Source organism: Arachis hypogaea, chromosome 3 (assembly GCF_003086295.3).
Source record: "Arachis hypogaea cultivar Tifrunner chromosome 3, arahy.Tifrunner.gnm2.J5K5, whole genome shotgun sequence".
Taxonomy (NCBI): Eukaryota; Viridiplantae; Streptophyta; class Magnoliopsida; order Fabales; family Fabaceae; genus Arachis; species Arachis hypogaea.
Window position 1 is genome coordinate 38,055,666 of NC_092038.1, and position 72,089 is coordinate 38,127,754.

Genomic DNA, 72,089 nt, shown 5'->3' on the forward strand with positions numbered 1-72,089 from the left:
TTTGTTATTACTTTTTCTCTATTTGATTGCTTGATTCTAATGAATCTGATAGATGAAGCTGAAATCGAAGTGTTTTCTTAGTAATAAATTTTATTTGGATTTTGGTTTGAGTGTTTAAAATGCTTTCTACAAATTTTCTTTCTAGCTTTGACTAAGATTGTTGGAAAACTCGGTGCAAATCTCGTTTAGTCGACACAATTTTGCATTGCCTTGATGCAGGAATGTTTGGTATTCTCCATTGCAACCCTTGATTGTTTCTGATATTGTTTGGAAAATTTATTGTAGATATATTTAGTTATTTGTCAAATTATCCTAATTGATTCTTAAATATTGAATGTGTGTATTGGCAAAGGATGAAATCCATTATTAGAATGTCATGCCTTAAAATGAAAGAGAAGTTTTCCTTCGAGACTTGTTCAGCAATAGACAATTTCAACCTCTACAATAAAATATGGCTTTAATTGATAGATACAATTTCTTCTGTACAGGTAGCATTGCATCAAGTAGAAATCACAATGGTGGTTTTGGGAGTTAACTAATCTGCACAATATTTTCTGTGGTCTGTATGTGATAAAGTGATGCTATTAATTGTTGCATCGTAAAATGTTCATTAGTGACACTGTGATGGTTTGGTGTATTTAACATCGTTGCATATTACTTGGTGCCAAGCCAATTACATAGTTGACAGGGAGGTCCCTTAAAGAATTTATGATTTGAATGAACACCATAGTTCATAGGGAAACCATCAGAACAATCCTTTAGTTAAATAAAGAGCTATGAAAATAACACGCAATGATAAAAGAACTATGTAATTTCTGTTTTCTTCAGGTTAGAGAGAAGCAGAGAATGTCCAATATATTTGCAGCTGCTTTCTTTCATTGATCCTTCTAGATAATGGTTTTCCTCTTCCAACACTATCACTATCTCCTTCTTCCTCAATCATATCTTCAAGATTTATTGCTTAAGCATGGTCTGACATCAATTAAAAGTTATTTCTGTGTCTTTCTAGGAACCATAAACATAGGATTGCTCCATTTATATCACTTTCCAGTCTGTAGTTACTGCATTTGATTATGTCAGTATGGAAGACCCTGATTTTAGATCCATTCAAGGAAAAAACTGTCAGAACTTTACTTCCTATGAAAGTTATTTTTCTTCCCTGCAGAAGTTTGAATATTTCCTTCTTAATTTGAGGTTAAAGTCTAAGCAGAAGCTGGTGTAGTCCCCAGCAAATTGTATTCAGAGGATAATTCTGGTTCTGGTGGATCGAACATCAAAGATAATATAAATTTTTGTCGTGATAGGTAAGTTTCAATTTGTATAAAATCCATATTATACATTTTATAATAGACAAGTTCAATTTTCAATTTTACGGATTCAAATATATGTAGTTATACTCTTTTAAAAATGTAAATTCTTATATGTTCTCTTGATGTCAACTGTAGAATAATGTAGAACTGTAGAAAACTAGAAATATAGTAAAATGAGAGAAAAGAAGAATATTCTTTTTGGCAACTGATTCTGCATTTTCTGTTCTGTTGATGACATGGAGTTCATGATAATCCTTTTTCCAGGGATCAAACAATCTTATTGCAAGCTTTCCAGAAGATTTTGTAATCTTGTGTCTATGTGTGATACATTTTTAGTGTTTAGCTTGTGTTGAATTTAGAGAGTTTTGTCAACTTTTCTCCCATTTATTTACTAAAATAGCATGCTTTTGTAAATTCTCCTTTAATTGTGCTTAAGAGTGAAAACATGCTTTTTAGGACTTAAAATAGCTAAATTTAATTCACCTTGATTCTATTAGATGCCTTGATATGTTTGTTAAGTGATTTCAGGTTTAGGAGGCAAAGATTGGATTAAAGGAACGAAGGAAAAGCATGTAAAAATGGAGAACTCATGAAGAAATGAAGGAATCGCAAAGCTGTCAATCCTAAACTCTTCGCACTTAATGGATCATAACTTGAGCTACAGAGGTCCAAATGAGACGGTTTCAGTTGCGTTGGAAAGATAACATCCAGGGCTTCAAAATAATATAAAATTTTCCATAGTTTCCTGGCGTTTAGGGATGCGTATGCGTGACCCACGCGTACACGTTGATGCTCGCACGTGACTCACTAAAGGCAACTCGCGGCCAACGATTTCTGAAGCATTTTGGGTCCAATCCAACTCATTTATGATGCTATTTAACCCAAGGATTGAAGAGGGGTGAACCAATTAGTTAGTTAGTGAGTTTTAGTTTAGTTTTCATGATGCTTTAGTTAGTTTCTAGAGAGAGAAGCTCTCTTCTCTCTAGATTATGGTTCTTAGTTTTAGATCTAGATCTACTACTTCTTTTGCTTTAATTTTCCTTTTTCATCTTTAATTGTTCTCTTGTAGTTGTAGCATTCTACTTCTCTTGTAATTTCCTTGTTTTGTTAGTTGTAGTTTATGAATTTTTATGTAGATCTCCATTTCCCTTCCAATGCAATTTATGATTTCCATGTCTTTTCATGTTTGCTTTGGTTTTCTATTATTGATCTCTTGTCTTTGTAGTTAGATCTCTCTTTAATTCTTGCAATTCATGTTGTTTATCTTTATTGCCTTTTATGTGTTTGATGAAATACTTCTTTTAGTTATGAGCTAGATCTTTCTCCTCTTGGCTTTGGTTGAGTAATTTACAAAACTATACTATTTTAGTGAATAAATGGGAGAAAAGTTGTCAAAATCCTCTAAATTCAACACAAGATAAACCCTAAAAATGGGGTTTATCAACCTCTCCACACTTAAACCATAGCATGTCCTCATGCTAAATTAAGAAGGAAACAAAGGGTATGACATTTATTCAATGCAACCTATCTATATGCATCCTATCTAAATGAATGCAACTAAATGCAAAATGATTCTACCTACTTGGTTAAAAATAAATCAATCCTCCAAGAGCATGTATAAACAGGTAGGGCTGAGGTCATATGACGATTCATGAATCCTACCAATTCAAGTATAAAAATGAAGTTCAAATAGACTTGCAAGAAGAACGCTCATGAAAGCCAGGAATCAAGGAATTGAGCATCGAACCCTCACCGAAAGTGGTTGCACTCTAATCGCTCAAGTGTATAGGGTCGATTCTCTCAATTCTCTCCTAATCATGCTTTCCAAGATTTGTTTTTCATCTAACAATCAATAATTATTCAATGCATGCATACATTCATCATGAGGTCTTTTCATAAGTTGTAATGGGACTAGGGTCAAGGTAGGATTGTATATGGTTAAGTGGACTAGAATTTGAATCTTTGATCAACTTAAAATTTCTACCTAACATATGGCAACCTATACATTTTAAGTGCTAGCCTAACTACCCATTCTTCACTTTTTCACATACTCATGCATCTTCTTTTAATTACCACACATATGCATTGATCTTTATTAATCTTTATTTTGGGACATTTTGTCCCCTTTTATTACTTTTTTGTTTCTTTTTTTTTCTATATTTTTTTCTTTTTATTCATATATATTTTTTTCTTTTTATTTATCATTTTTTCTTTTATTTTTCACAATAAAGTATATACGAAGGCATCAATGCATATGGTTTTACATATAATTAATACATGAGCATGTACCCAATTTCCTAAATCCCTAATAGAAATACAAAACACCCTTTTATCCCAACCAATGTCCGAAGTTTTCCCATACTTGAATGATACTCACACTCACTAGCCTAAGCTAATCAAAGATCCAAATAAAGGACATTTATTATTTTTCGCTTTAAAGCTTGTAATGTGCAAAATTAAAGAACAAAGTGGGTTAATCGTAGGCTCAAAGTTGGCTAACAACGGTAGGTAAAAGGTAGGCTATTTGGGTAAGTGAGCTAAATGAAATGATGGCCTCGATCATATAAACGCATGTATACATAGAATAATGGACATAAGGAGTCAAACAAATCAAGGATTACAATCATAGAAGGAGAACAATGCACACAAGAATGGAAATAAATAGTTATAAGATGTAACCACACAATTAGGCTCAAAACTCACATACTTGTGTTCTTAGCTCAAAAACCATGTTCCAAAATAAATTCTTCAAGCAAGTTTAACAAAAGTACTTTTCAAATTGGTAGGGCGCTGACGTCGGAATTTTTGCTAGTAAAGAATTTTATAAAGTCGCGTTGTAAGTATAGATTCTAAACCAACATAAAATCCCTTCGTACAAACGTTTTGGTTGTCACAAGTAACAAACCCCTAAATAAATTGATAACCGAAGTATTTAAACCTCGGGTCGTCTTCTCAAGGAATTGCAGGGAGGTATGTTCTTATTATTGGTTATGCAAAGGTATATTTTGGGGTTTTCAAAAGGGTTGAACAAGTAATATAAAATAACAAGTCGTCAAAATAATAACTAGTAAAGCTCTTGGCAAGGTATGAGAACTGGAGGTCCTATCCTAGTTATCCTTATCAATTGTGATGAGAATTGGATTTTTCTCCCACTAAGTAAACTTCTAACTATGAAGGTAAGTTAAGTGGATGAACTAATTTTGATTCCTCAGGTCCTAGTCTTTCCTTGGGAAAAACTAGAGTTATTGGAATTCGAATTAATTCTTGAAGAATTTCAATTTTCAGTCAACAATGAGTTTGATAACTCAAGAGTTACCAATTAATCAACCAAAGCCAAAAGGTAGAAAAATCTACATTATTTATATCATAAATAAAAGAAACAAATCATAGATCTGAAATACCTTGAATTATATTAAATAGAAAGTTAGATTGAACATAGAAATCCATAAGCCAAATTGGCAACATCAAGTAATCAACTAAAGTAATAAATAAAAGTGGAAAATAAATTAAAGGAACATTGAACCTGTCATTGAAGAAGATGAAATCCTAATTCTAAAAATCCTAATCCTAATCCTAATCCTAAGAGAGATGAGAGAACCTCTCTCTCTAAAAACTACATCTAAAACCTAAAATTATGAGTTATGAAAAGCATGTTGAGTCTCTACATGTTCCCTGACTTTAATCTGTATTTCTGGGCCGAAAACTGGGTTAAAATATGGCCCAGAATCTCTGCCAGTGACTTTTGTAATTCTGCAGATCGCGCACGTCACGCGTTCGCGTCGTCCACGCGATTGCGTCACTCAGCGTTTTGTGTACCACGCGTGCGCGTCGTCCATGCATTCGCATCGTTCGTGCAGCTTCTAATCTGCGCGGTCGCGTCAAGCATGCGAACGTGTCACTCTGATTTCTTCCATTTCACGTGGTCGCGTGAGCCATGTGACCGCGTGACTTCTCGCTGGTCATCTCCTCAATTCCTTGTGTTCCTTCCATTTTTGCACGCTTCCTCTTCATTCTCTAAGCCATTCCTGCCATATGAAGCCTGAAACACTTAACACACAGATCAAGGCATCGAATGGTAATAAGAGAGGATTAAGATTAGCTAAATTAAGACCAAAGAAGCATGTTTTCAATCATAGAACTAAACTAGGAAGGAATTTTAAAATCATGCAAATCCTATGAATAAGTGGGTGAAAAGCTTGATAAAACCACTCAATTAAATACAATATAAACCATGAAATAGTGGTTTATCAACCTCCCCACACTTAATCATTAGCATGTCCTCATGCTAAGCTCAAGGAGACTAAATAAATGAGTAGGGAAAGGCAAGACTCATGCAATGCAACCTATGAATGTGAATGCATCTTCATGCTAAAATGATTCTACCTACTTGGTGAAAAAGTAAATAAATCTTTCAAGAATAAATATTAGCTGGATTTCACTAATTCAAATCACAAAATACAATACAAATAACTTGCAAGAAAAAGATAGCTAATGAAAGCAGGGAACATAGAATTGAGCGCTGAACCCTTACTGGTAGTGTATATCACTCTAACTCTCAAGTGTCTAGGGTCAATTCTCTCAACTCTCTACTAATCTTGCTTTCTATATCTTGCTCTTCATCTAACAATCAACAAAAATTTAATGCACTAATACATAAATCAAGAGGTCTTTTAAGGGTTGTAATGGGGCTAGGGTCAAGGTAGGATTGTATTTGGCCAAGTGGACTAAAATCTGAATCCTTAAAACATAAACTTTCCACCTAACTTAAGACAATTCATTTAATTAAAATACAAAATCTAACTTCCCATTAACTTTGTTTTCCATATATTCATGCATCCTAAATTTGAGTTCAGTACATATGCATTGATACCAACACTTACTTTGGGGCATTTTGTCCCCTTTTATTATTTGCTTTTTTTCTTTTTTACTTTTTTTTTTCAATGCATATGATTAAGGTTTTGAATGCATAAACATGTTCTTAACATTTTTCATATTTTCACACAAAGTCTAGCATACTCAATTCCCAAACCAAACGTTTCCATACCCACTTTTTCCCACACTTAAATCATGAGGATTCTCACTATTCTAAGCTAATCAAGGATTCAAATTAAGGACATTATTGTTTTCCGCTTAGAGTTAGTGATGAGCTAAAGTAAAGAACAAGGGGTAAAATAGGCTCAACATAGGTTTGCAAAGGATAATAAAAGGTAAGGCCATATGGGTATGTTAGCTCAGTGAAACAAGGCCTTAATCATATAAGTGCATGCATATATCAAACAGTGGAAATATAGAATTAAGTAAGACAGATTACAATTTTAGAGAGAATAACACACAAAAATAAAATATATTGGTTGATAAAATGTAACCAATCAAATAGGTTCAAAATCTCACTGGTTTTGTGTGTTCGAACTTTAAACTATGTTCCAAAATAATATTTCTTCATACAAGTTTTTTTTTAAGTTTTTAATTTAAATTAGTGAAATACTATAAAAAGTTTCTTGAAAAAGAAAATATTACTTCAACCATGGTAATATATGCACAAAATCAAACAAACATGCAATCAAACATGCAAATGCAACAATGAAAAACAAAAATTGGTGTTGAGAAGAGACTAACTAACCCGTGGAGATTGGTATCCACCTCCCCACACTTAAGGATTGCACCGTCCTCGGTGCATGCTAAGATGTGCAGATGGACGGGTGGCTTCAACTGATGCTTTTCTCCAAAGATTGTGCAGATTGACTTGTTTGTCTCCCCATTTAGAAGCTTTCCTTTTCCCTTCTTCGGTGGCCATCCTGGAAGAAGGGGAAAAGAAGAAAAGTAACCCAAAAATAAAGATAAGAACGTAAATAACATATGGGTGTTAATGTCAAATAATAAAGGTCTCAATTACATGGTAGCTACAACATGCAAGTGAGAAAAAAGTGGAAGCAAATGGCATATCAATAGTGCAAAAGTTACAACAATGGAGAAGAGAGTGTGGGTAATGCAAGATAGTATAAGTGCATATCAATGCAAAAGGAATATCAGTATTATAAAAAGTAGCATTGATTTAAATAATATTAACCAATCAGAATAAAACAAGTCATGAAGCACTAGAATAATCCAAGAAAAGATGCAATAGTTGAAGAAGAGAATTGTAACACCAATAGAAAAGAAAAAGAAAGTAAGAAAGGAGGAACAAAGAAATAAGAAGAAAGAAATAAGAAGGGAGAAGTAAAAATTAGGATTGGGAAAGAAAAGATAAGATATATTGGCAATTTAGGGTAAGCTGTGCGGCGCAAGCGATACGAACGCGTGGAGAACGCGGTCGCGCGACTTGCACTTAAATTAATTGACGCGGTCACGTCGGTCACGCGGACGCGTGACACATTTTGTGCTACTGGCGCGAGGGCAGCCTCGCATTCGCACAACTCTCTGTTCAAAATTCATTATTGCCAAATTCTAGGGATGTGGCACGGACGCGTCAGTCATGCGTCCGCGTGGTAAGGCTTGTGCGTTCAGCACCAATCCAGCACCACTCTAGTACAACTTTCAGTCATGCACCCTTTCTTATGTCGAATTTCAGGTCACGCGTCCGCGTGGGTGATGCGGACGCGTGGGAGGCATTTTTCCCATGAGACGCGGACGCGTTAGCGACGCGGTCGCGTGGGATTAGTTATGCCAAAGGCACGCCTCTAGCCACGCTCTCGCGTGACTCTCTGTTCACTTTTCTTTTCTTTCCAATGCACCTATGATGCGGACGCGTCAACGACGCTGCCGCGTCGCGTGCGTGTTTTTTTTTTAATGCAGTATGTAGAATGCAATGTTTAATATGAATGCTATGCATGATTCTAGGTTCAATGAAAATTCAAAAACAGACTAAAATTAAAACTGAAAATGGAATGATCATACCATGGTGGGTTGTCTCCCACCTAGCACTTTTAGTTAAAGTCCTTAAGTTGACATTTGAGGAGCTTCCTGTTATGGCGGCTTGTGCTTGAACTCATCTAGAAATCTCCACCAATGTTTGGAGTTCCAGTAGCCTCCGGGGTCCCAAACTAGGCACAGAAAGCCTTCAAGTAAGTTAAAGCAAGTGACAAGGCCCCAAGAGTGTTGATTGCCACAATAAATTCTGGGGTCCCAAACCTTGCTTTTACACCCGTCTTCTTGTTGATCCTTAGTGTTCCAACCGGGTGGCAGGCAATCGGAATTCTCACTGAAGCGGCCAAACAACTTCCTAGACCCATTCAGTTGAGCTTTACACCAATCTTTGCGTTTAAATTTTGAGCATATAACCATGTTGAACCTTGCAGGACAACTCTTACCACTAACCATCTTCCTCTTACTCTTGATGCCACAGAGAACTCTAAGTTGACCATCTGTCTCCAGTAGCCCATATTCAAGTGGAATTAGAAAGCTAAGGGATATGAATTTTACCCACTTGAATGTTGTGAAGGATGATGGCAACTTAGGGGGAGGGGTTTCAAATGAACTTGCAAGCACTACTCCTTTGTGTTCTTCTTTGACAACTACCACCTCTTTGCAAGCTTCTTCAATTTCAACCTCTTCCTCTTGGTAGCTTTCTTCCACTTTAATCTTTTCTTCATTGCTTACCAAGAGCATGGGAGGTTGTGCTTTTTCTTCTTGAATTTCCATCTCTTGATAAACTTCTTCCAAGTCTTTAACCATGATATGCCTTGGAGGTTGTACACCCTCCTCAACATTAATTTCAAGCATCTTGGAAGGAGGCTTTATGAATGGACTTTCCAATGGAGGTTCAGCATCTCCTAAGTCTTCAACCACTTCTTCTTCTTCAATAATTTTGGCTTCCTCCACTTGTTCCAGTACAAATTCATGCTCCTTACTGTCCACCGGAATTTCTAATGTCTCCTTCATGCTACGTTCTTCATTAGATTGTCCACATGAAGCCATGGGGGTTCCTTGAGTGTCCGAACATTTTGACGCCATTTTGACGTCGGGATTTTTGCTAGTAAAGAATTCTATAAAGTCGCATTGTAAGTATAGATTCTAAACCAACAGAAAATCCCTTCGTACAAACGTTTTGGTTGTCACAAGTAACAAACCCCTAAATAAATTGATAACCGAAGTATTTAAACCTCGGGTCGTCTTCTCAAGGAATTGCAGGGAGGTATGTTCTTATTATTGGTTATGCAAAGGTATATTCTGGGGTTTTCAAAAGGGTTGAACAAGTAATATAAAATAACAAGTCGTCAAAATAATAACTAGTAAAGCTCTTGGCAAGGTATGAGAACTGGAGGTCCTATCCCAGTTATCCTTATCAATTGTGATGAGAATTGGATTTTTCTCCCACTAAGTCAACTTCTAACTATGAAGGTAAGTTAAGTGGATGAATTAATTTTGATTCCTCAAGTCCTAGTCTTTCCTTGGGAAAAACTAGAGTTATTGGAATTCAAATTAATTCTTGAAGAATTTTAATTTTCAGTCAACAATGAGTTTGATAACTCAAGAGTTACCAATTAATCAACCAAAGCCAAAAGGTAGAAAAATCTAAATTATTTATATCATAAATAAAAGAAACAAATCATAGATCTGAAATACCTCGAATTATATTAAATAGAAAGTTAGATTGAACATAGGAATCCATAAGCCAAATTGGCAACATCAAGTAATCAACTAAAGTAATAAATAAAAGTGGAAAATAAATAAAGGAACATTGAACCTGTGATTGATGAAGATGAAATCCTAATTCTAAAAATCCTAATCCTAATCCTAATCCTAAGAGAGAGGAGAGAACCTCTCTCTCTAAAAACTACATCTAAAACCTAAAATTGTGAGTTATGAAAAGCATGTTGAGTCTTTGCATGTTCCCTGACTTTAATCTGTGTTTCTGGGCCAAAAATTGGGTTGAAATGTGGCCCAGAATCTCTGCCAGTGACTTTTGTAATTCTGCAGATCGCGCACGTCACGCGTTCGCGTCGTCCACGCGATCGCGTCACTCAGCGTTTTTCGTACCACACGTGCGCGTCGCCCACGCATTCGCGTCGTTCGTGCAGCTTCCAATCCGCGCGGTCGCGTCAGGCATGCGAACGCGTCACTCTGATTTCTTCCATTTTGCGCGGTCGCGTGAGCCATGCGACCGCGTGACTACTCGCTAGTCATCTCCTCAATTCCTTGTGTTCCTTCTATTTTTGCACGCTTCGTCTTCATTCTCTAAGCCATTCCTGCCCTATGAAGCCTGAAACACTTAACACACAGATCAAGGCATCGAATGGTAATAAGAGAGGATTAAGATTAGCTAAATTAAGACCAAAGAAGCACATTTTCAATCATAGAACTAAACTAGGAAGGAATTATAAAATCATGCAAATCCTATGAATAAGTGGGTGAAAAGCTTGATAAAACCACTCAATTAAATACAATATAAACTATGAAATAGTGGTTTATCAGGCACCCTAAAACAATTTTCTTGGAAAAGAAATCATCACCCTAACCAAGTAGTCCTAACCTAAAAAGGAAGTCGTAAAAATATGTATAAACTCTAACTATCATACAACCTATCATGCAATGCAACAACTAATCTAACAAAGAAAATCAAGAACTGGTGTTGAAAAAGGAAATTGTTACCCATGGAGATCGGTCAGATAACCTCCCCACACTTGAAGATTGCACCGTCCTCGGTGCATGCAAAGAAGAGAAAGGTGGACAAGTTGCTACAATTGATGAGCTTCCTCAAAAGATTGTGCGGATGACTTGTTTGTCGCCCCCTTTAGAAGCTTTTCCGTTTCCTCTTTTGGTGGCCAACCTAAAAGGAAAGAAAAAGAAAGAAAATTAAGCCTACAACAAAGATATCAAAGCAGATAGAACATAGGCGGGGGCTAATGCCAAATAAGAGTAAGGTTCTCAACTATATGGTAGCTACGACATATGAGTGAGAAAACAATATAAGCTAAGGCATATTAACTAATATTTGATGCAAGAGTAAAGCCAAAGCATGAAGAGCATGTTGAGCATCAAGTTCAAACAAGAAAGAGTTGACACGGACAAGATTAGTGATAAGCATGAGAGCGACTGATCCTATCCTAACTCAATGATAATGAGGTACAAAAACAAAGAATAATGAGTTAGGAAGGACTAAAGCACTAATCTTATGTATGTAACAATTATCACCATTAATGCTAAACAAGTCACGAAGCACCAAAATAATGCAAGAAATTCTCAACAATTGAGTAAGAGAATTCAACACCATTATTAAAATGAGAAACTTAGAAAATAAAATAAGAACAAGCTATAAACACAAAATTAAAATGCAATAAATGAAAATAAGAAAATGCAATAAAAGAAAATGGAAGAAAAGAAATTTTTTTTGAAGATAGGAAGAAGAAGAAAGTAAGAAAGGAAGAAGAGAGAAAAGGAAAGGTGGAAAGAAAGAAGAAGAAAGGAGAAAGGAATAAAAACAGGGTGCAATCCATGCATAAGCGTCACCCACGCTTAAGCATGGATTGCAGCAGGGACAATCCACGCGTAAGCGTTGCCCATGCTTACGCGTGGATTACAGCAGGGGCAATCAACACGTAAGCGTTGCCCATGCTTATGCGTGGGTGTACTGGCACAAAGTAGGCATAAAGTGGGCACAACTCTCTGGTTTTTGTACCAGAGATCCCCATATGGCAATCCACGCATAAGCATGGCCCACGATTAAGCGTGGATTGACCCTTCTTTTTTTAGTTTTTTTTTTTGAAAAATTTTTGAAGACACAACAAACAAAACTTGCACTTCAAGCAAAATGCAATTCAAGACAAAAGTGCAATTTAAACAAACTAACAACCCAAGTATTAAAACAAGAATATTCAAAGAAGAAAACTACCTACAATGGCAACTCAAATCACTCATTGATTATATTTACAAGAGAATGGAAAGAGTTTACCATGGTGAGGTGTCTCCCACCTAACACTTTTATTTAAAGTCCTTAAGTTGGACATTTGGTGGGGTCCTTGCTAGGGTGGCTTATGCTTGAACTCTTCCTTGAATCCCCACCAATGCTTGCATTTCCAATAGCCTCCGGGATCCCAAACTAGGCGCATCAAGCTACCAAGAGATCTCAAGCGAGTACCAATTGTCACCTTGATTCTTGTTGTCAACTAACACCCAACTCTTTTCTACTTTCTAACCCACACATAGCTCTAAGTTGACGATCCATTTCTAACAATGCATATTGATACGGGCCAAGGAAATTAGAAGATGAGATTATTACCCATTCAATTGTAGTTTGGATGGTAACTTAGCAAGAAAGATATCCAATGGTCTTGACATTGTAGGCTCCACTTCCTTTGGCTCCTCCTTGATGACTTCTATCTTTTGACAACCTTTTTCAATATCCTCTTGTTTGCTAACTTCTTCCAACTCTTTCTCATTAATAAGAATATGTATTAGATGTTGTGCACATTCCTCCTCAACATTGGTTTCACATCTCATGGAAGAAGCTTCAACAAGATCACCATTGTCACTTGGTGTCGAGTTGTCAACTAGGAAGCAGGGTGCGTCATCGGTATATCGGGATCAGGGTGCGTCATCTCAACTAGGAAGTCGACCATAGCTTGAGCCTTAATGGCTGAGCGTGGGCACATTAAATTAGGACACCTCAATAGAGCAATTCATCATCTGACCTGCAAGGTCGGGCTTTTGCAACACTTTTTTGATCGGTTGGTCGGTTTGCTCAATTATTAGATAACTTTGAAAATATTAGCACAACCGACATGCCAATATAAATAATGCGAAAGCGAGCTTTTTAATTTTTGAGTACCACAGCTCAGGTCTTTGAAGGACCTTGCTAACAAAATATATTGGTCATTGATGTTTGTTTTGATCTTCTAAGACCAAGGACGAAGCCAAGGTCTCTTCAGTCATAGACAAATATAGATACAGAGGCTGGCCATGCTTGGGTTTTGCTAAAATAGGAGTTGAAAGTATGTTTTTGAAATGCTGAAAAGCAGCTTCACATTCCTCCATCCCAGAGAAGTCAACATGTTTCCTCATTAAATTAAAAAATAGTTTGGCTTTAGTGGCAGAAGCTCCCAAAAACCTTGATAGGGCAGCCAACCGACCTATCAGCCTTCGAACCTCTTTGTGATTCCGAGGACTCGACATGTCTAAGATTGCCTGGAATTTTTTGGGATTGGTCTCTATGCCCTTTTAGGTAACCATGAACCCTAAGAATTTATCTCTCCAAAATCCAAAAGTGCACTTTGCTGGATTCAACCTCATCCTGTGAAGTTGGAGGCAATCAAACACTTCCTTGAGATCTTTGATCAGGTCAGAATCTTCATTGGTTTTGATAAGCATATCATCAATGTATACTTCCATGTTCCTCCCGATCTGTTGCTTAAAAACCTTCGCCATTAGCCTTTAGTATGTTGCTCCTGCATTTTTTAAACCAAAAGGCATTGCAGTATAACAGTAAATTCCTTCTAGTGTAATGAAAGCTATTCTTTCCTTGTCAGCTTTGTGCATCAGGATTTGGCTATAACCACTATAAGCATCCAAGAAGCTTAGAATCCAATATCCTATGGAAGAGTCAATCATATTATCTATATTGGGTAAAGAAAAATAGTTTTTAGGCAGGCTTTGTTTAAATCGGTGCAATCCACACACATTCACCACTTTTCATTAGACTTTTTTACCATCACCACATTCGACAACCAAGTGGAATAAGTAAATTCTCAAATGAACCCGGCATCCAGTAATCCCTGGACTTGGCTTTTGACCTCGGCTGCTCGGTCGGGTGACATCTTTCGATGTCGCTGCGCAACCGGCTTGAAAGCGGGGTCAATAGCCAATTGATGGGACATGAATGCAGAGTTTATTTCAGACATATCAGTAGGTTCCCAAGCAAATAAGTCTACATTACCTCTCAAGAAACTTTAGAGTTCCGATTTCAGGGGGTAAGGTAGCTCTTTAGTAATCATAGTATATTTTTCTGGCTTGTCCTTAATTTAAAATTTCTAAGCTCTCTGTTGGGCTCTGGCCTCAGGTTCTCTTGAATACAGATTTTGAGGTCAACAAGGAAGACTCCAGTAGACTCTTTAGCCTTATCTCGGAGTGTGAGACTGGCTTTGTTACACTTGACTGCGAACACCCGATCTCCTCGAATCGTTGCAACACGATTTTTTTCCGTCAGGAACTTCATGATCAAGAACTTGGTTGAGATGAACGCATACAAATCGTTGCGGGTATTCCTCCCCAAAATGACATTGTATGCTGTAGAATCTTGGAGGACAACGAACTTGGCTTGTACTGCCCTTATGTTCGTCCCTTCCTCTAAAGTAAAAAGGAGATCCATGGCTCTATCTGGTGTGATGTAATGATCTCCCAGGCCAATAATCCCTAGGAGATGGGGTTTTAGGTGCTGATCCTTTAACCCTAGGACATCAAATACATTCCTAAAAAGAAGGTTTGAGTCTATACCGGTATCAACAAGGATCATATTTACAATGCCAACCTGGCTGTGATAACGAGGGGTTCGTCCTCATCCGATGTGGCAACCTGGAAGTTTTTCGATGTGAACTAGACTGGTGGAACACTTGTTACTTTGATAACTTCCGACGTTGCGTCTTTAACGTCTCTTCTTACAGCGTTGTTGGACCTTGGCAACATATTCCTTCCAACCACCACGTTGACTATGACCTGAGCTGTGTCCTCCATGCTCTCTGGAGGTCTAGAGCTCCTTGAATATTTGATTTCTCGATCTTCATCCTCATTACGCCGTCTTGGCGGTCGTATGTGTTGGACGAATTCAGGAAGCTTTCTATCTTGGATTGTCTGCTCCAAGGCATCTGTCAGATTAATACAATCTTCAGTCTTGTGACTATGGGACTTATGGTAGTCGCAGTATTGGGATTATTTAACGAGGCTCTCGGTCAGATATGCCTTGCTTTCGGTAAAATACCTCGATGAGAAACTTGCTGATAAACCTCAGAAAGTGAGGCCACTAATGGAGTGTAGGAAGTGAACTTCCCGACTCGAAGAACTGAAGGTTTTGAAGTTTGCCCCGAGCTACCTCCCATCTGAGGAGACGGTGTTAGGTTCTTTCTTTTGGTAGAAACTACCTTTGACTCATCCTCTTCTCGCATGTACTCCAACGCGATTTGATGGATTTCCTCCATGAATTTCACATTCTTGGAGGTTAGGTGTCTACGAAAATCTACTTCCAATAATCCAGCAATTAGGCACAAGCATACAACCTCAGGGGTTCACGTGTTTTCCTCTAAAAGTCCTTTGTTGAACTGATCCAAGTAGTCTCGAATGCTTTCACCCATCCTTTGTTCTACTCCCAACGAAGAAATGGGGTGTTTTGCTTGAGTTCTCCTGGTAGTAAAGTGAGCTAAAACTTGAACTTGATATCAACAAAAGAGGATAGTGACCCCGTGGAAAGGGTGCTAAACTATACCATGGCAGGTCCTGACAATGTTATCGAGAGAGCTTTACACCGAATTGCGTCTTCAACCCCTTCCAAATTCATCCTAGTCTTGAAGACATCAATATGCTCTTGAGAATCCATCTTTCTGTCATACTTCAAGTCTGTTGGCTTGTCAAAATGATTTGGCAATCAAACTTGGAGTACGTGGGAGGCAAACGGGGTCTAACCCATGATAACATGTTCTCGGAATTTCCTATGCCTTTTAGGAGTTGGACTCCTTTGCAGAGTTCTCCTCCTTTTAGATTGGGTGGATCGGGACTCCTCCCTTGCCCGAGAATCACCGTGTCGTCAGGGTGACTCTCTCTCGTCTTTATAACATGGAGCAGAAGGTGAAACTTGTTGATGCTCCCTCCTGTGTTCATGGTTTCCAGCACGAGGTTCCTCCCATTCCTTAGCTGGGTGACTTTGAGAACAGGACTGCCTTAATAACGACCGTTCAGCCAATTGCTGTTAAAGTTCCAGCTGGTATCGTTCCAACTATTGTACCCTATGCTACATTTTTTGTAGGGCATGGTGATAGTCATCTCCAATGCCAGCGAAATGACGGGTTTCTCGCTTAATGGGTTTACGATTTTCGTAGCCAGGAGGGACTTTCTCTCGACTCGGTGTGACGTCTGTCTTGTGTCCATCTTCTAGTTGTTGGCTCTTCTACAGAGTTTTCAAATTAACAGTAGATTGAATTCGTCGTTCGGCCATGATTCTTATAGAGCGGGATCCCTACAAACGGCGCCAAATGTTCGTGCTCGGAGCCAGGTCATGACCTAAAGGGGGTGGAGACAGGAGATCCCAACTTCGTTAAGTGCAGAACCAGGCCGGGTAGGCAACCTACAAGACACTCTGATGCTAAAGTCAGTAGAACGTGAACTTGTAAAGTGAGTTTTTCGTGTCTTTACCTAGTGGTTGGCTCTCCCTTTTAGTCTGGGGCTGCCGTTTTTCTGCCATTAAGTGCTCATCATGACGCATTATTTGTCGGGATTCGGCGGATACGGAATATGGTGGCCTATCCATTGTGGTATTTGGCCGTTATCCCGTAAGGTCCGTGACGGCCTTAATTACTTGGTTGGTTATGTTCTCTTTTGTCCGGAACAGCCAAATTAGGTAACATGTGTTCTGTGTAGATGTAGATGAACTGATATTTCAAGTTCACACTGCCAAACGGTGTTTATGAATCAGATCTAATCTGTATATCGGTAGTGTTTATCTGAATTCAATTTGAAAATTACGGATACAGATCCGATTTGCAATGATATCGGATGAGATCCGATCCACACACTAATAGAATTGAATTGCAGATTTTATATATGTATTCGCATATATGCGGATCCACAAAAATTAATAAATAAATAACTATTTTTTATGCTTCATTTCAACTAATAATTATCATATATGTTATATTGTTTTATTTTTATTATTTAAGAAAAGTATGTTTGATATTATTTTTAGAGTAAACATATTTAAAAGAGTATAAAAAATAGATTTTATTGATACTTTTTAATAAAACTAAGTTTTTAAAAATATTTTTGTGTTTTTGCGATGTCCAATATATCGGATCGGAGCTTAAAAATGGTGGATATTGGATCTGATCCGATCCGATTATTTTAGTGCGAATTGGATTAAGACTTTGGACATATCCGATCTGATCTGCAGTTGTCCCTAACTACTTTTGTCCCCAAAATCTAATTTGTGTTTGCACCCTTATTATTACCGATTAACTACTTTTGCCCTCAAAATCTATTTTGTGTTTGCACCCTTATTATTACCGATTACGGGCAACGGGTTAATATTAGAAGCAACTAGTGCTTTTGTCATAGAAATATAAATCTTTTGAAATTGCATTGGCTTTGTCTTGATATTATAAATTATAGTAGAAAAAATTTATAAAATTAAATTATTTTTATAAAAATATTACAGGAGACAAAAGTCTTCATCAACTAAAAAGTTCAGTGTCTCTGTAAATAAAAAAATCAAATAATAATATTTTTAGTTATTATTTTCATGTAAAAGAATTTAATTTTTTATTAATAACTAATTTTAATATTCATTATCTAAAAGTAGAAAGAATTTAATGTGTATATTTTTATATTTGATTAGGTGTATGTTAAATCTGTTGCACAAATAAAAATAATCAATTTTTATACTTATTATTTAAAAATAATAATTTTTTTGTCTCTATATATATAAAAATATAATTAGATATTAGTATAAAAAATTTATATTGATAGTTATAAAATTAACTCAAAATCACTTCTTTTTGAAATAATTAGATCTTGATCAAATCATTAATTACAACATTAATGTTCTCTTCAAATTATATATAATAAATATCTGAAAAAAGAGAAGTAAAAATATACATTAGAAAAATAAGCTGCAAATATTTAAAACTAAATAAAAAAAATATGCATATAATAATAATATATTTTATATGAATAATATTATAAGATTATTTTTTAATTATATTTAGTGATAAATTTAATATATTTTTTGTAATTTTATTAATTATTTAAATTATATTATTTTATTAATTATTTTTTTAGAACATAAAGATAAAGCGATAAAGAATAAGAGAGAAAAGAGAGAGAAAGATAAAAGAGAAGAATTTTGTTAATTTTAGAAAAAAATATTATATTTTAATTATAGTAAAAAAATATCTCATGACATATTTTGATTCATCAAATTAGTAATATAAAATATAAATTATAAATTATATAGAATGAAAAAGATAAAGAAAAATAGAAAAAAAAAAGAGATATTAGACTAAACCACCAAAAATACCCATAAAAGATTGATTTGCTCATAAAAATAATCATAGAAAATCGTAATAAGTCATATGCCCACAATTAATGAGTTTCGTTTGTTAAATGTGACCAAAAGTTGGAAGAGTTCTGTTAGGCTATATAATGTGTCTATAGCCATTCCAACGTGGCAAAAATATTTTCTTAGGTGGTTTAATTTTTTGTAAAAATTGTATTTATTTAGTTAATTAAAAGAACATGACTTACTCCTTCAAAGTGAAAATAAAGAAAAAATAGGAAGTGTTACTCCTTTTTGATTGTGAAACTTAATCATTTTTTAATAAAGTAATTTTTTATCTTCTTCTCTAGCATAATTTATTGTCTCTTATTCTATTCTTGCGACAACATTGAAGAGGGAGGTTACTGCTTTCTTAAAAGAATGTGTTTAAATACGATTACTTTCCTAAAAGAATGTGTTTAAATGTGATTTCTGTCACATTTAAAAGCTTTGAAGAGATAATACTTTTATAAATAAAGTGATTCAATGACTGAAACCTCTAAATTATAAGAATTTTTTGTTTAATGTGCAAAAATTAGGTCAATTGTATTTATTTAAGATAAGGTTTAGTTTTGCAATAGTACATTATATTTTTGTCCCTTTATTTAAGTTGTATAATTTTTATAGTGTAATTGTTGTTCTTGAAATCAAAGTAATGGTGAAGTTAGGCGATAGATGGTTAGAGTTTGGGGTAATTTGGAGTTGGTGAGATTGTCACTAATGGTAAAATTTTTTATTATTTTACAGAGATGGCTACAATAAATATCACTCTAGAGATATATCACAGAGAAAAATTTGAGAATATTAAGGATGAAAGAACAGTGGAGTAGCTCCTGAAAAGTTGTTACCTTCGCTTGTATTAGATCCTTTTAATTTTTTTCTCATTTAAGAAAAATGTGATCTCTCACCATTAATTTTATAAGTGAGATTAAGAGAAAACATGAAAGAGAAATCATTGAAATATTAGAAATCATACTTTATTCTCTCAATTTAAAAAAAATGAGAGAATTCATTTTTGTTACTTCTCTCCTTGACATTTCTCAAATTCTTTCAACTATATTACTGTGAAGTAGCTTGGAACGACGGATGGTTGTGCTCAGATATAGTTTCACTCTACGAAGATTGGATTCCAACGAAGAACAAAAAATTAAAGTTCGTATTATCCCTAAATGGTATTAAATATACGTGGACTTAGTAATACGCTGCCCACATAAAAGGCTATCTCATGTTTGGTTATTTTTATACACAGGATTAAATTTTTGTGGGTATTTTATGAATTACGATCTTCTATAGTTACGGTTAGCGAATTAATCTTTTATGGTTACTCTTGGTGGTTTAGTCTAGATAAGAGGATGGAAGAATAAAATTTATTAATTTTGGAGGAAAATATTTCATCTCAATTTTAATGAGAGAGTGTCATATAATATATTTTGATTGTTAAATTAATAATATAATAATATAGCTATATTTTAATTTTAATTTTAATTATAATTAGAGAATATTATGTTACACATTTTGATTGTAAAATTTATAATTAATCATTAATAATAATATATAAGAGAGATAAAATGAGTGAAAGGATAAAAGATAAAAACTCTTTAATTTTAGAAAAATTAATTGATTTGAATTATAACAAGAGAGTAATATATAGTATATTTTGATTGTAAAATGAGTATTATATAATAGATTAAATTAGACTCTCTCTTTATAGATTGATTAGACTGCTACACTTTCTCATAAAATAAAAAAATTGTTTAAAGAGGTAGCCTGTCTCATTCATATCAACATGCATTGCATTTTTAATTTTAGTTAGGAAAGTAAAAGAGGGATGAAAAGAACCAAGAAGCATAGATTGTATGTGTGTAAACACCATAATTGAAGGAGAAAAGTGAAATGCTCGTGCATGGGAACATAATCAAGAAGATTAATCATTTCATGGCCTGCAGTAGTTCTATAAATAAAAAGTTAGTGGAATCTGGTTGATGAAGATTGTTGTGGACCCTCCAGATCAGGGTCATTTTGCGCATTCTATCATGTCTCATTCCATTGCAAGATTGAAGGAAATCTCCCTGAAATTAAATTCTATGATAATTACCATAAAGGCATTGTGTGGTTGCAAGCTAAGGCCTCATCTGAATGCGTTAATATATAACTTGCAAGCAAAATTCATTCAACATACAATTTGCGTGTTAAAGTTCATTTTTATTTATGATGGCGAATTGGAATAAAAATGTAATCAATCATAGGCCTGAATATCATCGGATGGCCACACCCACATCACTTCCTTTTCACATGCGATGAAAACATTTTGAACCTGTAAAGCTAGACCATTCACAATTTCACACTCAATAGTCATCTCAACTCATCATCATCATTATTCGTACCCTGGTTGGTGTTATTATCTCACCCTAATTTTTTTTTCATTTCTTATAATTATAAGTTATAATACTTCTCAATTTTAAGATTCCTTAACTAATATAAATTAAAAACAAATTAGTAAACGCAGTGCAACAGAAAAAGTAGTAATAAAAAGTAAAAACGTCACTTTAATTACTCTTAAACCTTTAGTTACCACAAAATACTAAAAAGTAAAAGCCACCCAAACTAAAAGATCAAAATTACAGGAAGACCGGAATTTACATAGAGAAGGATTCACATATTTTCCTTTTGCTTTTTTTTTTTTTCACACACTACACATTTTGACTCACACAGTAAAACCTATCCTTTTTTTTCAAAGTAATCAAAACGGTTGAAATCGTAGTCCGGAAATCACGGTCCTCCCTTGTTTGCGTAGGTATTGACGAGAGCCAAAGCGTTGCTCGTGAACTTCTTCACCTTCGTGACGCGGTCGCACACGTCCGCCTTAACCGGACACTCCGCCACATCCTGGAATCCGTCCGTACAAGTCTCTTCGTCGGTGAGTGCGGCGCTCATCCACGTCTGTACGTTGCTCATCTGGAACAGGAACGAGCCGGCGCCGGTTCCAGCGGCTCCAATTTGCCGCATCTGCTTCAGCGAACCGCGAATTTCGTCGACGGCGTCACCGAGATTAGTGAAACAGTCGTGAAGCGCGGAGGTTGCGTGCGAATCGGCTGTGTAGTCGGCGTCGCGAGTGAGGTTGGAGACGTAGGAGGCAGTGCGGTGGACCTTGGAGAGTGTGACGGCGATAGCGACGCGAGCGAGCTGGCCGGGATCCTGCTGGACCGCATTGGCGTAGCGAGAGAGGGAGGAGTAGCAGACGTCCGGGTAGAGCGTGTTGTTGCAGCTGGTTCGGATGAAGGTTGTATCGCCGTCGTCAGCTGCGGGTGCAGCGGGAGATTCGGCATCGTAAACGGCGGTGACTGTCCGGTGGAGGTTCGAGAATGTGGCTAGCAAGCAGAGAAGGGAGAGGAAGAGGAGACAGTGAGGCCGTTGAGTTCTCATGGTTGGTTTGTGTTTTCTCTTTTTCCTTTTTCTGTTTCGTTCTGTTAAGAGTTTGTTTTTGTGTGGGGAGAGCGAGTGAGAGGCGGGGTTTTGTAGGCATTAGTTATGGCTGGAATTACCTCATGCCCAATGTATTTGGTTTTAATAACGAGAATGCCATCACCCTCTCTCTTTTTTATTTATTTAAATAAAAAATACTTTTATAACCTGTAAGAGACTTTTTAATTTTATATTTAGCAAATTGCTTAACTAAAATTGACCTCTATATTTTGTTTTATTTTTCAAAATATTTTGATTGTTTAAAGAATAAATTCACAAAAATATTTATTAGTTTTAAATTATTAACTTTAAAAATAAAATATCTTAATTTTTAATTATAATTATAAAAATTATATCAAAATGTCTAAATTATTTTTTGAAAAAACATATTTATAATTAAATATTTTTGTTGCATTAAAAATACTTTGGAATTTGTTATCATTAATAAATTTAAAAGTAATTTTATCAATAATTTAATAATTTGAAGTATTTTTTATGGTTTACTTTATTTAGTTTTATTTATTTATTTACGTATTTATTTTTTTGAGGGAGGGAGGGGGATGGGATCAGAACTCATCAGCCTCATCAGCCTTTCGGCCTTTCCTTGTCTATGGTTCGGCAATAGACAGTTTGGACTTTCCGAATTTGGCAGTTATGGGCTTATGGCTCCTATTTTTATTTTCTTTTAAGTAATAATATTCAATTAACAAAATATAAGAGATTGTATTAAGTATTAACATGCAATAATATAGCATGAATACATTGAGCTTGATTCTTTGTTCTTTAAGAAAAAAACATATTTTTTTTTTAAATAGTACTTGTTTTATTTTATTTTTTAGTTATTTTTTATTTCTAAAAAAATGAAATAACAAATAATTTTCTGTGATTTTTGAGAAATAGGCATGAAGCAGAAGCAATTGAAGAGAGAAAAATTTTACAAAATATAAAATTACATAAATTTATATATTCTTAATAAAAACAAATTATTTATTAAAAAAATTAAAATCTTAACTACTGTATAAATTCATATGAGATTTTTTATTGAACTATCCTAAAAATGGAATTGATTTATATATTGTGGTTATTAAAATAAAGTTTTTAATTAAAATTCCATTAAAAAGATAAGATAGTTATTATATTCTATTAAAACTTTATGTAATTATTTTATAGCAATAAGTAATTAAATCTTTAAATTTTTAAAAAATACCGTGTTATATTGTTATGTAAAATAGTTTTATTCTCAAGACTATAATTATAATTTTATATAAAAATATTATTTATGTATTTATTATATCCAAATAGCTAACTGTTTTTTATTCTAATAAAAATATTTTCTACTTCTAAAAAAATGCATGTTTCAACCGCATAAATAAATTTTCATTAGCTTAAAAGAGACTAGCAAACATGACACATGATTTGACAAAGTTTAGTAATATTCGCTTAGGTACAATATCCATAAGTAGCAATTAAACTTAAATTTTATTAAAAACAATTTTTCTGATAAAATTAAAAACAAATTTTAATTTATAGCATTTTCAATAAATGAAAAATTGCACGGTTACATTAAGATAATACTGAAAGTCACCATTCACTAATTACTTTAAATAAAAGATAGATATTATATATATTTAATTATATTTACGTTTAAATGATTAGAATTCCGTCTTTTCAGTATTATTTTATAATTACTACTTATGTAAAGAACCTTGCCAACAAGGCATTAAAAAGATGAGAGTAGGAAAATATATAGAAATTGTTTAGACATATTTTAGTTGATTATTATCTTCCCCAAATATATGAAGTTAGAATTGTAATTTGTAATGGACGGTTTGTATGGAGTATTAAATGTAAAAATAATGTGTTGTGGATATATCATATATTACGATCAGGACAAGAAAAGAGTAGTACTATGCGTTCATAAAACTCGAAAATGGTCCAGACTATGAGAGTAATGCATAACTGATGAGTTTTCTTGTCTATGAAAGATTGCAAAAGTAACAAGTCTGTGTTAATTGATATAGTACATATTATATTTTATATACGTGGCATAATCCATAAGTCTATCTTATTGTATTATTTTTGTTTCATCCCCTAAGGTTCCGGGGTTATGTCATCATCAAAGGCATGGTTGTAGATTTTTTCTCTCCTCTTATCAAAATGCTAATTATTGGTGAGTCGTATGGCATGTCTCACACAGATTTTTTCGATGGATTTCTAACACAAATAATTTGTAAAAAATTATATAATATTTATTTGTTTTACAAATTCGTAACAAGTGTGCTAAGTAAATTAAAGTTCTTACAAAGTTTAATACACTGATGAATGTATTAAAACTCAAAACACTTTTCCTTCTTTAGAAAAAAAAAGATAATTATATTTAATACTAATATATTTTATTCATAAACATCAATAGATCCTCTTAGTATATAGTTTTGGTATATCCATATACATGAAGGTCAAAAAGTACATTATATTATTATTGAATGTAAAACTAAGTTTGTTTGCTAAATAAGTTATGTATCAAAAGACAAATTAGTTATTGCTCAAATAAAATAATTTTTTTATATTTATCTAGAAATTATGAATTTGAGTCAATATAATTTTAAATATTGATGACTAATTAATAACTAAAAACAATAAATTTTAATGACTTTTTAACATTACTTTATATATAAAATACAAAAAAATTTATTAATAAATTATAATAATATTTTAATAATTTATTAATATTTTAAATTTATTTCTTAATTATATAAAGTATTTTAGATAGTTGTCTATATTAATAATAAATAATATAGTATTTCTATAAATCTATTTCAAGAGTATAAATTAAGAATAAAATTAGACATATTAAATACGTAATTATAATTAAATATGTTTAAATATCTTCTAATAATAATTTTTTTTATTAAAATATAGTTGGATATGAAAAACGTACATATCAGTAGAGAGTGTCATATGAGTATATAGTATCTAAAATATGTACACCACGTGAACTTGACGACTCAACAAAGTTTCCATATTTGATATGAAATAACTAATTTAGGGCAGGAGTCTTAATCAAGAATAAGAAAAAGGTCCTGTGAGGATTAATTCTATTTGGAAGGCGATAAGAAGCACAATAATAGCAGGCATGTGTACGTAACGTAAAACCACATCATGGTTTTCTTTCTTAGCTTGTTCTTTTTTTATAATGGCAATAAATAATAACTAATAATATATAAGAACGAGTGGAAGCGACCACAGCATCCATGGTTGGCAATGGCATATGGCCGTGCCCACTTCAATTTTGCGGCTAGTGCTGTGCTCAGCAGAAGAACGATTACAACTTATATTTTTCAATTACCACTTACCTCTTTCTTTTTGATTATTGTTTCTTGCTTTTTTCGTTTGGGCATGAAGACAGATGGTTAACGTTATCAAAGTTCCAATGCTTGAATATGAAAATTTTAAATCTTGTTGATAGATATGAAAATTTTATCAGTGATGCAATATGTTATATGTGATTCCTCCTGAAAATAATAAAAATATTTGAAATAAAATATATTAACAACAATTGCATGAAACAACAAAGATCATAATGCATGTATGGTATTAATTTATCTTATCATATAATTGATATATAACACATGTCAAACATACACTAATTAAGCATTAGTCTCCATTCCATAACAGAAGTGCACCGACCAAAAGAGCATTCAATTAAAGTGGCATTGCTCATTCTAGTTTCTAACGAATGAAAGGGAAAAAAATCCAACGTGGCTGAGTGTAGTTGGAGGCCACTATATAACTATGTCGATGGGTATCAACCTAACAAAAAGCAAAAATAGTTGAAGTACCTGGGTCAGATGAGCACATTTTTCTCGGATATTGGGGTTGTTAGGGAAATTGGAGAGAGACCATAGAAATGTATGAAATATAGCATTAGTATAGCAATAATGTTGCTCACGCTTGCCCACTAGGCCCCAAGCGTGAAACTTTTTCACATAGTGGCCTCCTTGCCTTCCCTTCCACACACAAACACACTTTTATTTACATTAAAAATAAGAGAATCCATTCCAGTAAATTCTACCTTCTCTTCCCCTGTGCACAAGCATAATCATTGTGATTGGAAAAAAAAGGAAAGAAAAGAAAAAAAAATCCAATCTAGTCTAAAATAATCTCTATAGGTTATATGACGAATCCATTTTTAATTTTATTTTGAGTAATATTCCAAATAGATTTCCAGCCAAAAAATTTGTCATTCCACGAATTTGATTTTCAGAAAAATTAATTAGGTCTTTGGTCCCCAAGATCTATAGAAATATGTCGGATCCATCCCCATGTTAGCTAGGTTTAGCCGGTAAAAACCATTCTTTCTCTGATGTGTCAAGTAAAGTGATACGGATCGCTCAAAAGATAATTTAGTCCATGTATACATGACAAATACAACAACAAAACAATCTGTTTTAAGTGAACAGATTCGTCTTTAATTTTAGTTTTTAAATGCTTATAAATAACGACGGTTAAGAATCTATTTGATTTATAATAAAAATTTTAAAGAACTTATTTAATTTATATTATGAATCATCAAGGACACTATTATCATAATATAATTGTTTCATATATGTGGTAACTAACAAGACCTGCTGCTGTACAACATAATGCTACCTCCAATGTGGTACCTCATTTTGGGAGGCATGTAAATACTGTAAGTGGAATTGTTTTGGGTGTTCTATATTTTATCCATAACATTGTATGCTAAATAAGTTACTCTTACTAATTTGAAATTTCAAAATATACTTGTTCAAGGACAATAATATGTGCATGGTAGATCTCTCCAACAACTCGCTAAGTGTCCAAAACAAATAATAATAAGATTGAAAGGGCCAAGTGGTATCTCTGCAGAGACAATGACAGCTGCAACCAATAGAACAATTTTTAGGCTCTTCCAATTCATACTAACACTAGGACTAATAAATCTCTTTAAAAAAAATAAGTAGTTGTCAATGAAGCTTTTCTTTCTTGAAAGTAATAACAAACTTTTGTGTATTATTCAAAGAAATATACCTTCTTTTTGGCCTTGTATGGTTAAGCTACTTAATTATTAGCTTATATCACGTTTGCGTATATAAGATTGACATTGGCGTTTGCAAACATTATACTCTATCTTTACTTAATATATATAGTGCTTATTTTATAATTTGGAATAAAATATTGATGGATATCAATAATTAAAAAAAGGGGTTGAATCTTGGCTTTATTTTATTCTACTTGAGAAAATTTAGAATTGGACGAAACTTCTGAATTTTGTAGTGTTGTCTCAGGTGAAAAATAAGAGATTATTTTATTTTGTCTCTTATTGAAGAAGGAGTCAAAACTGAAATACATACAAGGTATATAGCTATGAAGTCCAGTTGGATAGAATAAGTAGGAGATTATTTAGTTTTGTCTCCTGAATAGAAAAACCAGAAACAGAGTAGAGAAGAAGAAGTGACACGGTTATATATCCTGGTTTAACTACTCAATACAATGTAGCCTACATCCAGTCTCCATCACAACTATGACAGAATTTCACTATCTTTGAACAAGATTATATTCACCAATTTTTCCTAGGATTCTACCCAATCCTATCTATGACAAATCTAGTTTCTAATCTAAACCAGATTTGACTAGAAACTCACCCTACCTTTCAACAGTAAAGTGCTCACCCAACTTGCAAGAGAATTCCCTCAAGATCATGATAACAAAACAGAAAAATTTACAAAACATTTCTGAGATAAACATCGATTTTTCTCCAAGTCTAACTCTCTTGTCTTTTTTACTCAGTGATTTTTTCTTACATACCTCACTGTAATGCCATTTACCATTGAAAACAAAGAAATATTAAACTGAGAAAACAAGATATTCAATGAGAACCATGAAGGAGAAGAATGGTAATAGTTCTGTAAGCTATGGCAATTCATACATTGTGCTCTCACTCCTTGTCTCAATTCTTGGCCATTCACCCCTTTAATACAGGAGTGAAGCTTCCAAAACTTGAAACTTTTCTTCAGCACGTTGGACTTCTTCTCCTAAAAAAATCAGTAGCAGCAGCAGTGCCACAGAGGAGAGATAGAGTAGAGGCAATGACTGAATTATACATGCATCCAAACCTTTTATCTTCTCTTTCATCCTTTTTCAATTTGCTTGTTGAATATGAACCCTTAATTCTTACTTTGGCTCAAAGTTTGATTCTTGAACATTGATTCACAACAGAGATTCATCATTTTCAACATCTTCAACTTTCGACTTCTGTGTATGTAAGGAGAAGATTTCTTCACCGAACTTCAATGAAGCATAAATGTGAAAATGCTTTTTGTAATTTGCCATTCGAATATGATCTTTGCCTTTAACCCTAGTTTCTTTGACTTCCTTCTTTTTTGATTGAAATAGGTAACTCACCTTTTGTTCTTTGATTTTGTCCTAACTCAAAACTTCTCTTTTTTCTTGCTTTTTTCTTTTGAGAAATCACATGGGTGATGAAAAAGAGAGAAGAAAGAGAAGAGAGAGTTTGGTTTCAGTGGTGTGGTGTTTTGGTTCAAATGCAAATGGAACTCATTCTCTTAGTTAGCAACCAAGTGAATGATTGGACTTGGACCATCAATTGGTCTTGTTTATGGATATGGGCTTACTTCATCAATATGAGGCCTGAAGTGTTTCTTTGTTTCAGATAGAAATTTGTTGTTGTAATCAACAATTCTTTCCTTGAGCTTAAGTGTATGTGTGTTTAATCTGAATCAATGTTGGATTTCATTAGTTTGTTGGATCTGTTTTCTTACTCTTTGGGCCAGTGTGATTAAATTAACTTTTTGCACACTAAACAAACTTATCACACATATAATTGACTCTTAATTTAATAATAATGTTTAGTCATCATCTTTAATAGGTTGTTAGTTCTTCAAACTCAACAATCTCTCTTTAATGACAAACATTATGAAACGAATTGAAAAAGAAATAAAAAGAGTTTTAGAAACTTTCCTTTGATATTTCCTTTGATTTGAAATGTCCCTTTTCTTTTAATCACTAGATTCTCCCTGAATGTTTGCATTTCTTAACCTGATATCAACAAAAAGTCACATAGAAACCATGCCAAACATCCAAAAATTACAAACAGTTTTATATATTAGTGAACCTGTTTGATCACTAGCTAATATTTATAAGGCTATTTATCTATTCGAAAAGCATCATCAAACAGCCTTAAAACAAACATTAATCAGAGCTACTTAAAAAACCAGATACCCAATTAAGCTATGATTAATAAGCAAGTATAATCAATATTCACAATCAGAGCAATCAATATTCACAATCAGAGCTGTAAATAATAATTTTAAAATATAAACTACAGCCTGCCTCAAGCATCACAACAATTTCATTTCATTTTCACAAATACTTACTCCCTCTTTTGTTATTAAAGAGGGTAAATCTGCACAAAAAATAGTTTAATATGTAAACTAAAAGTGTAAAACAGGTAGTTGTGTTAGTGTCAATATTAAGTACCTATGACTATTACAGTCATCCAAAGTCAAATAAACAGTATGCAAACAATAAATTTAAAGACTAAAAATTATAACATCAGAAAACAAATTTTTTAAAGAGCAACAACATCAAACAGAAACTAGACATCAAATCCCTCATTCTCGATTCTAAGAAGATCTTCTTCTTGCTCGGACATTGCTTGATTGTCTTCCAAGAAATCTATGTATTTAAGTAGCACCTCAACTCGGCTTTGAGACTTCTGAAAGGAGTTCTCATTTTGAATTGCTAGTTTTTTATCTTGTTGGCTCGAGTTGATCATTTATTTTGTGAGATTCATAAATTCTTATAAGACATCATTGACAATGCCATTCATTAAGTACTTGTGAGAGGATGATATCCTTGTAGCAGATGGAGAAGGAATACTTTCATCCTCTTCTTCTTTTTTCAAAATCGGGTCCTTTGCTACCTTTGTGCCTTTTCCTTTTGATTGCTTTACTGCACCACCGTTTTAAGTAAAGAAATTATATTTTCTTGGTGCTCATTGTTCAGATCAACAACGAAATGCTAAAAAATGTAAGTTAGAAACATGTCATATAGAAGAGATACATTTTTTTATCGCTTTTGATGCAATTATGTATATGGCACATCATCAAGTATGCAAAAGAGATTTCTGTTTTGTTGAGTGTTGCATAGAGAATCAAGGTATCACAGAAGGTGACTCGTTGATATGAACTACTTTGGGACATGAAAACGTGAGTGATGAGGAGGTGAAGTTGGATTTTGACAAGACCTAGGACTCTATGTGGTTAGGAGTCATACCATTTATGAGAGATATATTCTCACATATGTTAGCGAACACCTCCTTATGTGATATACCAGATCATGATCCCATTTACCTGAGATGTATGCATTCATGCCAACATAATAATGATCAAAGACATCACTAAGGGATTCTTTGTTCAAATATATTTATCGGCCTTTAACATATGATTGAATGCTTCCTTTACAACTAGAAAATGGATTAATACAGACAAATTTAGTCTTTATTATAGACGGATTTTTGGTTACCGACGAATTTTGTCCCTCTGTAAAAGCCTCATCGAAAATTATTTACCGACAAATTTTTTTCGTCAAAAAATTACCGACAAATTTTTACTAGTTACAGATAAATTTTTCCTCTGTAAATTCTCCATCCAATTCCTTGAGACAATGAACTTTTCGACGGATTTTTCGTCGGTAATTAGAGACAAATTTTCCGACGGATTTTCTGTCTGTAATTATAGACAGATTTTTCGGCAGATTTTTTGTCTGTAATTATAGACGGATTTTCTTACTAATTTTCTGTCTGTAATTTGAACATTGAAAAATCATCCCACACTCTGATTACAAACAGAAAATCCGTCTGTAAATCCGTCAGTAAGGTAAAATAGAATTTTTTTTAGATTTTTCTATTGCAAAATAAACTTATTTTTATACAAAATAAATATAAATTTAATAAATACAAATTTTTATTGATGGTACAAACAGAAAAACACACCAGTGAGTACAAAGCGTTTTCTTTATACTAAGAAGCAATTATTTCCATACAATAATACAATCTGAATACATTAGATGATAAATAACTACTAGTGGACTCATCAGGATTCAATATCCTAATTTATGGATAGCTTCATTCTTTCTTGAGATTCTTAGTGATGGTGGCAATATACTTGCCTTGGTGGAATGCTTGCTCCAACTCAAGTTTAGTTGGTTGTCTTGATCCATCACCACCAGCATAAGTTCGGGCACCGTACGGACTGCCACCCTTCACTTCATTCATTTCGAACATGCCACCGCTGAATGTATATCCGATTGAGGCAGTCTATCTCTGCTTCCAATTCAGTAGAGAATTAATTAAGACCAATGAGGCAACAAAATATTTCATATTGGTAGAAATATAACTAAGAACATGTAAATTATAAAGGTTAGCATTATTACCTTATACAAGTGATTCTTGCTCTATGACCACTAAACAAAAGGTTAGCATCTTTTGATCCCGCATTATCCCTATCCAAATCTATCATTTTCACGATTAAACCCTGGTAAACAACAATAAGTGAAGTGAATGTCGAGATTAATAACAGTCAATGAATGTTTAACAAATCAAATTTTCTCATAACTTCAAAAGATATTTCCAAAGAACAGCTACAACAATATTAACCTAAAATTAAACTGGGTAAAGACAGAAAAAATGTCATAATTTCAATCTTATGACTAGTTACTCACTGATGGAGGAGTAGCATCCAGTGAAGGAAAATGAGATTTTGGGAGGAGGAGAATGGTTACTCATTGAACCTTATCATACATTCAAACTACACTTAAAGGAAGGAGGGGAATGGTTACTTATTGAACCTTATCATACATTTATGAGCTAAAAAAAAAAGAAAGGGTGGCAAATAAATGAATGTAAGTGAAACAATGTAACGAATATATTTCCAAACGGCTTCATCTGTATGTCGTCTTGTTAGTTGATTTTTGGTCATCTCCCCTGTTCATTCCACTTGTGAGGGTTTGGATGATGGTTAGTATTTGGTTAGTTTGGTATGCAAGAATTGATTGTGGATTAGGCTTGGATAATTCTGAAAAACTGCAGTTAGGTGAAATTCTTATCAACACCATCTTGGAAAACCCATCAAAACTTAACGTTTTGCCAAAAAAATGCACTTATCAAGAATCATGAGATTCTTGGTCCATCAAAATTATTCGCTGCTTCCCACTTTCTGAGCAGAGGATGTCTACTTTACTATATCCAATCTACACTCAGACAACAAATAAGGCAATTATTAGAAAAAGAACAAAAAAGGAGTTGTTACCACTGCAGTTACTTTTGATTAAATTTCAAGTATCTGCCTGCAACAATTTTCAAGATGAAACTAAGATGAGTGCTTACCACTGCAGTTATTTTTGATTCAAGAAAGATCAATGGCCATGATTTAAGCTCAGTTTCTTCAATCGAAGGTGTTGGTGGATTCCAAAGTATGAAATAAGGAAGAAGCGCATATGCACCACGAAAACATGAAAGTAAAAGGAATGGCCAAACAGGAACTTTGCTTTTTGAGCTGTAGAACATCATAGACAACATTGCAAGGGCATGCAAAGTAATGACAGAGTTAACATTGCAATTAGAGTGCAATTAACATTAACAAACCATGTTAATTTTTTAGGAAATATTAGATTCAGAGTGAAATACCTCCTTCCTGTAGGAAGTAGCAGCATGCTATAGGCCAAGGGCCACAAACCCATTATGTACCACAATGACACAAGCACTTCATTCATTCTGAAACCATCATCTCCTTTCAAATTCAGAAGCTTTTATAGGAAATACATGTCCATTGACTAATACAGGGGGAAAAATTAATCCAAAAATTTAATACAAAACAAAAAGATATGAAAATAGATGACATTAGGGAATAATAATTTAATTTTCATGTATTACATTCAATCAGATCTTACAGATAAATTAAAAAAGGAAAAAAGGAAAAATAGTTCATTTTCACACCAAATATCTTAAAAAGAAGTTACTTTTAACTATATAAAACATCTAATTAGATGTCAGTTTAAAAAATAATTTTACACAAAATTTATAGAATAAGCTCTTTAACAGGAACCCTGCTAATCCGGCCGGACCTAGCTTAAGTCCCATGAAGAGGGTTGATCCCTTAGCAAATATTTTTTCTGTTCCCTGGATTCATTGATTAAGGAACCAAGATATTTATCACCTTACCAATCCCACATTAGTATTCTCTTATTCTATCAAATCCAATCTTTTACCCAAACCATTCAAGTAGCAAGCATGAACACAACTTCTTTTACAAATGTAGTAAAACATGACTGAATATCTGATTATTGTTTCTACATATTAGCAAAGTAAAGGAGTTGTTACCTACAGAAATTAGCTGAGAAATTATTGATGGGATTATGCATTCATAATAAATTAATAGCAGTATCACTGAATTCAAAGCATTGAAGCTGATGGCAGCTTATGATATACTTTACGCTTTTCAGACTTAAATACTTGAACTTGGTAAACTTCAATATTGCAGAATAGATAAATTTTTCCCACATCAAAGCTTGTCTAACATTGACATTCAATTCAAACTTTCTTTTTAACAAAAGAACAATCTCTTTGAAAGACAGAGAAGTTTTTATTGTCCTATCCATTTCTTTGCACCAAGTTTATCAGCTATATGTGTATATTGCTATGTTCACAGCATTTCAAAATCTACAAGACTATAACCCCCAATTATGGATCAGTTACGGATCCCTGTAGCTGTTAATTCAAATATATAAAAATGTTTCGTACCAGACTAAGAGCTCTAGTCCCAAGAAGCAGCAAATATAGTCTACCCTGAAATTAATAAAATATCAAAATCTCTATTGGCTGGCAATAATTAAGTATAAATTTATATCACCATTTCTGCCTTTTTGGGTTCAATGGATAAAGCAAAATCACTGTATAATAAGAACATCAGGGATGGTTTTTTATTAGAAACCATTAAACTATCAAAGACTGGATTCATCAGTATAGTCACAACCATTTTAGCACAAACCTCAACTAGATGAAGATTAGAAGCACGACTGAGAAGAGAAAATGAACATGAATTAACATGGTTCCAGAGAAAATGAACATGAGTTCCAAATGCTACCAGAATGTCAACATGGTTCTAGAGAAAATGAACATGAATCAACATTCCAATGCTGACTAGGAAAAGAGCGGCAAAAAGATTGCGAATAGGTTCAATCTGCAGAGAAAGTGAACATATCAGATTCCTGCTATAAAATACTTTTTACCACCAAGCATTCCCGTTAAGAAACTAGGTTCATGAAATAATCAACAAATTTGTAAATGACAGAAAAATGAGAACTAGATTGTAAACAATGGCTTTCTAGAAGGAATTTCTACGAATATTCCAGTCTTGTGAAGAACATAAATCAAAATAACCAATGAAATGTGCATGGATCTTATTAAAAAGCAATACATTACACAAAGCTACATCAAGCATGTAACAATCAACTGCTATTTAAATGGGATAATTTCTTCTCGGTGTTTATCTTTGTCACTTTTGAAATATTTAGACATTTCAAGTAACCAATTCACATGGAAAGAAATGCATGCTTTCTTCAAAAATTACCTGAATTTCCATACGAAGGGCTGTGATTTTCTCATCTCTCCCATCCTGTGTTTGTTTGCCAGCCTTGAGAGCAACATGTGACAATAAATAAATAAAAAATTGAGTATTCCACAAAATTTTGTCTCTCAATATAATTGAGTATTCCACGAAGGGCTGTGATTTCCTCAGTTCATATTTCTGCCACATATAATATGATTAATATCCATTCTTCTGGCATACCTCTCTTTGTCGCAAAGCAGCTTCCTTCCTATATAAATAGCACACAAGCTAGCTTACATGCTCAGAAGTTTGGTTTCTAGGGATACACCTTCTCTAAGAGAAGCAACCTGTCAAAATTAAAATGAACAAGGACACGAAAAATCAGCAAAAGCAGCACAAGGAGTAAAGCAGTTTCTATTGGTAAGTATTAAGCAAATGAAAAATCAAACTCAGATATACATTAATATAAACAATGGTATTATACATTAATATTGTTAGATTTCAAAGCTCGGTTAATATCTTTTTTTTTTTTTGGTTTGGAAAAAAGAGAAGAGGAGGGGGGACCCTCACCTATTTATCAAGATCCTTAGCTCTGGCCTCCACTTCTTGGCGTTTTTCCTCTACAACTCTTAACTGTCAATATAATCAAGCAGATATGTTAAATATCACATAATTTGAGTTTAAAACCAACTTTGTTAGGCCAGAAGATCGCCACCTTTTCTAATATAACCTCATTATTCTCCTCTTGTAGCATATCCAGCTACAAAATAAAAGATGAATCAGCTTCAAAGCACATACTTTATGAATTACCAAATCAGCACTAGTATAAATATTATAAGATTCAATTTTTTGGAGACAGAAAATTTGATGCATTCAAATATATACTTCATCACGGAGTGCAGAGGTATTACTCCTGCCGCAGAGCAAACCGAAACTGTCGGTCTTCCAGCTGAGGTCGACCGCACCGAAAGGGTATGCTCTGCAAAGTTCTGACCTAACTAAATGAAAAGTACCAAAATCTTATTAGCGCAAGAATAACGAGGTGAATAACAATTGAATCAGATCCATAATTTTAACACTTAGATCAAACTCAATCACTGTCAATGGCGCCAAACCAAGATAGATGTATGGTTGGCTAAGAAAACTAATAAGAAACTTAAAAACCGTCCATCTAATGGAAATTAATTATAACTTAGACTTATAAACAAAATCAATAACAGCAAGCGAATATTCATATATTCATCTAATGGAATCAGAGGATTGGAGTTCCTTCACAGAAAGCTTGCCATCTCTGTCTCTGTAATAAAATCCTAAATTATTTTGAGAAGATAGAAACTACAAAGAAAAATTGATAAACCTAAAATTGGCACAGAAAAATTGAGCCCTAAGCAACAGAATCATAAAATCAGAGTATACCTCTTTATAGCCATGGAGTATTGTCCAGGGAAGCCTGGTGGTTGCTCCGAGGAGAATCTCACGGATGACGATGTTGGACATGGTGGCGAAGAGGTAGAAGAAAAATGCCGATGGTGGCCAAAGGAGGAGGAGAAGCGCGTGGGGACGAGGGGGAGGCTCCGGGAGCGAAATTGGTACAAAATATAGTTTTTTTATAACAATAATTAGTTATTTTAACAAAATAAAAATATTTCGTAACAATAAGAAAATTTGTTACAAAATATTTCAATATTTTGTAACAACTTAATTTCTTTTATTACAAATTATGTTAGCTTTCGTATCGAATTATTGTTTTGTTATAAAATATTATAATGTTTTGTAACAAAAGATTATATTGTTGCAAAAATTTAAAATATTTTGTAACAAAATATCTATTTGTTTCAAAAGCTCTAAATATTTTGTAACAAAAAATTAATTTATCACAAAATACAATATTTTTGTAACAAGTTATTTATTCGTCATAAAATTCAAAGATTTTTTATAACTAATAAAAAATTTTGTTTCAACATACTAAATGTAAAACTTTGAATTTTTAAAAATTAACATAATAAGTTATTTATAATTTATTATATTTATTTAAAATTTTATATTTAAAAATTTATTTTACTAAAAATATTTAAGTCTAATTAACGATAGTTTGAGTTTAAAATTATTTTAAAAATTAAATAATAAATTATTTATAATTTATTATACTTATTCAAAATAAATTTTTAGAGATTTATATGTTAAATAGAGTATTTTCTTATTTATAATTTAAAATTTTAGTAATCGAAAAAAATATAAAAAATTTATATCATTTAATTTAAATATTTAAGATTTTTGAATTTAATATTTTAAATTTTATGAATAAAAAAAATTAACTTGAATATCTCTAATTTTATCTTAATTAATATTTTTTCTAAAAATAATTGTAAAATAATAATAAAATAATATTTTAAAAATAATTAATTTAATTAAATATTTAAAAATTTATAATTAAATAATATCTTTATATAATTATTATTAAATTAAAAATAATTTTTAGTTATTATACTATTCTTATCCTTATTTTTATTAAAAATATTTAAGTTATCGAACCTCTAACCCTATCTTTTTCTAACACTCACAGCACACCACACACATAACCAATACAAGCGTATACACAGACACAGGCATAGAAAAAGACCCGAGGAAGTGAGGGAGTCGCGGGGAAGAAGAAGGAAAGGAAAGGGGGGAGGCCGCGCCGCCACTGGCGATCGTCGTGCAACCTCCGTTGCGCTTTACCGTCGGTCACTGCTGCTGAATCGCCATCAGAAACGGAACCGTGGAGAAAGGGCTGTCAAGACACGAAGAGAGAGAGTCCGCGAGAAGAGGGAGGCCGCCCACATCCTGTCGCTGCCGCTAGAGCGAGGCCGTTCGCGTCCAGCTCGCCACGGCTGTTGCATCGCCATCATTGCACGCAGTCGTCGAGCCCGAAGCTGCCGCCATCGCACGAAGCAGAGAGAGTGAAAGACGCGATGGAGGGGTGAGGGAGGAGTTGCCACTGCTGTTGCCAGGGCTAGCCGCCGGAACCATTGTCGTCGCCGCTGGAGCTAGCCGCTAAGGAGCGTTCTGTCATCGTGAAACTTGAAAGGGGATGTCACTGTCGTTGTTGCCGGTAGTACTATTCCCGTTCTGGTTCTAATTCCTTCGTTTATGAGACCTGTAACATTTTCTTCCTTGCTTTGTTACCATTTTGTTCCTCTGTCATATTTTTGTCCTAATTATGTTAGCATATTTTATTCTAGTGTTGCTAATTTATCTCCTAAATAATTATGATTGGTGCTGAGATCATTGTTGCTGCTGCTCCAAGAGAAAAGTTGTTGTTACTAGGAATTAAAAACAAACGAATGGTTTGTTGCGTTCAATTACCGAGTTTTGGCTAATTGAGGTAAGGACTTTTATTTTGAAATTAACTGTTTTAATTTATGAATTCCATGGAAGTCTAGGATTTAATTTTTTAGAACTTCTGATTAGGGATATTGTTTTTTATTATCAGAATTTGTGAATATTAGGGCTGTTGATTATTGTTCTGTGTAGTTTTTTTTCTGATTTGTTGCTTGTTTTTTTTACTTGCTCTAATTAGTAATTTAGTATTATTGGAACTTCAAATTATTACTTGTAATTTAGTAATTTAGCATTAATGGATATGAAACTTCAATGGAAACTGGTGTTTGCTTCTTTTGATGAATTACAATAGCTTAACTTTTTTAGATTTATCTTTTGGTGGGAGTACATTTAATCGAAATCTGCATCTACATATAATAAACCATTATCTTATTTGGAAGTCTGGGAATTAGATAGTGAGGGCTTTTTTAATGTGATCCTCCAAACCCCTATCTAACTATCCATTTGTATGAACATTTTAAAGTACCGTAAGATTTGGAGGATTATATATTTATAATTATCCATTCCAAAGAAAAGAAAATCATCACTTAAAACACCCCGCACAATCAAAGAAAGAAAAATTTTAAAAATTAATGTTTTACTAACTCAATTACTACTGTTCTGTTTGCTTATTCTTTATTTGGAATTTTTTGTGAACTACAAAGTGGAAAAAGCACACTAGAAAACTGTCAAGTTTTACAAGTAAGGTGTCTTGGTTCCTCTCAGTTTCTCAATTTCTCTATTGAGAGCTCTTTTAATACCTTTCTTTTATTTGATAATGTGTTTTATTAAAATTCCCTTTTGAAAATCCATTAGATAATAACATCATTCAATAAACGTAAACATATTTCAACTGAGAGCTATGTCTTGTAATGCTATAATGAAGCCCAGGAAACTGGTTATAATCATTTACTTTTTCAGTAGCATGTAGATAATTATACTGATATTATTGGGGTCATTCTTTAGCTTCTTGTCTTACCTAATACTTATGTTGACGTTGATGTGAACACGTCTATTGATCAGAGCTCTAAAAATTTGAACATCAAGATGTCCGAAATTCTTTATTTTTGATTTACATATTAATCTTCAGCATCTCAACTTGTTAATAGGTCTAAAACAAAAGATTAAGTAGTTTTGAGATTTCACGTTAGAACTTAGAATATAATTGGTATGAGCCAATTCTTTTAAAAGCTTAAACTATTTTTTTAGAAAGGAAATGTGTTGCATGCCATTTAGAAAAAAATAATAATAAAATAAAAATCTACAAGTGTCCTTGTGATGAGTGCATCACTTTTTTTTATTACTATTATTTTTAATTAATATCATATTTATGGCACATTAATTATTGACTATTTTGTATATACAAACTATCAACTTATAAGTAAAAGAAGATTGAGGTTTAGTTAAACCTATTATAAAGGGTTAAAACTCTGAACTAATAAAAGAGCATATAGTGGCATCATCTACTGACACTAGCATCTTTGATTATTTTTATTGAAGATTCTTTGTATCTCTCATGAATTGGTAACATTGGGAGAAAAGTGTTAGCTCTTTTATATATTGAAGTTTTATACGAGAGAAAAATTAAAAAGAAAAGGAAGAAGGATTAGTTGATGCAATGAATAATGATCATGTGGTGTGAACAGGAATCAAAGTGTTTTAATTATAATTGATAGAAACAAATTCTATTTTTATGAAATTGAGTGTTTCTTCCAAGCTTGATTCAAAAAATCCTTTTGAATATGCAGAATATTCCTTACTTGGGATGCAGTGCCTTGTATACTTGTAAGTTCATTGACTGTTGGTCATTATATTATATTGAGCTACTTTTTTTATTATATTTTAAATCATGATTGTGTTGAATTATGTGGTGGTTGTAGCCTAGTAGTTATTGGATGGATTTTAGTTTCATGTACCTTCATACTTTGTGCTGGATTTCTGTTTTTTCATGTATGCAGTTCGGTTTCAATACTTGATACTATATCTAAACTCATATTTATAATACTATGTATTTGTTTCCTTTCTGAATACTAAGTTCTTAATTACTTCTTAGAGTGAGTCTGCATTATTTAAGATTTTCCTGTTCTTGTATGGCACTTCAATTTATTTAAGATTTTCTTATACAATTTATATTATTATTTTTTTATTTAAGATTTTCAGGTGTGTGGCACTTATTAGAACTTCTTCATGAGAAATGAGAAAGGAGTTGTATGAACATGATGGAGTTTGTAATTTGTAGTTTACATTTTGGAGATTTATAATTTCTTATTTTTCTTGTCCTATGTATCTATCTAGTTCATTAGGGTTCTTCAATGTATCTTGTTAGTTTGTACTTTAAGATTTATATGTTGAAGATTTATAAAACAATCTTAGTTAGTGAAAGATATTTGAACTATCTATGTTATTATATATTATATAAATGTTGACTTGTTGAGTAAATTAGTTAATATATTTTTTAATTAAAAAAATAATATAATATGATAAATTATGTGTGTAATTTGTATTTAAAAAAATTATTAAAAAATAATAGTATTTTGTAACTAAAGAAAAAAATGTTACAAAATTAAGTTATATTTTGTAACAAAATTTTATGATAGGAAAAATAGATTGTCACCAAAAATACCTTGAACATCAAAATTTGTTACCACTTTTGTAATGACTTCTGGTTTTTTGTATCACAAAAATTTATTACAAAATATCATTTTGAATTGTAACAGTTTCGTTTTTTGTTACAAAAACTTTTTGTAACGGGACATACTGCAACAGCCCCTTTTTTTGTTACAAAATTCTTTTGTTTCAAAATTTTGATTTTTTGTAACAATTTTTTTGTTACAAATATTGCTTTTTCTTGTAGTGGGCGTCTTGTTTTTGGAGGAAGGTGAAATCACATCGGCCATTGTTGAATTGATTCGAATTTGATGTGACTGAAACTCGTGCGTTGTGGACAACGCAAGCGGCGGCGGCAGCAGCGGAAGAAGAAGCTCATGGAAGGAGAGAGGAAAAAGCTCATTTTAGTTGAGTGGAGTGTGAATGGAGTTCGAAAGAGTGGGGTAGAATTAGGTTTAATTTAATATTTTTCGATGGAAAATTTTAAATTACAGATAGATTTTTCGTCTGTAATAATTTAATAAAACGTAGTGTTTTGTCTATTTAATTACAGACGGATTTTTCTTCTGTAACCATTTTCCACGAAAAAAATTAATTTTTCCGATAAAATTATAGACGGATTCTCTTTTCCGTCTGTATAATTTATGCTAATTCATTTTTTTTGTTTTCCGACAAAAAATTCCTCTGAAATTCCATCTGTATTTTCATGGGATAAAATCTGTTGAAAATATCCGTCTGTAATAACTAGTTTTTTAGTAGTGCTTCATGGTAGTACGTGTTGGCATAAAACTCTCTAACTAGATCAGAGCAGACTGATTTTCTGATTTCAAAAAATTTTTCCTAGTCCAAATAAACAAAGTTTTCTTTAAAATCAATCCCCTTTTTAGCCAGAGCATTCAAATAAGCTACATAAGTGTGGTTTGGATTGGATTTGATCGGTTTTGAGAAGTAGATCTGAAATTCGATGCGATCCATGCGGTTTGTAAAAAATAGAATCCAATCAAATCTAAATTAGTGTGGTTTTAATCGGTTTTTCAGTTTGGATTGGATTGGATGAGCAATTTAATTTGGATTGATTTGGATTTGAACACTCCTATTACCAGGAGGTCGGTCTGGGAAGGTCGAATATGTAGAGTTTATGAATTTGGCTTTGTCTGTTTTCTGGGTCTAAATTTAAATTTTGGACCAAGGTACGAACAATTTTAATGTATATTTTTTATTTCAATATATATTTTATATTGATGACTAATTTTGATGATTAATTTTAATATACACCTAGCGTTTTCTTTTCATAACACTCCTTTCTACTTTTGGCTCCCATCCAAATCTCTTCAGCATCTTCATTTGGTTAGTTGGACCAGTATCAAATGTAATAATAAGTTAATAACATTTTTCTATACCCAAAAATAAAATTTAATAACATTTTCTATCAGAGGAAGTTGCAGTTCTATTCTATAGTTAGTCAAATCAATTAATCTCTTGAATAATGCTACATGATCAATAAATATTATTATTTTTGGCTAATATTTGACCAGTAATAATTTATACTCATATTTACAAAAATTTTGTGTAAAAGAATATATAATTTACACATATATTTATTAGAGTTTGCATATTTGCATTTATATTTTTCAGAATTTACATATATAAATTAGTAAAATTTATTTAATAAAAATAATTTAATATTTGTATTAATTAAATAATGACTAAATAAAAAATACTAAAAAATCATCAAAATTTATTATTTTTTTCCATCACTTAGTTATCAATTCATTTTCTATAGTCTAGTAATTCAACAATATATTTTATCTCATACTTTAAATATTAATGACTATCTGATAGTCAAAAATAATAAATTCTAATAGTATTTTAGCATTCATCGAATAAAGAGTAAATAGCCATTTTGACACCTGAAAAATTTAATTTTTGACAAAACAAACCTCAACATTTATTTTTGACAAAATGACTCCCAAAAAATATATTCTATTTAACAAAGTGACTCAAATATTTGGTCAATAATTTATTCATCTGCATATTACCATTTGCCAACAAAAATAAAATATTTTTTCCCATATTGTAAGTCTAATTGACAGCAAAACAGGCTCTTCACATACAAACACACATCTCATGGATCATATTAATGGAAAAATTAATGATATTATAATTATTATAAGAAAAAATATAGGTAAACAATGAAAATACTAAACTATGTGAATAATGAATATATCGGATGTTCAATTCATTAGGTGTGCGAATGATTATCCTAATATTAAGATTTAGGTGAGTAATTTGGGAGTGTAGTGTGTTTTTACTTTATTGGACTTATTTTAAAGCCCATTATTTATATTATTCACAAAAGTTATTGTCTATCTAGCAAAAGTCTTTATTATAAAGAGCTGGAAGAGTGATGACAAAAAGGTTAATAGTTTGATTGTTTCTTCGGCAAACGAGCTTATTTAATATACAAGAATGCATTTTTTTTCTTTTTGTCATAATTCTATTAAGTTAAAAAAATCGTAAAAGATACAAATATTTAACATATCAATTAAAAATCCAATATCTCAACAATGCCTCCAAACATGTCTATGTGGATAACATCCGGAGAAAGTTAGCTAGTTGAAAATAGTGTTTATTTAATAGGATAAGTAGGCTCTATTTGATCAATTCGGTTGTGGCGGCTATTTCTATCTACCGCATGCAAGTTTTTCTATTTTCCAAAAGAATAACAAATTCTATAGCATCCATGATGAGGACTTTTTTCTAGAAAGATCATGCCAATGATCAGGGGCTAAATCTTGTTAGTTTGAAAGTGTTGGTCACCCCAAAAAGTTTGGTAGTCTGAAAATTAGAGATCCGTTTGTACTAATATTGCTCTTCTTGGTAAGTTAGCTTAGAAACTATTACATCACCCTCACAAGTTTTGGGTTTAGGTGCTGGCACATAAATACCGGTGTTCTTTGAGTGACGAGTTCAGCTACTCAGCGTCTAAAGGATCTTATGTTTGGAGGAGTCTGTGTAAAACTTGGGATATTCTGAAGAATAGTTTTGAATGGTGCATTGGGGATTTGGATAAGAATTTTTGGTATTCTATATAAAGGAAAGAGGGACAACTTTGTAATGAGATGAATTATGTTTACATTTTTTATTCGGATCTTCAGATTTTAGATCTTTGGTTGGCTGAAAAGTGGCAGCTTAAGAATGTCTATTCTCATCTTCACCAGTCAACAGTAAATTTTAATGAAATTACTAAGCTACCTCTATCATTATTATCACTATCGTCACTCCCATTCCACCCCATTCTTCTTCTCCATCTCATTTCTCTGTTACTATCCATGTTCACCATCCAATCTCGCTCACTCCATTATCATCGCTGCTATTACTCCCACCTTATAAGGCAGTTCTTGATTAGCTCGCTCTTTTTTAAATGGGTCTCTCTATTAAATCCTTCACAATCACCTCAACATATATTAGAACACAAATATTAGTACATTACCCCAACATTCATCTGGCAGTACTGGTTTTACCACTCTTTGTATGTTAACCGAGTATGCTATAATTATAATTAACGTCGAAAATCAACAAATTGAAGAGTACTACTTACTTGGACCTCCAAATGTAAGCAGCAAAAACCTCAAAAAATCGTGAGTTTGAGATTGGATTGTTCAAACAATGATCTCCTCAATGCTTTCAGGGACTCGTCGTGAATGTGGAACAGCCAGGTTAGGCAACATGTGTTTTGTGTAGATGTAGATGAACTGATATTTCAATTTCACGCTACCAAAGGGTGTTTATGAATCGGATCTAATCCGTAGTATTTATCTGAATTCGATTTGAAAATTATGGGTATAAATTCGATTCACAATGATATCGGGTGAGATCCGATCCACACACTAATAGGATTGTATTGCGAATTTTATATATGTATCCACATATATGTGGATCCTCAAAAATCAATAAATAAATAAATATTTTTTGTGCTTTATTTCAACTAATAATTATCATATATGTTGTATTATTTTTTCTATTATTTAACAAAAGTATGTTTGATATTATTTTTAGAGTAAACATGTTTAAAAGAGTAGAAAAATAGATTTTATTGATACTTTTTAATAAAAATAAGCTTTTAAAAATATTTTTGTATTTTGTGATATCCAATATATCAGATCGGAGCTTAAAAATGGTGGATATTGGATCCGATCCGATCCAATCCGATTATTTTATTGCGAATCGGATTAAGATTTTGGCCATATTCGATCCGATCTGCGTTTGTCCCTAACTACTTTTCCCCCAAAATCTAATTTGTGTTTGCACCCTTATTATTACCGATTATGGCAACGAGTTAATATTAGAAGCAACTAATGCTTTTGTCTATAATATTATTACAGAAATATAAATCTTTTGAAATTGTATTGGTTTTACCTTGATATTATAAATTATAGTAGAAAAAATTTATAAAATTAAATTATTTTTATAAAAATGTTACAGGAAACAAAAGTCTTCATTAACTAAAAAGTCCAGTGTCTCTGTAAATAAAAAAATAAAATAATATGATTTTTAGTTATTATTTTCATGTAAAAGAATTTAATTTTTTACTAATAATTAATTTTAACATTCATTATCTAAAAATAGAAAGAATTTAACGTGTATATTTTTATATTTGATTAGGTATTAAGTGTGTTGCACAAAAAAAAAAATCAATTTTTATATTTATTATTTAAAAATAATTTTTTTATCTCTATATATAAAAATATAATTAGATATTAGTATAAAAAAATTATATTGATAGTTATAAAATTAACTCAAAATTACTTCTTTTTGGAATAATTAAATCTTAATTCAAATTATTAATTACAACATTAATATTTTCAAATGATGAAAAAAAGATAAATTAGTAATTTAGATAAAAAATAAACATAAATTAGTATTTTTATCAAAAATTTAATCGTTGACCGGATAAATAAATCATTGACTAAATGTTTGAATCACTTTATCAAATAAAATGTATTTTTCAAAAGTTATTTTATCAAAAATAAATTAAAGTCTGTTTTGTCAAAAGTTAATTTTGACACTGACAAAATGGCTATTTACTCTGGAATAAAAGTACTAAAAATTGCTTCTCCTACCGTTTTTCTTTACCTTCAGACCAAAAACAGGGTAACAGAAACTGTTTGCCAATAACTACCAGATAAACATATGGTTTTGGGAGCGTTCCGTTGGAGTCGGAGAGGTGACCGATAGCAAAGCAGGCACTCTGCAAATCACATTCACAGTGATGGATCCTTACACAAAGCATCATCAGAACCGCAAAAACTCTCTCTTCTATCTCTTGTTGGTGCTGGCAGCCGCTCACCTGCTCTCTCGCAAGCTCTACCTCGACGGAGACGAAACAGTGCGCGTCAAGAAGGTCGCCGATCTCCCCCTTCGCTTCCGTTCCGACGGAACCTTCAAGATCCTTCAGGTGGCGGACATGCACTACGGCATCGGCAAGGTCACTCGCTGCCGAGACGTCTTGTCCTCCGAGTTCGATTTCTGCTCCGATCTCAACACCACTCAGTTTCTCGAGCGCATCATTCGCGCCGAGAATCCTGATTTCATTGCCTTCACTGGTACACTTCTTTAATTATTGCTACTTTCTCTCACTTTTTTTGTTGTTAATTTTTATTAGTTCCTTTCTTGTTGTGTCTTGCTTGATTGGTAAAGCATGGATGTGAATGGCTTGTATGCTTTTGATTACGTAGGAGATGATAATACATAATACATTTTCTTTTTCTGAAATGTTTTGAAGTTTGGAAGTTAGGGGAGTTGACTTAAATACATACTAAATGTAGCTGTAGTGAAAAGAAGTTTGTTCTTAATTGGATATGCACGAAATGATATTTTACGGTTTGTCGCTGTTATGTTTAGATGTTGGTCTTGGGAAATTAAAGGAAAGTTTCATAGAAAACCTTTCTATCGCTTTATGGTTTATTTGTAGTAAAAATAAGAACGTACTGCAGGGGGAAGTGTATAGCAATGAAAAGGGATGTATTTAGGGAAAGGAGGGTTAAGCAATAAGGATTAGGATAGAGAACATAATTTTACCTTCATTTAGAAAAAGGGAAATAAAAGGGTTTAATTTATCTTTCTAAAACATCTTGTATTAATCCTCCTAATTCCTAATACTTAATAAGAGAAATGATTTGGACTCCTTGTAGATCCTCTTAATTGTTAATTGATGGAAAATTTGTTTGTTTTTTAAGATTTTAAGACATTGAAAATATCTAATTTTGAATTTGGTTTCTAGTAGTATTTAGGAGTATTTTTTACTCCCTTGCATTTTGATTAAGTGTTAATTTGATTTGGTTCCAAATAAGTGTTCATTTAGAAAAGTTAGACAACAATAATTATTTTTTTCCCACTAATAACTCTATTAAATGAATGAAAGAAAGTAAATGGAATGAGAAAGTATAAGGAGTATGTAATTCTTCTGTACAATTAATGTAGTTTATTGAAAATCAAGATGTTTTCAGTTATTTCCTTAATCCATGTGCATATTATAACGAGACACTTATTTAGGACCTGAGGAGTACAATGTAAATATCAGTCTATCATATTAGTCAATTAACAAAAAAAATATTAAATGAAAAAGCAAATGTATTTACTATCTTGTGATCATAAAGAAAAGAATGTCAAACTATCAAATTCTTTTTTCATTTAACAATGAAGAAAATTTAAGATTAGCATTTCCAGAACTCCCAATTCTTAAAACAATGAGAATTCAAGCTTCAAGGTATATCTAAACTTTCCCATTCCTTCTTACCCCTGCTAAATCAAACACAGAAGGAATTAAAACAAGTTAGGTTCTGCTTGGAATTAGGTTTTTAGCTTTGAGGACTCAATGACAGAGTTCAACTGCTTAGAGCTTGATGTACCTACTGATTTCAAATGACAGGGTTTATAGACACGATATTTGTTTGGAATTTTCTGAATAGGTTGCTAATCTTCTACCTATCCAAATGTATTTGGAACTAGCAGTGTTTAAGCATTATCTGGTTTAGAATAATTCTTCCAACTTATGTCTGCCTAAAATAAATATTTCACTACTATTTCTCTGTTCAATATCTAATATGGCTGAAGTAAATTGTGCTGCTTTTCATTGGGGTCCTACTTTTCATGTTCAGTTACCATATGGTGATGTACTAATGTCTTCTTTTTAATTCAGAAATATTCTCTTGAGTGTGTGTTTGATTTGCCATTCGTGCCTAATTAACATTGGTTCAGTTATCCCAATTAGGGGATAACATATTTGGATCAAGTACACCTGATGCTGCAGAATCTCTTAGTAAGGCCTTTGGTCCTGCCATGGAGTCGGGCATTCCTTGGGCAGCAGTCCTGGGGAACCATGACCATGAATCATCTATGAATCGGGAAGAATTAATGAGCTTCATGTCCCTTATGGATTATTCTGTCTCTCAAATCAATCCATCATTTGATGGTCTCACTAGAACTACTAAAGGTGGTGTGACAACTAAAATTGATGGCTTTGGGAATTATAACATAAAAGTATATGGTGCTCCAGGTTCCACGATGGCAAACAGTAGCATTTTGAATCTTTTCTTTCTTGACAGTGGAGGAAGGGCTTTCTATCAGGGATTTCGAACATACGAGGGTATAAGGGAATCTCAACTTAATTGGCTCCAGGTAACAACAATGCTTGATTTTTAAATTCTTCTTTTATCCCAAAAAAGAAATTAACAATGTTTGGTTTGAATATTGTTATCAGTTGGTCATTAATGATAGAGCAAATTCTTAAATTGTACCTCCAAAGATAATTAGAACATCAAGTTAGTCCCTCAAAACAATAAACACCAAATTAGTCATGCACAGGGTAAATTAATAATCAATTCAATTAAGGATCAAGTTGGTATCCCAAGATATGTTGAAGAATTAAACTGATGTCCATTTTAGACATCAAGCAATCTATTCAATGATAAAGAACCAAACTCTGTAAAAGACTAACTTGATAGTTGATATAGCTATATACATTTGGCCGACAAATTTGAGTTTTAACTACCATTCAAATGCTTTTAAGATGTTGTGAATATAGAAAAAGAATTCAACACCTTTAATTTTCTAAACTCAGCGCCTAATATGGCTTATAATTTCTTAGAGCTTAAGATAGTTTACTTATATTTTATTTTCTCTAAGACGTTTTTATTGTTAATTTTGGGTGGTGGTAGATAGTGATTGTTTAGATGGTTAAATAGCATTTTTCCTTCATCCTTTTGAATTTCACCTTTGATAGCATACCATCATAGCTTAACACTTAATCTAAGCAAAATTATTAATGCCATGGTGAAAAATGTTAGTCCTACTGTGCAATATTATTTATGTTATTTTATGTTTAATTGTACAATATTATTTTATGTTATTTTAGATTCACATTAACATCTTGCAGGTCACGTACTAACAGGGGCAAAAACAGGATCCTCTTAATCCAAGTGAGGATATTCCCCTTGGCAAACCACCAGCACTTGCATTTTTCCATATTCCGATCCCAGAAATTCCACAGCTGTGGTACAAAAAGATTGTTGGCCAATTTCAAGAGGCCGTAGCTTGTCCAAGAGTGAACTCAGGGGCCTTGAAGACCTTTGTCTCCATGGGAGATGTGAAGGCTGTGTTCATGGGCCATGACCACACGAATGATTTCTGCGGAAACTTGGATGGGATATGGTTTTGTTATGGTGGTGGCTTTGGATACCATGCCTATGGGAAGCCTGGTTGGCCAAGGAGAGCAAGGATCATCATGGCTGAACTTAAGAAGGGAAAGAATTCCTGGATGGGTGTGGAGAGAATCAAGACATGGAAACGCCTTGATGATAAGAAACTGATCAAGATCGATGAACAAATCCTGTGGGATCAACGGCTGTCAAGATGACCATGCTACGCCGGAAGTTCTCGCCGACTGAGCCACATGAAGAGTACCAGATTGTGTGTCTGACTTTCTTCTTGAAAAGACTGTTACTCTTTAGTGGTCTTTGTATCTCTCCGTTCATTGTTGTGTAATCCATCTTACTGTCATGGTTTCGGACCACCTATACGAGGTACATGTAGCCTTTCCACTTGAGTTGGAAAGTTGACTCTAGTTTATTTTTCCCTTCCGCTCTACTCTCTCCATCAATATTGTAATTCTTGTAGGTCGTTAGTTACTATAGAGTGGAAGACAATTAGACAAAGGCCAGATGCATTGTGTTAAGTGTTAACAGTACTAGAATGGAATTAGAAATTCAAACTACTTGTGATACATTTGGTTAGAAAGCAGCAGTGTGTTCTCTTGTTCATCTTAAACTCTCAAAACCATAACCATTCCATCTCCTTTTTCTTGTATTTTCCACAATATGTTTGGTTGGAGGGAAAATGGGGTGGAAATTTTCACTCTTGAATTTTCACTCTATTACACATCCAAAGCTTGTTGATCCTTGTTCAAAGTTGCATGAATAAATAAATAAAGACTCTAAAAAGGTTGCTTGAGACCGGAACAATTCTGCAGCAGAAAAATGTTCAAAATAAAAGAAAAATATCATTTTAAGTTGGTGACGATTATTGTTTCACTATACAATAGTACTACCATTTTAATGGTATATATGTACCGAGAGGAAAAAGAAAAAGTTATTTTAAATTGGTATCGTCACTACAATCATGATCATGGCACGATCGTTGTTGATACCAGTATACCATCATCTCAATTGTTTGCATCTCTTTGCTACAATCGTTATAGTCGTAATAAATTCACCAGATTTTACTCTCAGCTTTTCTTCTCTTTCCCGTGTTACATTACTTTCTCCAACATCTCCATGTTCATTTTTTTTCATGAAATTTATTTTGGATATTTTTTGGTCGTGGAAATTTATTTTGGTTCAAAGCAAGTTGAGAACTTGAGATGAGATACAAAATCGAATTGGGCTAAGGCCCACGTTTGCCCAATACCTCTCACTACGAAATTGCACAATTGCTGGATGGCAAAAAAAAAAAAAAAGTAAAACATATAAAACAGCATTTGAATTTTCGAAGGAAGGGAGAAAGAAAATGGCGGCAACGAGCGACGAAGAAATGGAATCACTGCTCTCCGCTTTCGATCAGATCTATGAAGTACTCAACTCCAATACTTTCTTCGTTGTTAATAATTTTCAATCCTCAATGTCGATTTGCTTTTCGGTTTGTCTTTCAGGATGTTAAAAACGGCATTTCGGAGATGCACTCCTTGCAATCTAACCACGCTAGAGAGTTGAAGATGCGTGAATCACTCGAAGCTACTTGCATCACCCTCAGAAGAGGTTCTTAATAATAATAATAATTAATATTATTTTTCAGAATCGATAATTTTGTTTGCATCTGCGTGTTTCGTATTGCTAAAATTGAGTTCGTAAGTTTCTTTGCAGAGAATGAAAATATGGCAAAACGGTACATGGGGTCTTTAAAGAATCTGGCTGATCAGGTGCTTGAAGTTATGCCCTGGACTCAGTTTTCTTGTTTGAGTAGAGAAGGTGGTACTATAAGGATGAAATAAACATGCTTTGGATCTATGATTGAAAGTTGGTTGTAAATTGCGGTACGTAATTGCAGCGTCATCATTGAAGCTACAATAAATTCATCAACATTGTGACTTTTATGATTATTTACAACCACTATCCAATTGCAATTTCAGCTGAATTAACCAATTTATTCAAAGTTAGCTGCAAATTTTTATAACTGTGGGTTTGGTACGAGGCCTGAGAGTAGAAATAGGGGGAAAGAAATTTTCATGGACTTAATTTATGTAAATTTTTTTCTCTTAATCTTAATACTATTTGACAGGTTGATTTCCGCACAAAATGCCTCAACATGAAAGAGGAACTGGAAAGAGCAAGTAAAGAAGTTTTCTTTAAAGAAGATGTGAGTTCCTTTCAAATCTTTTGAATAATTAACCCATTTAATTTCAGGATGAAAATTTAAGTAAATTTCTCTAACATTTTGATTATACACTCGTCGCCTCCCTTGGTTATTTTCTCGGAGCAGGAACATAAAAAGGCTATGAAACTGCTTCAGCAAGAATATGAAGAAAAAATTGCAGGATTAGAAGCTGAGATTAAGTGAGTATTTGACGATTCACATAAAAAAGTGTCTATCAGTGAAGCTTTTCTGTTTATTTTCATTGATCTTTTTCTGTTATTACAGGGCATGTCTACATAAGGAAGCCACATATGAATCAACCACAAGTCAGCTGCATCAAGATTTAACAGCACATAAAAATCATATGCAAGTCCTAGCTAACAGGTTGGACCAAATCCATTTTGAAGTGGAATCAAAATGTAAGGCACTTTGTTTCCAACAATTGCATTGTTTTCAGTTTCCACATGTTGGTAAAGGCCTGAAGATATGTTTGCACATCATCATTTGACAGATAATGTTGAGATTCAAGACTTGAGAGATTGCCTCCTGGCTGAGCAGGAAGAAAAAAATGAGTTAAACAGAAAAATAAAGAAACTGGAAAAGGAATGTAAGTGTTGATTGATTCCCCATATCACTTATTCTATCATTCTATGTATGCATTATTGTTTTGAAGAATTTTTATTTGGTCATAGAGAAGTAGGCATCACAGGAATAAGACTCACATTATTTTTGCAATTGTTTTTTTTTTCTCTTGTATACGGACACATACCTCTACACCATTAAATTTAAATGAGGTGCATGATCTAACGGAGAGGTGTGTGTTGGGTTTGAGTATGATATAGAATGTGTACACAACATTTCTCCAAAACCTAAAGTCTAATTCTACTTGATTCATTAGCATTTTGGTAATAATAATGTCATCAAAAAATAAGAACCGATGTTTTTCTGAACCCTGCAGTGGTGATTTGCAAAGAGAAGTTGGTAGACCAGCAGCAAGAAATGACCTCAAACTGGCAAGTGGAGACACTAAAGCAGAAGATCATGAAACTAAGAAAGGAGAATGAGGTGCTCAAAAGGAAGTTGTCTCATTCTCAAGAGGTGAAGTAATGTTGGAAAACTCGAGCTAGCAACTTGAGTTCATGGAGATACGGTTTCCAACACAAATGATATACGGACAACTCAAAAGCTCTAGCATATGGAATTTTCTTACGAATATTTTTAATCATTTTTTTTATGAATCAACGTGCAAAATTCTTTCAAGATATTTCTCACTTCGAAATTGTTCTGTTACTTAAGCATATTTTTAAGCATTAACTTTCAAATATCACAACAATGGGACCTTAAAAATTTGTGGCCGCAATAACATTCTCATCCAAAATTCTCAACATTTTCATCATTGTTTTTCATCAATTATTAACATTATTGTTCCTTATTAGTGTGTTGTTTTTGTTTGAACCCTTTTTCTTTTATTTTTTTCCTTTTTTTTTGTTACTCTTCTCACCGTTCTCATCCAATTCACAACCACCATTTTTCTTCTCCCCATTTCATGGTTCATCTGTATTATTACCACTACAAGAGAAATAAACCACCTTTTGGGTCTCCATCCTTTTCACCTCACCTCATCCAAAAGACAAATGACTCTTTTTTATTCTTACTCTCTCTAATCATCATCACTACCAATGACTTCAATTAGTTCAATGTCATTTCTTGTGAAAGCAAATGCTGATACCACAATACTAATGCTTCACACCAAGTTTCATCAATGTTTGAAACTTTTAGTGATTCTTCAGTTTCTAGGAATCCAAGGAGCAGAGGATTGGAGCGTGGTAGAGTGAAAAATAGGTGCGGAAGGTGAATCATTAGAACAGTGGCTAAGAGCTATGGGAAAACTGAGGATAAAGATGAGTCAGAGGATGATATTCTTCAAGAAAAAGTGAGAGGTGGAATTATGTTATAGGGATATTATAGACATTTTATGTTTTTATTAGTGAAATCTCAAGGTTTCTTACCTTTTTTTTCTTAGTTTGAAATCATTGTGCTATGATTTTAAGTTCATCATTTTCCTTCCCTTATCTCTCCGTCATCTCTTTCTCAAATTCACACAGGAACTATATTCATTTAGAGATTTAGGTTTATTTTTTAAATTTTTGGTCCTTTTAGGATTAACAAAAAAAAAAAAAAAACTGACCAAATTTTGATCAATTTTTAGTTTAATATTGGTTCTCAAACTAGATAGTTTTACTAAAGAGGATTAGTGTTTGGTTTTCGGTCTAATCAGTTTGACTAACTCATTTGATCCGATTTTCAAAACATTAGTTCATACTTAGGCTACAAAATGGACTGCTGTTTGGTTAACTGATCCTTTTCTTACCATTCGGATTAGGTTGACCTAAAAGTTAAGTTAAAAGGAATGTAACCAATGGAGAGTCGTCTGCAGTTCACATTTGGGCAAAGACGACTGACTTTGTTTGGAAGCAGATATATATGTAAGTTTAGTAAAGCTATTTATAGAAAAAAAAAACTAAATAATAAAAAAAATACTCTTAGATAATAGTCATCGAATTTTGATGGAGGAGAGAGAGAAAGAATAATAACCTCATGTTACGAGTGATTTACGTAATAGAGGTTCGCTTATAAATTGAAAATCTTTTGATTTTATTTTCAATTAATTCATCCAACAAGAATAATAGTAACATTGAGTTACAAAGAGAGAGTTATTTTCTTTGAGAGATTTTCTCTTATGTATAAAGAGAGGTGTATTTTCCTTTTATAAAGAGAGAGTGTTATTGTAATTTCCTTGTAATAGAGAGAAGTTGTAATTCTCAAAGAAAGTTATTTTATACAAATCTCTAATTTTTCATCTCTATATACTTTGCTGCGTTATTTGTTTGGAACCTAACAGTGGTATCAAAGCCAAAGGTTGCTGATTGATCTTTTTTTTCCTTCTGCTGTAAGTTACCGTGTAAAAAAATGGCAGCAAAGTATGAAATTCCATAATTCAATGGGAGTAATTTTCTGTATAGAAATTAAAGATAAAAGTCATTATGAGAAAAGACAATTGCGTGACAGCAATTGAAAGTAGACCCACTGGAATTATAGATGAAAAATGGAAGGAGATGAATAATAATGTTGTTGCGAACTTACACTTGACACTAGCCGACTCAGTTTTTATCAAGTGTAGTAGAGAAAAAGATAGCAAAGAAAATTTGGGATGCTCTCACCAAATTATATGAAGTCAATTCACTTCACAACAAGATATTCTTGAAAAGAAGACTTTATACTCTTTGAATGAGTAAATCCACATCGGCGACGGATCACATCAACAATCTAGTACATTATTGATGAGTTTGGAAAACTCCAAATTAATATGATGATAATCAAATATTATTAATATTATTATTAATTTGATTTTAGCTTCAAATTAATTGATTAATAATTTCTATATATGTATGCAGAATTTTGGTCATTGGGTTTAAGCAACAAAAAGCCCAATATAATGATAATATTCAGTTGTGTCCAAATTTGCTATATAATATGAGGCTAAATTATTTCATGAATTGGGCCAAAAAAGTTTGGTGCAGCCCAAAATCATTGTGATTAAAAGACCAACATTATGGTCCAAATTAAAAGAAGGAAGAAAACAAGTGCTGCATGCTTTCCACGGACACCAACTCACTCCATGGTTGGAATTCAAATTTCGAATTAAATGAATTTAATGAATGCCTTGGTATATGGAAAGAAAAAATCTGATTTGATGGCATTTAATGAGTTATGCACGTTACAAGGCAAAAGCATGGGAAGTGGGTTTTAATTCATTTTAATTGATTTTAATTAATATCACTCATAACTTCCATAGCTTTTCTTTTTTACTACTCTCTCTTCTCTCTCTTTGTATTCGGTCACCTCACTGTCAGAGAAGAAGATTGTAGAAACAAGTAACCAGAAGAAGGAAGCAGAGGCAAGGCATGGGTAATGTAAACTTAACTCATTTTTATTTTCTTCTTTAATTACATTGCAAGCTTTTCTTTGTTCTCTCTTCTCTTTCTTTTGGTCTTGTCTAGCAGGAAAGGAGGGATGAAGCAAGCTATTAGTAAAAATCACAGAGAAGCTAGTTGCAAGAAAGAAGCTATTGTGATGATGGCATCAAGAAAAAGAAAATCTGAAGTAAGGTGTGGCTAAGATCTTTACCACAAAAGGTAAGATGTGGTGAAGTAATCTTAAGCTCTCCATACCCTAAAAAGGAAAAAGATGATCTCGGTCAGAGGAAAAAGATCCTTGGATGCATGACTCGTCTCAGCTTTTGATCAACCACCACAAAAGGTAGCTACTGTAGCTATGTGGAGGAAGAGGCAGAAGTTTGAGCAGATGGAGCAATCATCATCAAGGACTCATCAAGGGCTAGGAATCCTTCTTGGAGTGCAAGTCAAGATGGAAGGCCCAGATTGATGACTAAGGAAGACACAAAGGTAATTGCATGTTGGGTTTTACATTCGGTTATCTCTCCTCTCTCTCTGGCCGAACCGGTTTTGTATGAAGAAGAAGTTTAGCTCGGTTCAAGAGTTTCAACCTTGGAGGCTTCCCCTTCTATAAATAAGGGAGAACAGCCAGGGCTTGAAGTAAGGAGAAAAGAGTGAAAGCATAGAGTTCTCATAGCAACCTAAGCTAACAGTAGTTCTTCTCCTTCAATATTCTTCATCTTGTATTTTTCTGTTTAATTTTTTCTGTCTTGAGTCTCATCGAAAAAGGCAAATAGTAAGGTTTGTAAGAAAAAGTCATAGAGCGAAAAAAGACAGAGTGCACAAAATTAAAAGAAAAAGTCATAGATGTCCTTAGAGGTCCTTTGTATATCTGTGTTGTATTTCATGATTCTGTGAAAATTTTCTTGCAAATTGGGTTAGCACTTAATAGTTGAAAGCTTGGTAGGTGACCAAGTCAAGTTCAGGGTTGGGAATAGATTCTGGACTTGTCCCGGATAGGAAGGGTTGTTCCTAGGGAGAATTGGTGTTTGTAATCAAAGATGATTATAGTTAAATTCCATCATTGTTATAATGGAGACTGGATGTAGGCTGCATTGCACTTAGCAGCTGAACTAGGATATATCTTGGTGTATTTTTCTCTCTCTTCTACTCTATTTCTGATTCTGCTGCATAGGAAACAAAACTAAAAAATATCTCCTGGCTGGTCACGAGACAAAACAAAAAAGTCTCTTGACTGGGCACAAGACAAAAATAAGAAATATCTCCTCAAGTGTTCTAAAGGACAGCAAGAGTTACTAAGCGAAAAAGGGGCTAAGATTCAACCCCCTTCTCTTAGCCACTGATAAACCATCAATTGGTATCAGAGCTTGGTCTCAAAGAGATCAGGCTTTACAACTTGGAGAAAAGATCCATATGGCAGAAAACAGTGGCTCAAATTTGGTGTCCTACAACCTGACAGAAGGATAGTCAAGCAACAGACCTCCTCTTTTCAATGGAAAAAACTACATTTTTGTGCAAGCAGTGGACTACAGACTCTGGAAGATTATCCTGGAGGATCCTCAATTTCCAACCACCACAAGTGCTGAAGGAGTAGTCTCTCTTAAACCCGAAGCAAGTTGGACCGAAGAAGACAGAAAGAAGGTGGAGCTCAATGCCAAGGCTGTCAACTTGCTCAACTGTGCTATCAGCTTCGAGAAATACCGACGGGTATCACGATGCACAACGACAAAGGAAATCTGGGACAAACTTCAAATCACTCATGAAGGAACCACCATAGTAAAGAAGACCAGGATAGATATGTTGAACAGAGAATATAAAATGTTCTCAATGAAGGAAGGAGAATCAATAGATGAAATGTTTGAAAGATTCAACATTATCATTGTCGGCTTGGATGCTATGGGAATTACGTATCCTGATTTTGTGCTTGTGAGGAGAGTTTTGAGATGTCTCACAAAAGAGTGGGAAACTAAGGCATTAATCATATATGAGAGTAGTGGTCTAGATTCCATGACATATGATGACTTGAGAGGAAACTTACTTGCTTTCGAAAACACTTATTTGAAAAAAGATTCAAAAAAGAAAGGAATTGCTTTTACATATGTTACTAACCCCCTAGATGATGAATCCAGTGATAATTCCTCTGAAAATGAATTTGTGTTGTTTGCCAAAAAATTCAGGAAAATGGTGAAGTTCAAGAAAAGAGGCAATGGAAGCAGTTCAAGAAAACAAAAGAAAGATTTCAGCAAGGTGACATGTACAATTGCAAAGAGACTGGGCATTTCAAATCTGATTGCCCTAAGTTGAAGAAGGAGGAGAAGCCAAAGAAAAGAAAGAAAAAGGGACTGATGGCTTCTTAGGAGGACTTGGAAAATGACTCAGACGATGATGAAGAATCAGAGACCAAGTCACAACCATGTCTCATGACAGATCACGTTGAACAGGTAGTCTTTCATAACCCTGACACTGAAGATCTTCATCTTATGATAGACCATCTTTCTGAAAAAATTAGATATTTCTTGCTTGATAACCAAGATCTTGAACAACAAATCACCATTCTTAAAGTTGAAAATGGTTTTCTTAAAGATATACTAAGGGAGGCTGAAACTGCTGTTGAACTTGTTGAAGAAAACAAGCAGTTAAAAGTTCAACTTAGAAGCTGTGAAAGTGATCATTCTGTTGTTGCATACGTAAACTGTTTTAAAGAAAATTAATAGTTGCTTAAAAAGGTAAAAAAACCTTGAAGATGACTTAGCCAAGTTCACACAAAATTCTGAAAATTTAAATCAAATCTTGGCTAGTCAAAAATCTCTCTATGATAAAGCTGGCTTGGGGTTTCACAAGAGTTTCAAATCTGTTGAAAAACCTTATTTTGAAAACATGGCTTCATCTTCTAATGATACAAGGTTTCAAAACCCAACAAGCTTTAGCAAAACATCAACTCCAAGATTTTGTAGACTATGCAACCGAAATTGCCACTTTCCCATTCAATGTTTCTTTGGTGAAAGAATGATTGGTGACAAAGTTTATAAAGTTGTTTTTTACTACAATGGCTTGGGACAAAGGAGATGGTTTAACATTAAAGGATCCAAAAAGATTTAAATACCCAAGGTCACATGAGTTTATTTTGTAGGTGTGCCTAGCATCCAAGAAGAAAGACAATATGTGGTATATGGACAGTGGATGCTCTAGGCATATGACCGGAAAGGCAACCTTTTTCATTAAGTTTGATGAGTATGACGGAGGGTTTGTCACTTTCGGTGATGATGGTAAAGGAAAAATAGTGGCCATTGGAAAAGTTGGTAAAAGCTTCTCATCTTTTATAAATGATGTTCTTTTTGTTGATGGTTTGAAACATAATTTACTAAGTATTAGCCAATTGTGTGATCTAGGATATGAAGTTATTTTTAGAAAGCTTATGTGCTTAGTTGTTTGTGAAAAATCTGGGGATATTTTGTTTGAGGCTAAAAGGTGCAATAATATACATGGATTGACTCTTGAGGATTTGAAAGATCAAAAAGTGACATGTTTTACCTCTCTTGAATATAAAAAATGGCTATAGCATAAGAAATTGGGTCATGCTAGCATGTACCGAATTTCTAAGCTAGTCAAGAAAAATTTGGTTAGAAGAATTCCAAATATTAAATTTGATAAGGATCTTACTCGTGATGCTTGCCAATTGGGCAAACAAGTAAAATCCTCCTTTAAAACAAAAGATGAAATTTCAACCAAGAGGCCATTAGAGATGTTACACATTGATCTTTTTGGTCCAACAAGAACTCAAAGTTTAGGAGGAAAACACTATGGTTTGGTAGTGGTGGATGATTACTCTAGATTCGGTTGGGTACTTTTTCTTGCTCATAAAAATGATGCTTTTCATGCCTTCTCAAGCCTTTGCAAAAAAAATTCAAAATGAAAAAGATTTGAAAGTTGCCCATTTGAGAAGTGATCATGGAAAGAAATTTGAAAACCAAGACTTTGAAAAATTCTGTGATGATTTTGGAATTGCTCATAACTTTTCATGCCCTAGAACCCATCAACAAAATGGGGTTGTTGAAAGAAGGAATAGAAGCCTTCAAGAGATGACTAGAGCTATGTTATGTAAAAATGAGATTCTAAAATTTTTATGGGCTGAAGCTGTAAATATAGCTTGTTATATTTTGAATAGGACCATCATTAGAAAAGGGTTAAAGAAAACTCCTTATGAGCTATGGAAAGGAATCCCTCCTAATCTTAAGTATTTTCATGTTTTTGGATGCAAATGCTTTGTATTTAACAATAAAGAAAACCTTGGTAAATTTGATCCAAAATCCTATGAGGGAATGTTTGTTGGATACTCTACCACTAGCAAGGCTTATAGAATTTACCTCAAAGAACATAGAACCATAGATGAATCCATACACATTTCTTTTTGTAACACTAATTCAATTCCCAATACTGTGATAGAAGATGATACAGATTATGAAGATACTGTCAACAAAAAGGCCAGTGAAGAAAATTCCAAGTCTGCCCAAAATGAAGAATCTGTCCGTCTATTTTTGTCTCATCAGAATGGAAGAGACATTTCTATTTTGTCTCCTGAGCCAGCAAGAGAATTTGGAGTAGAACAACCCACCCAAGCTCATCAAAGCTCAACATCACTCAGGAAGCCAAGAGAATGGAAGTCCATGAGGGCTTATCCTCATGACTTTATCATTGGTGATCCCTCACAAGGTGTAACAACAAGATCCTCAACCAAAAAGTAATCCGAACCAAGCAACCTTGCTTTCTTGTCACAAATGGAGCCTAACAATGTGAAGCAAGCTCTTGAAGATCCTTCTTGGGTCAAGGCCATGCAAGAAGAGCTAGCTCAATTCGACAAGAATGAGGTTTGGATATTAGTACCTCATCCGGATGGTAAGAAGGTAACGGGTACTAAGTGGGTTTTCAAAAATAAATTGGGAGAGGATGGTAAAGTTGTTCGTAACAAAGCTAGATTAGTGGTCCAAGGTTACGATCAAGAAGAGGGTATAGATTTTGATGAGTCTTTTGCTCCGGTAGCTAGAATGGAAGCAATTACGTTGCTTCTTGCCTATGCTGCCCATAAGAGTTTTAAAATGTTCCAAATGGATGTCAAATATGCTTTCCTTAATGGCTTTATTGATAGAGAAGTGTATGTGGCACAACCCCCTGGTTTTGAAAATAAAGAATTTCCAAATCATGTTTTTAAACTCTCAAAGGCCCTTTATGGTCTTAGGCAAGCTTCAAGAGCTTGGTATGAAAGGCTTAGTGCCTTCTTGTTGGAAAATCAATTTCAAAGGGGTACCACCGATACTACTTTATTTATTAAAGTATCTAATGATGATATTCTCCTAGTTCAAGTTTATGTGGATGACATTGTGTTTGGATCGGCCAATAAATCCTTGTGTGAAGAGTTTGGAAAACTCATGACTAGTGAGTTTGAAATGAATTTAATGGGAGAGCTAACTTTCTTCCTTGGCCTCCAAATTAAACAAACTCCTAGTGGCACTTTTATTCACCAAGGGAAGTATGCTAAAGAATTAATAAAGAAATTTGGCCTAGAAAATTCCAAACTAATGGGAACACCAATGCATCCAAATACTAAACTTGAAAAGGATGATGATGGCAAAGATGTAGATGAAACACGGTATAGAGGAATGATTGGTTCACTCATGTATCTTACCTCCTCTAGACCAGATATTGTTCAAAGTGTGGGTGTGTATTCAAGATTTCAATCTCACCCAAAAGAATCTCATCTTTCAGCCGTTAAACGCATCATTAGATACATTAAGGGAACTAGTGATTATGGCTTATGGTATCCAAAATCTGATGATTTTTGTGCAGTAGGGTATTGTGATGCAGATTATGCGGGAGATAGGGTGGATAGAAAAAGCACATCAGGCATGTGTTGCTTCCTTGGAAGCTCACTCAACATGTGGTTAAGTAAGAAACAAGCCACAGTAGCTCTATCCACAGCCGAAGTTGAATATATTTCTGATTCCGCTTGTTGTTCACAATTAATTTGGTTGAAAACTTAATTAGAGGATTACAAATTAAAATCAATAGTATACCTTGTTTTGTGACAATATGAGTGCTATCAATATTTCTAAAAATCCTGTTTTGCACTCAAGAACTAAGCACATTGAAATTAAATATCATTTTATTAGAGAGCATGTACAAAAGGAAACTATTGATATTCAATTTGTGAAATCCGAAGATCAACTTGTGGATATTTTCACTAAGCCCTTGTGTGAAGACAGATTCTGTTCTCTAAGAAACAGTTTGGGAATGTTAGAATTAAATTATGTTGATAATTTATGAATCTTCTGATTCTGTTTTGTTTTTGTCTCGTAGGAAGCAGAGAGATAAATCTGGGCAAGTGATGAAATCTTTAAAGGAAAGACTTGTATAAAGCCCAGAAAATTTGTGGATTAAACATGGAGAACTATGCCCTATTGCCTAGCATGCTGTAACCACCTTTTGGGCCTATGTAAGACAAACTTTGTTCACATGATATGGGCTCATTATTTTTTAAATCATAAAACTCTTTTAATTTTTTGAAATTAATTTCAACATGTCATCACTTCATTCCATTTCAAGTCATGACAGTTTTAATATTTTACCATTCCTCATGACTTGTCTTTTCAGTTTTCATAGTTTTAAAAAATTCAAAATAATTTTAAAAAAACCGTTTTCATTAATAATTTTGCTTTAAAAGAAAAGGTTTGTTCCTATCATTAATGACAGTTCTTTTACTCTAAAAGCGGATCATATCAGAGGGTAGCTATTTGTGACACCCTTGTTCTTTATGTTGTTTTGAACTCCATCCCAATATCTTTAGCTTACTTTATGATTCATCATATGCAGGACTGTGTGAAAAGTGATAAAAGGAGTAACTTGTCATATGGTATGTTTTTGACTTGCTTGATTGAGCATTTTAATGTTGATTTGAGTAACGAGCCTGTTGAGAATAAAGTGTCCACAATCAAAGGTGGTGGTGTACCGCAACATGCTAAAAGTAAAGAAGTTCTCTTGGAGTTTGCTACCATATCTAAGCAAATGGTAAAATCCAGCAAAGAAGCTAGAAAGCTTGCATTGCAAAATGAAAAGGCTTGGCTAAAATCTCATGAAAGAATAAACTTGCTCTTAAAGCATTTGGATTCAGTTGATGAGGACATGGCTCCTTTCGAGAAAGAAGATGATGTTCTGGAATCTCATAAAGAAAATTCTGATGCCTAAGTTTGCTCCCTGTTACTACTGTTGCTGAATGCTCAATCATTTTACTTTCCGTGTATTTGACTCAATGGAACTATTTTCATTTGTCTTGGAAGACTGTACCAAACTTAACTTTGATGCTGCTTTGTTATGGATTGTATTGTTTTTTTCTCTATTTTTTGCAGGGTCCTCCTTGATGACAAAAGGGGAGAAGAGAAAAAGAGCTGAATTGAAATTGTTATGTTTCATTAATTTGTTTTGCTTTGTATGTTTCATTGATTTGTTGCCCTGTTTTGCTCTGTTTTATGCTCTGATCTGGCTCTGTTTTGTGCACTTTGTCTTAGTAGATTAATCGACTTGAGCTTTGATTGTCATTGATAAATTTATTTGCTCAAATGCATGTGTGCTGACTGGAATATGGAATTTTATTAAGGTGTTTGAAAAACATTTTCTTGTGAAAATATGGCTCGGTCTTAAAGGTTTTTATCTTTTAGGAATCCTTTGGAGCTTGTACACAGTTTTTGCTTTCTTAAATATTGTGTTAATCATGAACACATTAAGGGGGAGCATTTTGAACAATGGAAAGGGGGGGGATTCGGCCAAATCATCAAGGGAGTTTTCTAATCCAAATCATTTTCAATTCAGCTTTAATAATGTTTGTCATCAAGGGGGAGATTGATGAGTTTGGAAAATTCTAAATTAATATGATGATGACCAAATATTATTAATATTATTATTAATTTGATTTCAGCTTCAAATTAATTGATTAATAATTTCTATTTTTGTATGCAGAATTTTGGTCATTGGGTTTAAGCAACAAAAAGCCCAATATAATGATAATGTTTAACTGTGTCCAAATTTGCTATATAATATGAGGCTGAATTATTTCATGAATTGGGCCAAGAAAGTTTGGTGCAACCCAAAATTATTGTGATTAAAAGACCAATATTATGGTCCAAATTAAAAGAAGGAAGAAAATAAGTGCTGCATGCTTCCCACGGACACCAACTCACTCCATGGTTGGAATTCATATTTTGAATTAAATGGATTTAATGAATGCCTTGGTATATGGAAAGAGAAAATATGATTTGATGGTATTTAATGAGTTATGCATGTTACAAGGCAAAAGCATGGGAAGTGGGTTTTAATTCATTTTAATTGATTTTAATCAATATCACTCATTACTTCTATAGCTTTCCTTTTTACTACTCTCTCTTCTCTCTCTTTGTATTCGGTCACCTCACTATCAGAGAAGAAGATGCTAGAAGCAAGTAACCAGAAGAAGGAAGCAGAGGCTAGGTATGGGTAATGTAAACTTAACTCATTTTTATTTTCTTCTTTAATTACATTGCAAGGTTTTCTCTGTTCTCTCTCCTCTTTCTTTCGGTCTTGTCTAGCAGGAAAGGAGGGATGAAGCAATCTATCAGTAAAAATCACAGAAAAGCTAGTTGCAAGTAAGAAGCCATTGTGATGATGGCATCAAGAAAAATAAAATCTGAAGTAAGGTGTGGCTAAGATCTTTACCACAAAAGGTAAGATGTGATGAAGTAATCTTAAGCTCTCCATACCCTAAAAAGGAAGAAGATGATCTCGGTCGGAAGAAGAAGATCCTTGGAGGCATGGCTCGTCTAAGCTTTTGATCAACCACCACAGAAGGTAGCTACTGTAGCTACGTGGAGGAAGAGGCAGAAGTTTGAGCAGATGGAGCTGTCATCATCAAGGACTCATCAAGGGCTAGGAATCCTTCTTGGAATGCAAGTCAAGATGGAAGGCCTGAATTGATGAAGATTGATGACTAAGGAAGACACAGAGGTAATTGCATGTTGGGTTTTACATTCGGTTATCTCTCCTCTCTCTCTGGCCGAACCGGTTTTGCATGAAGAAGAAGAAGTTTAACTCGGTTCAAGAGTTTCAACCTTGGAGGTTTCCCCTTCTATAAATAAGGGAGAACAGCCAGGGCTTGAAGCAAAGCGAAAAGAGTGAAAGCACAGAGTTCTCATAGCTATCTAAGCTAACAGTAGTTCTTCTCCTTCAATGTTCTTCATTTCGTATTTTTCTGTTTAATTTTGTCTGTCTTGAGTCTCATGGAAAAAGGCAAATAGTGAGGTTTGTAAGAAAAAGCCATAGAGCGAAAAAAGACAGAGTGCACAAAATTAAAAGAAAAAGCTATAGATGTCCTTAGAGGTCCTTTGTACATCTGTGTTGTGTTTCATGATTCTGTGAGAATTCCCTTGCAAGTTGGGTTAGCACTTATCAGTTGAAAGCTTGATAGTGACCAAGTCAAGTTTAGGTTGGGGATAGATTCTGCACTTATCCCGGATTCGAAGGGTTGTTTCTAGGGAGAATTGATGTTTGTAATCAAAGATTATTATAGTTAAATTCCATCATTGTTGTGATGGAGACTGGATGTAGGCTGCATTGCACTTAGCAGCTGAACAGGATATATCTTGGTGTATTTTTCTCTCTCTTCTACTCCATTTCTAATTCTACTGCATAGGAGACAAAACTAAAAAATATCTCTTGGCTGGTCACGAGACAAAATGAAAAAGTCTCTTGACTAGGCACGAGACAAAAATAAGAAATATCTCCTCAAGTGTTCTAAAGGACAGCAAGAGTTACTAAGCGAAAAAGGGGCTAAGATTCAACCCCGCTTCTCTTAGCCACTGATAAACCATCAATTATTTTTCCAACTCTCATTGTTGGAATATACCATAGCAAAAAACAAAGGTGCAGAGCTCTTACTTCAATGTTTACCAGATTCAAATGATCAACTTATCATTAACTTAACTAATAATATTTTGACTGATTATCTTTCTTTTGATAACATGGCTACTGCGGTTCTTGAAGAAGAATCTAGGCGCAAGAATAAGAAAGATAGATTAGAGAACTTAAAACAAGTAGAGGCTTTGTTGATGACAAGAATGAGATCAATGGAGCGTGGTTCCAGTGGGAGTCAAAGTAGACTAAAGTCACAAAGTAAGAAGCAGGTCAAATGCTACAATTGTGGTAAGAGATGACACTTAAAGAAAGATTGTTGGAATAAGAAGAGTATAGAGAAGGTTCCAGAAGGATTAAGTTCTCAAGGATGTGTTGCGAGCATCTCTGATAATGGAGAAATCCTGTGTGGCGAAGCAACAATTGGTTCTAAAGGCAGCAAACAGCTCACTGATGTTTGGATTGTTAATTCAGGAGCAACCTGGAACATGACTCCTCATCGTGATTGGTTTTGTACATATGAACCTGTCTTGGAAGAATCAGTGTTTATAGAAAATGATCATGCCTTAGAAATTGTTGGAATGAGTACTGTCAAAATAAAAATATTCTATGGTTCTATTCGTTTACTTCAAGGGGTAAGACACGTGAAAGGCTTGAAGAAGAATTTGTTGTCGATTGGGCAATTGGATGAACTTAGTTGCAAGACCCATATTGAAGGTCAGATCTTGAAAGTTGTTAAAGGAGCTCTTATGGTAATAAAAGTAGAAAAGATTGCAGCAAATTTATACATGCTTGTGGGAGATACTTTGCAAGAGGCAAAGGCATCAGTTGCTTCAGCAAGCCAAGAAAAAATGACGATGATATGGCATTGCAAACTAGGACACATGTCAGAACGAGAGTTGAAGATTCTTGTAGAACGTAATCTCATTCCTGGGCTCAAATTGGTAAACTTACCATTTTGTAAGCGCTGCGTTACAAGCAAGCAACATAGATTGAAGTTTGGTACATCAACTGCTAGGAGCAAACACATGTTGGAGTTGACTCATTCTAATGTGTGAAAATCATCGGAGATGTCCCTAGGAGGAGAAAAATATCTTGTATCATTTATTGATGATTACTCTAGGAGGTTATGGGTGTACCTGATCAAGAAGAGGTCAAACATATTTGCGATGCTTAAAGAGTTCAAAGCAAAGTTAAAATTTGAATCCAAAAATAAGATCAAGTGTTTAAGGACAGATAATGGAGGAGAATATGTCGATGGTGATTTTCTAACATTTTGTAAGCAAGCAGGTATTCAACGGCAATTCACAGTTGCATATACACCTCAGTAAAATGGTGTAGCAGAACGAATAAATAGGACTCTTCTATAAAGAGCACAAGCTATGTTGCAAACTGCGGGTTTAGCCAAGTCTTCTTGGATAGAAGCTGTTAAAATTGCCTGTTATGTGATAAATCGGTCACCATCAACTGTAATTGGGTTGAAGACACCAATGGAGATGTGGCAAGGTAAGCCACCTAATTATTCTTCTTTACATATATTTGGTTGTCCTGTGTACGTGATGTACAATTTCCAGGAAAGAACAAAGTTGGACCCAAAGTCTAGAAAATATATATTCTTGGGTTATGCTTACGGAGTTAAGGGATATCGATTGTGGGATCTCACTACCCGCAAGGTAGTTGTCAGTAGGGATGTGATATTTACAGAAGATGAATTGCAAAAAGAATAAAAAAATGACAGCATTGTTAAAGAGATAACCACTGTTCAAATAGATGAAAAATGCAGAGAATGTGATCTTTCTAAAGCAAAACCACAGCACGAAGAACAAGAAACAGAGGCCAATGACGTAAAAGTTTGTTGATTCACTAGACAAAGAAGAACACCATCATGGCACTCAAATTATGTTTTGACAAACCATGATGCATATTATCTTTTGACAGAAGATGGAGAGCCAATAACTTTTATGGAGGCTATGCACAATCTAGACGCTTCTATGTGGATGACAGCAATATAAGAAGAAATTGAGGCATTACATAGGAACCATACCTGGAAACTTGTTAAACTTCCAGCAGGTCGGAAAGCCATTGGTAACAAATGGGTTTACAAGATCAAACGAAATAGTAATGATCAGGTGGAACAATATCGTGCAAGATTGGTTGTCAAGGGATATGCTCAGAAAGAAGGTGTTAACTTCAATGAAATATTTTCTCTAGTGGTGAGACTAACTACTATTAGAGTAATTTTAGTTATGTGTGTTGTATTTGATTTACATATAGAGCAATTAGATGTAAAGACTGCTTTTCTTCATGGAGAACTTGAAGAAGAGATATATATGCTCCAACTAGAAGGTTTTGAAGAACAAGGAAAAGAAAACTTGGGGTTTGCAGGTTAACTAAATCTCTGTACGGTCTAAAGCAGGTGCCAAGGTGTTGGTACAAGAGATATGATTTTTTCATTATTAGCCTTGGATACAACAGACTTGGTTCAGATCATTGTTCCTATTACAAGAGGTCTGGTGATAATGATTTCATCATTCTGCTGTTGTATGTGGATGACATGTTGGTGGTAGGTCTAACAAAGATCAAATTCAAGAATTGAAGGCACAGTTGGATATGAAAGACTTGAGACCAACAAACAAGATTTTAGGGATGCAAATCCACCAAGACAAAAGGGATAGGAAGATTTGGCTATCGCAAAAGAATTATTTGAAGAAGATCTTGAAAAGCTTCAATATGCAAGAATGTAAGCCAATTTCAACCCCACTTCCTATGAATTTCAAATTATCATCAAGTATGTGCCCTAGTAATGAAGCAGAGAGGATGGAAATGTCTCGAGTAGTGTATGCATCAGCGGTGGAAAGCCTTATGTATGCCATGATCTGTACAAGGCCAAACATTGCTCAAGCAGTTGCGATGGTAAGTCGATTTATGGCAGATCCGGGCAAAGAGCATTGGAATGCTGTTAAGAGGATCCTGAGATACATCAAAGAGACCTCGAATGTTGCATTATGTTTTGGAGGATCGGAATTCATTGTCAATGGTTATGCCGATTCAGACTTTACAGGTGATCTTGATAAACAAAATCTACTACAGGATATGTGATCATGCTTGCAGGAGGAGCTGTGAGCTGGCTATCTAAATTATAGACTGTTGTAGCTTTATCTACTATAGAAGCTAAATATATGACAGCTACACAAGCATGCAAGGAAGCTATTTGGATTCAAAGGTTGATGGAGGAACTCGGGCACAAACAACAGAAGATTCTTGTGTATTGTGACAGTCAGAGTGCCTTGCACATTGCAAGAAATCCTGCATTTCATTCAAGAACAAAACATATTGGAGTACAATATCACTTTATTTGGGAAGTAGTAGAGGAAGAAAGTGTTGATATGCAGAAGATTCACACTAAAGATAACCTAGCAGAGGCCATGACAAAACCAATCAACATTGAAAAATTTGAATGGTGTAGATCTTTATATGGCGTATCAAATACATAAGCAACATGAATTTTGAAAATTTACCAAAATTAGCTTTAAATGGAGATTGTAAGTTTAGTCAAGCTAATTATAGAAAAAAAACTAAATAATGAAAGGAGAAAAATACTCCTAGGTAATAGCCATCAAACATTGATGGTGGAGAGAGAGAAAGAATAGTAACCTCATGTTACAGGTGGTTTACGTAACAGATGTTCGCTTATAAATTGAAAATCTTTTTATTTTGTTTTCAATCAATTCATCCAACAAGAACAATAGTAACATTGAGTTATAAAGAGAGAGTTATTTTCTTTGAGAGATTTTCTTCTATGTATAAAGAGAGGTGTATTCTCTTTTTGTAAAGAAAGAGTGTTATTGTAATCTCTTTGTAATAGAGAGAAGTTGTAATTCTCAAAAAAAGTCATTTTATACAAATCTCTAATTTTTCATCTCTATATATTTTGCTGTGTCATTTGTTTGGTACCTAACAGTATATTCTTGGCATTTCTTTTGGATTAGTAGTTGAGAGAGAGAGAGAGAGAGAGAGATTAGGACACGGTAGTAGAGATAATGACAATATGGCTTGCTAAGGTGCATTAGAGGTTAATTACAACGGCAATAATGCTCTGCGGTGACATGGAGGAAAGTGGTGGTCGGGTTGTTGAGGGTAGAGAGGGATCGGAGTTATGGGTGCTGCTCAGAAGTGAGAGAGAGGAAGACGGTGATTCAAATTTACCTCTTCATTAGTGTCGGATTTATTGTAAGAATTATCTAACGCTAATGAGCAAGCCCATTAATGAACTGCGTATTTTAGTGTTCCACTTTATCGTTAGATAAGTCGACGTAAAATTCAACAATAACGTTTGTACCATTATATTCCAATTTCGACCAAAAAAATTGCGTTAGATTTTATGATAAAAAATAAAATTTGACAGTAACTTATTGACAAATTTTATATTGTTGGATGTTTTATCGTTGAATTTGACGATAAAAAATGTTAGATTAATCTGACAAAAATTGTAATGATAAAACACATATTTTTGATAGTTTCAATAGTCTAAAATTGGGTTGAATTAGAGTTTAAATTAAAAATTAAGATAATTTAAAATGATTAAGATATAACTAATGATAATTCAATTTTAAAAATAAAAATAAGTTCTTAATTTCTGATTATAGTCTAGCTGAATATATATCTAAAAATTTTCAACCCAAAATTTGAGACTCGACACCACAAAATAACCCTAAAATAAAAAGTAAAAATTAAAATAAGAAACATAAACTTAATTTTCTAATATTAAATATTTAAAGAAAAACAGAAAAAAAATTAAAATAATAAAAATAAAAAAGTTTAGTCCATCTACCAGATTCACTTTTTGAATTTTGTAATAACTGTTGTGGGGTGAAATTGAGAGAAAATGTTATGAAGAATGTATTTTTATAATATTATCGCTTAATAAAAATATTATTTACATATTAAAAATCATTTACTAAATCAATTATCATATATTTATATATAAATATATGTATTTTTTAATTTATTTTTAATTTATATTTTATATTTTAATATATATATTTTATTAGGATGATAGATTTTTTGTGTACCGAAAATATTGTTGATCTAGTAATATGCACTTAGAAGCAAGGTTGTAGTTGATAACTTTAAATTAATGGTGGTAAATTAAATGAAGGGACTCTTCAAACACCATGATTAGCTTTCTAGGCAAAGATATGAAGGTCGGATTTTGCATTTTCATCGCAACGGGTTTTAGTAGATCTAAAAGAAAGTAGAACATGGCTAAAAAATTGAAGAAGAAATAAATAATATTATTGGAAGTTAGAGAATTCAAAGTGGGGTGCTGCTTTATCTCTTTGTTATTATAATTTGTCTTGAAGACAGTGTTGAAATGGAGGTTATAAAAACAAAGAGTAGCATAATGACTATGACCTCTAATATTGCATAGCTACTTGTTTTGGACAGTTTTAGAACTTCAGATATTATATTTTTCTGCTATCATTATTTCTTTGTAAATAATGATCTTTGCCCTGATTAAATTATATTTCTTAATTATGTTTTATGTATCTTAATTTTAAAAAACAAATAGATCATAGGTCTTTATCACTAACTGCTTTCCTAACAGTCAAATTAAAGCGTGATCGAGAAACAAAATAATATACAAAAAAGATGAGAGAATAAACAAATAAGAGGAAATTTAGAAGCTCAAGCAAAGGGAAATCACTTCATTATTCCTACCAAGAAAAGAATAAACAAATGAAGTTGATATTAAAGACTTAATTAACAAATTCCATACATCCCCACCAACTCAGCTGCAATGATGACACTAAGAGTGGAAGTGGAGTCTTTTTTAAAGGTAAAATAAAGCTTAGCGATTAACAAGTATAATGACTCGAAAGGATCATTCATCACGATCCTCTGATTTTTGGTTAGTTAAATTTTCCATTTAAATTATTCGAAGGTTTATTTTTAAATATTCTTGATCAATTAGACAAAAGAGTGCTACCCTCTATTTTTTCTGGACCATATTATAGTATTCGCCAATTTAAAAAATATTATTAAAATTGAGATTAAACAGGTGATGCGTATTTTAGATGTTTGTGGCACGAGGGGTATAAATATTAATTATTTTGTAGTTATTAGTTTATATTTTTAGGTGTTAGAATGTTTAGTTTAATTTTATGTATTTTAATTTTATTTATTTATTAATATGTTAGGTTTTATGTTAGTGAGTTTACGATTTTTATCTTCAACTTAATATGAGCCTATGAGGTGTATAAATATTTTTAAAATTTTTGTAGTCGTTAGACATAAATGAATAAGACGAGTAAAAGTGTATTTTTTTGTTTCATGATAAAACTACATTGTAGATGAGTAAGGTTGAATGAGTTTTTTTTTTATTGTATCTGAAAATTGGATAGAAGATATAGAGTAATTTTTTTTTATTTATCACAAATTATAGTGTGAATAAATGAGGTAGAGTGAATCTCTTTATTATTGAATAATAAAATTAGATAGAAGATAAAGTGATTATCTTTAATTTTAATGTATATTTCTTTTTCTCAATTTCAATTATTGTCTTCTTGTTTATTTATCTACTTTTTTATTTTTTGGTATCAGAACAGAAATAGATGAGAGTAATAAAAAATTATTCTTTGGTTTTATGATGAAATCATCGTGA

At 33.3% G+C, this 72,089-nt stretch overlaps 4 protein-coding genes and 1 long non-coding RNA gene across 55 annotated transcripts; 3 read left to right on the forward strand and 2 right to left on the reverse strand.

Moving 5' to 3' along the window:
- Window positions 1–21,057: 21,057 nt before the first annotated feature.
- On the reverse strand, window positions 21,058–22,162 carry LOC112790313 (21 kDa protein). The gene has a single exon (XM_025832643.3). It carries the CDS (start codon window positions 21,958–21,960, stop codon window positions 21,307–21,309), a length of 654 nt encoding a protein of 217 aa, XP_025688428.1. The 5' UTR covers window positions 21,961–22,162; the 3' UTR covers window positions 21,058–21,306.
- An 8,820-nt stretch (window positions 22,163–30,982) lies between these two features.
- Window positions 30,983–36,328, reverse strand: LOC112790314 (uncharacterized). 50 transcript variants are annotated; one of them, XR_011879822.1, is made up of 13 exons: window positions 36,063–36,271; window positions 35,532–35,644; window positions 35,362–35,406; window positions 35,217–35,279; window positions 34,887–34,993; window positions 34,668–34,730; window positions 34,182–34,277; window positions 33,839–33,883; window positions 32,726–32,812; window positions 32,426–32,594; window positions 31,762–32,289; window positions 31,474–31,574; window positions 30,983–31,363 (listed from the first exon to the last, which is right to left on the reverse strand). XR_011879822.1 is itself a non-coding variant. In XM_072232856.1 (13 exons), exons 1-4 carry the CDS (start codon window positions 36,074–36,076, stop codon window positions 35,217–35,219), a joined length of 231 nt encoding a protein of 76 aa, XP_072088957.1. In that variant the 5' UTR covers window positions 36,077–36,288; the 3' UTR covers window positions 30,983–31,363; window positions 31,474–31,574; window positions 31,762–32,289; window positions 32,426–32,594; window positions 32,726–32,812; window positions 33,839–33,883; window positions 34,182–34,277; window positions 34,668–34,730; window positions 34,887–34,993. The 50 variants fall into 50 exon arrangements, 35 of the variants coding, with proteins under 35 accessions (XP_072088957.1, XP_072088959.1, XP_072088955.1 ...); XR_011879819.1 differs by having other exon boundaries at window positions 32,726–32,871; XR_011879818.1 differs by having other exon boundaries at window positions 34,086–34,277.
- Window positions 36,329–37,196: 868 nt separating this feature from the next.
- LOC112790316 (uncharacterized) lies at window positions 37,197–40,426 on the forward strand. Of its 2 annotated transcripts, XR_011879826.1 has the most exons (4): window positions 37,197–37,737; window positions 37,910–38,010; window positions 39,755–39,791; window positions 40,159–40,426. It is a non-coding gene; the product is annotated as an uncharacterized lncRNA (long non-coding RNA). The 2 variants fall into 2 exon arrangements; XR_003196614.3 differs by lacking the exon at window positions 37,197–37,737 and having other exon boundaries at window positions 37,871–38,010.
- Window positions 40,427–45,728: 5,302 nt separating this feature from the next.
- LOC112790317 (probable inactive purple acid phosphatase 28) lies at window positions 45,729–49,910 on the forward strand. Its single transcript, XM_025832651.3, has 3 exons — window positions 45,729–46,219; window positions 47,887–48,293; window positions 49,066–49,910. The coding sequence occupies exons 1-3, from the start codon at window positions 45,886–45,888 to the stop codon at window positions 49,528–49,530; spliced, it is 1,206 nt and encodes a 401-aa protein (XP_025688436.1). The 5' UTR covers window positions 45,729–45,885; the 3' UTR covers window positions 49,531–49,910.
- Window positions 49,911–50,654: 744 nt separating this feature from the next.
- LOC112770289 (protein At-4/1-like) lies at window positions 50,655–53,475 on the forward strand. The gene is made up of 7 exons (XM_025814674.3): window positions 50,655–50,926; window positions 51,032–51,201; window positions 51,447–51,524; window positions 51,648–51,721; window positions 51,807–51,940; window positions 52,033–52,128; window positions 52,480–53,475. The coding sequence occupies exons 3-7, from the start codon at window positions 51,474–51,476 to the stop codon at window positions 52,626–52,628; spliced, it is 504 nt and encodes a 167-aa protein (XP_025670459.1). The 5' UTR covers window positions 50,655–50,926; window positions 51,032–51,201; window positions 51,447–51,473; the 3' UTR covers window positions 52,629–53,475.
- The last annotated feature ends 18,614 nt before the right edge of the window (window positions 53,476–72,089 follow it).

Coding starts and splice junctions, on each gene's coding strand:
- LOC112790313 (XM_025832643.3), bottom strand. CDS start 21,960: ATGAGAACTCAACGGCCTCACTGTCTCCTCTTCCTCTCCCTTCTCTGC.
- LOC112790314 (XM_072232826.1), bottom strand. CDS start 34,711: ATGGGAGAGATGAGAAAATCACAGCCCTTCGTATGGAAATTCAG. Junction 32,813..34,667: donor CCCTTCGTATGGAAATTCAG/GTAATTTTTGAA, acceptor TGATGGTTTCAG/AATGAATGAAGTGCTTGTGT. Junction 32,595..32,725: donor CTACTTCCTACAGGAAGGAG/GTATTTCACTCT, acceptor GATGTTCTACAG/CTCAAAAAGCAAAGTTCCTG.
- LOC112790317 (XM_025832651.3), top strand. CDS start 45,886: ATGGATCCTTACACAAAGCATCATCAGAACCGCAAAAACTCTCTCTTC. Junction 46,220..47,886: donor TGATTTCATTGCCTTCACTG/GTACACTTCTTT, acceptor TATCCCAATTAG/GGGATAACATATTTGGATCA. Junction 48,294..49,065: donor CTCAACTTAATTGGCTCCAG/GTAACAACAATG, acceptor ACGTACTAACAG/GGGCAAAAACAGGATCCTCT.
- LOC112770289 (XM_025814674.3), top strand. CDS start 51,474: ATGAAAGAGGAACTGGAAAGAGCAAGTAAAGAAGTTTTCTTTAAAGAA. Junction 51,525..51,647: donor AAGTTTTCTTTAAAGAAGAT/GTGAGTTCCTTT, acceptor TTCTCGGAGCAG/GAACATAAAAAGGCTATGAA. Junction 51,722..51,806: donor GGATTAGAAGCTGAGATTAA/GTGAGTATTTGA, acceptor CTGTTATTACAG/GGCATGTCTACATAAGGAAG.